Raw genomic sequence first — 72,089 nt, forward strand, 5'->3', positions numbered from 1 at the left:
TCATCCCTCTCTCTTCCTCTCCTCTACACTGATCCCTCTCTTCCTCTCCTCTACACTGATCCCTCTCTCTTCCTCTCCTCTACACTGATCCCTCTCTCTTCCTCTCCTCTACACTGATCCCTCTCTCTTCCTCTCCTCTACACTGATCCCTCTCTCTTCCTCTCCTCTACACTGATCCCTCTCTCTTCCTCTCCTCTACACTGATCCCTCTCTCTTCCTCTCTTCTACACTGATCCTTACTTTTGTCTCCGCTCCGCTCTGTTCAGCTCCAAGGCGCTGTTACAACAGCACTTTCCTTCCCGTCCCACTTCCCATGCACACACACACACACACACACACACACACACACACACACACACACACACACACACACACACACACACACACACACACACACACCTGCCCTGCTCCGTCACACTTGCCAGAGGGAGAGAAGGAGAGAGGGAGACAGCGAGGGAATGGTAAAAGAGAGCTAGAACAAGTAACACACATGCACAGTCAGGCAGTGTTTACAGACGGGCACTCTGCCTTTCTTCTACTGTTTCAGTGAGAAGGTCCTTCAATGGCACTACTAAAAGTCACAGTAGACTGCATTTGTTATTCTAATTATTTTAGCAGCAAGAAACTCAGAGGGTATTTCCCAGACTGTTGTTACCGTGGTATTTTAGAAACATCAGTCGTGTGTTTGGGTGTGTGTGAGGAACTCTGGCAAAGCTACGCTATGACGTCTCCAACTCATTCTCTGGGGTGTTTCCTCTCTTTCTTTCTTTCTCTCTCTCTCTCTCTCTCTCTCTCTCTCTCTCTCTCTCTCTCTCTCTCTCTAATATCAATATCAATTTAAGGGCTTTATTGGCATGGGAACATATGTTAACATTGCCAAAGCAAGTGAAGTAGATAATAAACAAAAGTTAGCAGTAAACATTACACTCACAAAAGTGCCAAAATAATAAAGACATTTCAAATGTCATATTATGTATATATACAGTGTTGTAATGATGTGCAAATAGTTTAAGTACAAAAGGTAAAATAAATACACGTAAATATAGGTTGTATTTACAATGGTGTTTGTTCTTTACTGGTTGCCCTTTTCTTGTGGCAACAGGTCTCAAATCTTGCTGCTGTGATGGCACACTGTGGTATTTCACCCAGTAGATATGGGAGTTTATCAAAATTGGGTTAGTTTCAAATTCTTTGTGGATCTGTGCAATCTGAAGGAAATAAGTGTCTCTAATATTGTCATACATTTGGCAGGAGGTTAGGAAGTGCAGCTCAGTTTCCACCTCATTTTGTTGTCAGTGTTTACATAGCCTGTCTTCTCTTGAGAGCCTGGTCTGCCCACGTCGGCCTTTCTCATTAGCAAGGCTATGCTCACTGTCTGTACATAGTCAAAGCTTTCCTTAATTTAAAGTCAGTCACAGTGGTCAGGTATTCTGCAACTGTGTACTCTCTGTTTAGGGCCAAATAGCATTCTAGTTTGCTCTGTTTTTATGTTCATTCTTTCCAATGTGTCAAGTCATTCTTTTTTAGTTTTCTTGTGATTTGGTCTAATTGTGTTGCTGTGCTGGGGCTCTGTGGGGTTTGTTTGTGAACAGAGCACCAGGACCAGCTTGCTTAGGGACTCTTCTTCAGGTTCATCTCTTTATTGGTGATGGCTTTGTTATGGAAGGTTTGGGAATCACTTCCTTTGAGGTGGTTGTAGAATTGAATGGGTCTTTTCTGGATTTTGCATGCATTATTTGGTGTTTCACGTTGTACACAAAGGATTTTTTGCAGAATTCTGCATGCATAGTCTCTATTCGGTGTTTGTCCTATTTTGTGAATTCTTGGTTGGTGAGCGGACCCCAGAGTGCACAACCATTATGGGTAATGGGTTCTGTAACTGATTCAAGTATTTTTTGCCAGATCCTAAATGGTATGTTGAATTTTATGTTCCTTTTGATGGCATCTGCTAAATTGTAATTATTCGCTCCTATGGCCTATGTATTGCCTACCTCCTCATGCCTTTTGCACACAATGTTTCTACTGTGTTATTGACTTGTTTATTGTTTACTCCATGTGTAACTCTGTGTTGTTGTCTGTTCACACTGCTATGCTTTATCTTGGCCAGGTAGCAGTTGTAAATGAGAACTTGTTCTCAACTAGCCTACCTGGTTAAATAAAGGTGAAATAAATAATAAAGAAAATAGAAGGCCTTGTCACGCCCTGGCCTTAGTTATCTTTGTTTTCTTTATTATTTTGGTTAGGCCAGGGTGTGATATGGGTGATTTATGTGTTTTTGTCTTGTCTAGGGTTTTTTGTAGATTTATGGGGTTGTGTTCAGTTTAGTTGTCTAGGTAAGTCTATGGTTGCCTAGAGTGGTTCTCAATCAGAGGCAGGTGTTTATCGTTGTCTCTGATTGGGAACCATATTTAGGCAGCCATATTCTTTGGGTATTTTGTGGGTGATTGTTTCCTGTCTTTGTGTTTTATGCACCAGTTAGGACTGTTACGGTTTTCACGTTTATTGTTTTGTCGTTTGTTCATGTTTGAGTTTTCTTATTAAAAAACCATGAACTATAACCACGCTACGTTTTGGTCCGCCTCACATTCCCAGGAAGAAAGCCGTGACAGGCCCTTCTTGCCTTGTCTCTCTTTTTTGTGTGCTCTAGATTAACGATGTCTAGATGGAGTTTGTATTTGTGGTCCTGGCAACTGGTCTGGCAGAGTCTGTGCAGAAGATCTAGGTTGCTGCTGTAGGTCCTCCTTGGTTGGTGACAGAACCACCAGATCATCAGCAAACAGTAGACATTTGACTTCAGATTCTATTAGGGTGAGGCCTGGTGCTGCAGACTGTTCCAGTGCCCTCGCCAATTATGTTGAAGAGCGTGGGGCTTAAGCTGCATCCCTGTCTTACCCCACGGCCATGTGGAAAGAAATGTGTGTTTTTGGCCAATTGTGTACAAGGATTTTATAATGTCGTATGTTTATCCCCGAACACCACTTTCCATCAATTTGAATAGCAGACCCTCATGCTGAATTGAATCAAAATATTTTTTTAAATCAAAGCATGAGAAGTTACCTGTGGTAAAAAGCCAATTGGACATTTGCTCATTGCATTATTTTCTCTGAGGAAATGAACTAGTCTGCTGTTAATGATAACGCAGAAGATTTTCCCAACGTTGCTGTTGACGCATATCCCACTGTAGTTATTGGGGTCAAATTTGTTTCCACTTTTGTGGATTGGGGAGAATTTCATGGGTTTGTATTTTGTGCTGTAATTCATTCAATGTAATTGGAGAATCCAGTGGGATCTGGTAGTCTTAAACATTTGATTCTAAGATTTGTATTTGCCTCTGTCTCTCTCGTTCGAAGAAGGAAAAAATGTACCCAGACACTCCTTGATTGATGTTGGAAATGAGCGAAAGGCATCCGTAACCTGACATTTTATCTGTTAAAATGCTTCTTTGTGAAGACACTCAACAGTGAGTGAACAAGCCATAGAATAGCTAGGAATACCACAACTATGTCAGTTAAGAGCATTGTGTAATGAACGCTCAGGGAGAAAAAGGTGTAGATTCACGCGCAGAGCGCGGCAGGTGTTCATTTCGCCTTCACAAAAGGCAGGAATCGTGGTCACAGGCAGACAATGGTCATACGCAGGTAGGCAAACAGGCAGGTGAATCAAAACTAGGACTGAAGGCTATAACTGGTTCTCACAAACGAGGAAAAATACCTCACAAAGACACAAACAGAATGAACTGAACTAAGTAAGGAGCTGATGAGACCAGGTGAGTAACTAACACAGGTGAAATCAATGAACAAAAATGAAAGACAGGGCTACGTTCAAGAACACAAAGAAACAGAACACAAGGTTGACTAAGAAAATAAATACAGAACCTTACACTTTGGGCCAGTAACCGAAAGGTTGCTGGTTCAAATCCCCAAGCCAAGTAGGTGAAAAATTGGTCTATGAGTAAAGGACTTAAATCTAATTCCTCCTCTAAGTGGCTCTGGATAAGAGCATCTGCTAAAATACACAAAAAAAGTGAAATATGATTAGCTATTGTTCTAACAAACATAAATGCTTGATGTAAAAATACACATTTTATTTAGATAGGTGGCGACCACACTTTTTCACAAATGACTGAGCTTTCCATTAAATCAAACTGTCATTTGTATGTGTCACGCTTGTTGAAATGAGAGGACCAAGGTGCAGCGTGCATAGAGTTCCACATGATATTTAATAGTGAAACTTACAACAAAAACAACAAAGAATATAACAAGTGTGCAGTATTGCGGTGCTCAAGGCAACTATACAAAAACAAGATCCCACAAACAGGTGGGAAAAGGCTGCATAAATATCATCCCCAATCAGAGACAACGACAGACAGCTGCTTCTCATTGAGAACCATACCAGGCCAACATAGAAAACAAAAAACTAGAACGCCCACCCTAATCACACCCTGACCCAACCAAATAGAGAAATAAAAAGTCTCTCTAAGGTCAGGGCGTGACAGTATGTGGTTCCTTAAAATGCCGTTGTCACAGTGTTTATTTAGCGAAGACAAAGTTGGCCCATTCTAAATGTCCCCCCCGAAATAAACCTTGGTAGGCTAACAGTGATAGAGAGAAATCATTAAAAAAAATATATAATACGAGTTCAATCTATACTTCCTTCAGATTATCATCTAATGTCTGTGTTATGAACCATGAGTTGTTTACTAGCTGTGAGCTAACCCTGTCTGTGACTGTTTTATCCCAAACACTGCTCTGTTCCTACTAACAACGTTGTTTTCCCTCTCTCCCCAGAAAGCCATAACCAAGCTTAAAATAGCCTAACCCTGGTTTTGGGGAAACACACAAGGAAGACACATACAGGAAATACATTGGGGGGAATAGAATGAGAAAAGACCACAACCAAACAACCCCAGGTTGTACGGTTTTATTTCTATAATTCAAATCTGCAGTGAAAAGGATAGGATAGATAATATTGTACAAAAATGAATTGTGCTGATAAAGGTTTAGTGTCCTGGTGGGAGCGTTCACCCGGAGAAGAGCTGGTCTGGGAACCAGCTCAAGTTCCGGCAGCACATTGTCAAGACAATCCTGAGATCAGAGTCCACGGAGACCATCATTATTCTGGAGTTGACAGTCTCTTGGGAAGATCGTCTTGAGGAGGCATACGAGAGGAAGAGGGCCAAGTACGAGGGACTGGTCATCGACTGTCAGAAGCAGGTTTGGAAGGCTAGGTGATGCCTATCGAGGTAGGATGCAGGGGTTTTTCTGGGCAATCCCTCTACAGAGCCTACAACACACTTGGCATCAATGGAGCGAAGAGGAGGAGAGCCATCAGCAACACCATCGAGGCAGCTGAAAGAGCCTCAAGATGGTTCTGGATCAAGAGAGGAGATCCATGGGGAGCAGCAACATGCCACCTGGACATAAGTCCGGGTCTGATCAACCTCGACTGGATCGCCTGGGTGAGGGTGTCTGATGTTGAAAGACCCAAAACACCCTATGACCCAGGTTACATTACTGATGATGTGTCCATGTATTCATTCAATCAGTCATAAATGTGTCTCTCTACCCTTTCCTTCACACACAGTGAAGCCTGGTGTGTTTTATGTTGACACAACATCACATGGTTCCTGTTATTGAGTCTTTGCAATGATGTCATGAGAACCAGAACATGTTGTTGGAGATGATAGTGCCAAACAGGTTGGATAGATAGTTGGGAAAGATTGGAGGAGGAGGAGGAGAGAGAGAGCGAGAGAGAACGAGGGGGGAGAGGTGATAAAATGAATAGATGAAAAGATAAAGGACGAGAGAAAAGAAAATCCTTTGATGATCTAGAGAGGAGTTCCAGCCAGTAGTTTAGTCATTACCCTAGCAGGACGCAAGCCATGCCACAGCATAGCACCCAGTTACGTGCCATCAGGGTAGGCAGTGACGTGCCATCATGGTAGGCAGTGAGGTGCAGTCAGGGTAGGCAGTGAGGTGCAGTCAGGGTAGGCAGTGAGGTGCAGTCAGGGTAGGCAGTACTAACCCTGTGGTAATCTAATAAAAAAAGCTGTTATGAAAAGCCCAATACAATTTGTTTTTATACTAAAAAAGTAATTATTTGTTATTTAATATTTTTCTTGTTGGTTTTATACAAAAATAAAATAAAAAACATAGCTAAAAGTGCATCAAAACCTCAGGAAAGGCAGCAGGACATTCATGCCTTTCTTTCCATCCATTCAAAGCCATTAAAATCCTTGAAGCGTGCGGCTTTATCTGACTCCAGTCACTATTTGTGTTTCCAAACTCATGGGCATTAATATGGAGTTGGTCCCCCCCTTGTCGTTGTAACAGCCTCCACTCTTCTGGGAAGGCGTTCCCACTAGATGTTAGAACATTACTGCGGGGACTTGCTTCCATTCAGGCCCAAGAGTATTAGTGAGGTTGTGCACTGATGTTGGGCGATTGGGCCTGGCTTGCAGTTGGCGTTCCCAGTTGGCGTCAGGATGAGCCTGCAGGAAGGGTACTACATGAGGGAGGAGGATGTCTTCCCTCTTAACGCACAGCGTTGATATTGCCTTCAACGACAACAAGCTCAGTCCGATGATGCTGTGACACACCGCACCAGACCATGACGGACCCTCCACCTCCAAATCGATACACCATCCCATCTGGTTTAGGTTTAGTGGGACTATCATTTGTTTTTCAACAGGTCTATGACCAAACACACCTCCAGGCTGTGTAAGGGCTATTTGACCATGAAGGAGAGTGATGGGGTGCTGCATCAGATGACCTTGCCTCCACAATCCCCCGACCTCAACCAAATTGAGATGGTTTGGGATGGGTCGGACCGAAGAGTGAAGGAAAAGGAGCCAACAAGTGCTCAGCATATGTGGGAAATCTTTCAAGACTGCAAGGGTGGCTATTTGAAGATTCTCAATTATATTTTTTGGTTACTACATGATTCCATATATGTGTTATTTCATTGTTTGGATGTCTTCACTATTATTCTGCAATGTAGAAAATTGTAAAATAAGGAGAAACCCTTGAATGAGTAGGTGTTCTAAAACTTTTAGCTGGTAGTGTATAATGTCTCCATATATTGGTCTAGTACCACCTATAATGTCTCTGGAAATTGGTCTGTTAGTGCCTCCTATTGGTTGTAACTGTGGATGCTACATCGGTCTACTGTTTGTCTGAGCTGAGTTCAGCAGTGTGTTATTTTGTCAGAGGAATTGAGATATGCTGACAATTAATTAATTTCATGGGCTAATTATTTGGTTTTATTATTTATTATTATTATGAGTCGCATGTGAGGTATATATAATATCATGCATGTTACATATTACATATTACACTATAATAATAATAATACATATTACACTATAATCTGATAGGAGAAGAGGAGGAGGAGGAGAGGTGGAGAGGAAGAGGAGAAGGAAGTGGAGGAGGAGGAGAGGAAAAGGAGAAGGAGGTGAAGGATAAGGAGGAAGAGGAGGAGGAAGAGAAGGAGAAGGATAAGGAGGAGGAGGAGAATAGCAGAAGGAAGAGGCTGGTCAGGTGGCTTCATGTTCTTGCTCTGAGCTGTTGATTGACAGCTGTAGGGAGCTAAGCCCCGCTTCACTCACACAACTCAGAGTCTGACGCTGCATCCAAGGGCTCATGGGTAAATCCTCCGGCAGGAACACCTGCTGACAGTCCTGGGAGAGGGGGAGAGGGAGAAAGGAGACCGGAGGTGTTATGGTGAGTGAATGAGGACCCAAAAGCGAACTAACTTAAACAGAGCTTCTTTAATAACCAAACATAGGTAGGCTCAGATAGACCGGCAGATTCCGACAGGACAGGACAAGGTTACAGCAAACATGACGATAGTCTGGCTCAGGCATGAAACACAACAAACAAGAATCCGACAAGGACAGGAACAGAAACAGAGAGAGATATAGGGACCTAATCAGAGGGAAAAAGGGAACAGGTGGGAAACGGGGTGAATGGGTAGTCAGAGGAGACAAGGAACAGCTGGGGGAAAGCGGGGGAGAAAAGGTAACCTAACAACGACCAGCAGAGGGAGACAGGGTGAAGGGAAAGGACAGAGACAAGACACAACATGACAGTACATGACAGTACCCCCCCACTCACCGAGCGCCTCCTGGCGCACTCGAGGAGGAAACCTGGCGGCAACGGAGGAAATCCTCGATCAGCGCACGGTCCAGCACGTCCCGAGAGGGAACCCAACTCCTCTCCTCAGGACCGTACCCCTCCCAATCTACGAGGTACTGGTGACCACGGCCCCGAGGACGCATGTCCAAAATTCTACGGACCCTGTAGATGGGTGCGCCCTCGACAAGGATGGGGGGTGGTACCCGGAAGGAGATCAATACTACAATCATACGACCGGTGTGGAGGAAGAGAGGTGGCCCTGGACCGACTGAACACCGTGCGCAGATCGTGATATTCCTCCGGCACCCCTGTCAAATCACCAGGCTCCTCCTGTGAAGAAGAGACAGAGGAAACAGGAGGGATAGCAGACATTAAACATTTCACATGACAAGAGACGTTCCAGGAGAGGATAGAATTACTAGACCAATTAATGGAAGGATTATGACAAACTAGCCAGGGATGGCCCAAAACAACAGGTGTAAAAGGTGAACGAAAAATTAAAAAAGAAATGGTTTCACTATGATTACCAGAAACAGTGAGGGTTAAAGGTAGCGTCTCACGCTGAATCCTGGGGAGAGGACTACCATCCAGGGCGAACAAGGCCGTGGGCTCCTTTAACTGTCTGAGAGGAATGTCATGTTCCCGAGCCCAGGTCTCGTCCATAAAACAGCCCTCCGCCCCAGAGTCTATTAAGGCACTGCAGGAAGCTGACGAACCGGTCCAGCGTAGATGGACCGACAAGGTAGTGCAGGATCTTGAAGGAGAGACAGGAGTAGTAGCGCTCACCAGTAGCCCTCCGCTTACTGACGAGCTCTGGCCTTTTACTGGACATGAAGTGACAAAATGACCAGCGGAACCGCAATAGAGACAGAGGCGGTTGGTGATTCTCCGTTCCCTCTCCTTAGTCGAGATGCGGATACCTCCCAGCTGCATGGGCTCAGCACCCGAGCCGGCAGAGGAAGATGGTAGTGATGCGGAGAGGGAGGCGACGGAGAGCGCGAGCTCCTTTCCACGAGCTCGGTGACGAAGATCAACCCGTCGCTCAATGCGAATAGCGAGTTCAATCAAGGAATCCACGCTGGAAGGAACCTCCCGGGAGAGAATCTCATCCTTTACCTCTGCGCGGAAACCCTCCAGAAGACGAGCGAGCAAGGCCGGCTCGTTCCAGCCACTGGAGACAGCAAGAGTGCGAAACTCAATAGAGTAGTCTGTTATGGATCGATTGCCTTGACATAGGGAAGACAGGGCCCTGGAAGCCTCCTCCCCAAAAACAGATCGATCAAAAACCCGTATCATCTCCTCCTTAAAGTCCTGATACTGGTTAGTACACTCAGCCCTTGCCTCCCAGATTGCCGTGCCCCACTCACGAGCCCGTCCAATAAGGAGAGATATGACGTAGGCGACACGAGCAGTGCTCCTGGAGTAAGTGTTGGGCTGGAGAGAAAACACAATATCACACTGGGTGAGGAACGAGCGGCATTCAGTGGGCTCCCCAGAGTAACACGGCGGGTTATTGATTCTGGGCTCCGGAGATTCGAAAGCCCTGGAAGTGGCCGGTGGATCGAGGCGGAGATGGTGAACCTGTTCTGTGAGGTTGGAGACTTGGGTGGCCAGGGTCTCAACGGCATGTCGAGCAGCAGACACTTCCTGCTCGTGTCTGCCTAGCATCGCTCCCTGGATCCCGACGGCTGAGTGGAGAGGATCCGAAGTCGCTGGGTCCATTCTTGGTCAGATTCTTCTGTTATGGTGAGTGAATGAGGACCCAAAAGCGAACTAACTTAAACAGAGCTTCTTTAATAACCAAACATAGGTAGGCTCAGATAGACCGGCAGATTCCGACAGGACAGGACAAGGTTACAGCAAACATGACGATAGTCTGGCTCAGGCATGAAACACAACAAACAAGAATCCGACAAGGACAGGAACAGAAACAGAGAGAGATATAGGGACCTAATCAGAGGGAAAAAGGGAACAGGTGGGAAACGGGGTGAATGGGTAGTCAGAGGAGACAAGGAACAGCTGGGGGAAAGCGGGGGAGAAAAGGTAACCTAACAACGACCAGCAGAGGGAGACAGGGTGAAGGGAAAGGACAGAGACAAGACACAACATGACAGTACATGACAGGAGGAGAGGAGGGTAAAGTAGGTGAATAGTGATGTGGGGATGAGGGGGAATGGAAGAGTTAAAGGAAGAGTTTGAGGTTCAAAGTTTAGGTTGAGAATACATTTCTCATGCAGGCTTATGACTGATGTTCCAACAACAAAACATATATTCCCTCAAGGCCTGACACCCTTCCTTTCTCCCTCACCAACCATCATTAAGTCGGCAGGCTAAAATCTCTCACATCAGGCAGAGCATGGCAACAAACTCACAAACACAGGAAGACAGACAGAGAGAGGAATTTTAGTGGAAGAGAGGGGGAAATAGAGGAAGAGTGGAAAATAGAGGGAAATAGAGGAAGAGAGAGGGAAAAGAAGAAGAGAGAGTTAAATAGAGGAAGAGAGTGGGAAATAGAGGAAGGGAGAGTTAAATAGAGGAAGAGAGAGTTAAATAGAGGAAGAGAGTGGGAAATAGAGGAAGAGAGAGGGAAATAGAGGAAGAGAGAGGGAAAAGAAGAAGAGAGAGTTAAATAGAGGAAGAGAGTTAAATAGAGGAAGAGAGTTAAATAGAGGAAGAGAGAGGGAAATAGAGGAAGAGAGAGTTAAATAGAGGAAGAGAGAGGGAAATAGAGGAAGAGAGAGTTAAATAGAGGAAGAGAGTGGGAAAAGAAGAAGAGAGAGTTAAATAGAGGAAGAGAGTGGGAAATAGAGGAAGGGAGAGTTAAATAGAGGAAGAGAGAGTTAAATAGAGGAAGAGAGAGTTAAATAGAGGAAGAGAGAGTTAAATAGAGGAAGAGAGAGTTAAATAGAGGAAGAGAGAGTTAAATAGAGGAAGAGAGTGGGAAATAGAGGAAGAGAGTGGGAAATAGAGGAAGAGAGGAAGAGAGAGGGAAATAGAGGAAGAGAGTGGGAAATAGAGGAAAAGAGAGGGAAATAGAGGAAGAGAGTGGGAAATAGAGGAAGAGAGTGGGAAATAGAGGAAGAGAGTGGGAAATAGAGGAAGAGAGTGGGAAATAGAGGAAGAGAGTGGGAAATAGAGGAAGAGAGGAAGAGAGAGGGAAATAGAGGAAGAGAGTGGGAAAAGAAGAAGAGAGAGTTAAATAGAGGAAGAGAGTGGGAAATAGAGGAAGGGAATAAAGAGAGATTGTGAAAGAGAAAAAAATAAACTGAATCCAGAGTCTGTTGCTATGTAACCGTGCAGACAAATACATTTCTCCCCAAAAACATCTGAAATAGAACAGCAAATATTCCTTCTGCTCTGTTTTTATGACTCTTCCCTATCCATCATGCTTTTTCTTGGACTACTCCAGTCCTTCCGACCATGGAATGTTGCAGCCACACCGTCTTTGCCTAAAGGATGTGGAGTTACGCTGTAAAATGTCTTCTGCATTGATCACTGGTGTCTTTCAGTTCTATTTACTGGCAATTACTATTATAATGCTGGTGTAAGAAACCCAGAGATGAAAGTCAAGTTCATTAGCAGCCAAATGTGTGTAAACCCAGTAACAATACAATGCAATACAGTGCATGCATCAACAGTAGTTGAATTAGGTGGGTTAGTGTTGGGCTGCAACAAAAGCCTGTACACACTCTGATGGACCCAGGTTTGATGACCTTTGACCTACACTCACCTGCACGGCCAGGGCCTGGAAGGGCGTGCACAAGCCCCCGATGGGGAAGAGCTTATTGACGTTGATGTCACCAAATACCTGCCTCCTCTCTCTCTTAACTGCCATCTTCCTCTGGATGCCCCCATACAGCTGGTGACACTGAGACACCTGGGGAGGGGGAGGGAGATTAGGTTCTGGTTGTAAATGGGAAACAATTGTGCCACCAGGTCTAGTGTCTGTGTGTGTCTGTGAGATAGGGAGTGAGAGGGAGAAAGAGGGAGAAAGGGGGAGAGAGAGAAAGGGAGAGGAAGGAAGAGAGAGGGGGAGAGAGAGGGAGGGGGAGAGAGAGAGAGGGAGAGAGGGGGAGAGAGGGAGGGAGGGGGAGAGAGAGAGGGAGTGAGAGAGAGGGAGAGAGGGGGAGAGAGTGAGGGAGAGAGGGAGAGAGAGAGAGGGAGAGAGGGGGAGAGAGATAGGGAGGGAGGGGGAGGGAGAGAGGGAGGGAGGGGGAGAGAGAGAGGGAGAGAGAGAGGGAGAGAGAGATAGGGAGGGAGGGGGAGGGAGAGAGGGAGGGAGGGGGAGAGAGAGAGGGAGAGAGAGAGGGAGAGGGAGTGAGAGAGAAGGAGAGAGAGGGAGAGGGAGTGAGAGAGGGGAGAGAGAGAGGGAGGGAGGGGGAGAGAGAGAGAGGGAGTGAGAGAGAGGGAGAGAGGGAGAGAGAGAGGGAGGGAGGGTGAGAGAGATAGGGAGAGAGAGAAGGAGAGAGAGGGAGAGAGGGGGAGAGAGAGAGGGAGGGAGGGAGAGACTTACAGTTGTTCCATTCATCTTAAGATAGCTACAGTAGGTGAGACAATATATACAGTGCCTTGCGAAAGTATTCGGCCCCCTTGAACTTTGCGACCTTTTGCCACATTTCAGGCTTCAAACATAAAGATATAAAACTGTATTTTTTTGTGAAGAATCAACAACAAGTGGGACACAATCATGAAGTGGAACAACATTTGTTGGATATTTCAAACTTTTTTAACAAATCAAAAACTGAAAAATTGGGCGTGCAAAATTATTCAGCCCCCTTAAGTTAATACTTTGTAGCGCCACCTTTTGCTGCGATTACAGCTGTAAGTCGCTTGGGGTATGTCTCTATCAGTTTTGCACATCGAGAGACTGACATTTTTTCCCATTCCTCCTTGCAAAACAGCTTGAGCTCAGTGAGGCTGGATGGAGAGCATTTGTGAACAGCAGTTTTCAGTTCTTTCCACAGATTCTTGATTGGATTCAGGTCTGGACTTTGACTTGGCCATTCTAACACCTGGATATGTTTATTTTTGAACCATTCCATTGTAGATTTTGCTTTATGTTTTGGATCATTGTCTTGTTGGAAGACAAATCTCCGTCCCAGTCTCAGGTCTTTTGCAGACTCCATCCAGAATGGTCCTGTATTTGGCTCCATCCATCTTCCCATCAATTTTAACCATCTTCCCTGTCCCTGCTGAAGAAAAGCAGGCCCAAACCATGATGCTGCCACCACCATGTTTGACAGTGGGGATGGTGTGTCCAGCTGTGATGCTTTTACGCCAAACATAACGTTTTGCATTGTTGCCAAAAAGTTCAATTTTGGTTTCATCTGACCAGAGCACCTTCTTCCACATGTTTGGTGTGTGTCCCAGGTGGCTTGTGGCAAACTTTAAACAACACTTTTTATGGATATTTTTAAGAAATGGCTTTCTTCTTGCCACTCTTCCATAAAGGCCAGATTTGTGCAATATACGACTGATTGTTGTCCTATGGACAGAGTCTCCCACCTCAGCTGTAGATCTCTGCAGTTCATCCAGAGTGATCATGGGCCTCTTGGCTGCATCTCTGATCAGTCTTCTCCTTGTATGAGCTGAAAGTTTAGAGGGACGGCCAGGTCTTGGTAGATTTGCAGTGGTCTGATACTCCTTCCATTTCAATATTATCGCTTGCACAGTGCTCCTTGGGATGTTTAAAGCTTGGGAAATCTTTTTGTATCCAAATCCGGCTTTAAACTTCTTCACAACAGTATCTCGGACCTGCCTGGTGTGTTCCTTGTTCTTCATGATGCTCTCTGCGCTTTTAACGGACCTCTGAGACTATCACAGTGCAGGTGCATTTATACGGAGACTTGATTACACACAGGTGGATTGTATTTATCATCATTAGTCATTTAGGTCAACATTGGATCATTCAGAGATCCTCACTGAACTTCTGGAGAGAGTTTGCTGCACTGAAAGCAAAGGAGCTGAATAATTTTGCACGCCCAATTTTTCAGTTTTTGATTTGTTAAAAAAGTTTGAAATATCCAATAAATGTCGATCCACTTCATGATTGTGTCCCACTTGTTGTTGATTCTTCACAAAAAAATACAGTTTTATATATTTATGTTTGAAACCTGAAATGTGGCAAAAGGTCGCAAAGTTCAAGGGGGCCGAATACTTTCGCAAGGCACTGTATATACATGTTACTGTCATAGCAAGTCACTGTTATTTTTTGTTATTGTTTGAGACTAGTGTCATTCGTCTGACTATCTCTGGTAGTCAGTGACCATGTCGGAACAGTCGGAACAGTCGGAACAGGCTCTGAGTTTACATGACTTGAAAGCAGAATTCTGCAGTGTGTTGCTGTGTATTGGAGTGCGTGTTGCTGTGTGTTGGGGTTTGTGTTGGAGTGTGTGTGTGTGTGTGTGAGTGTTGGAGCGGGTGCTGGAGCGGGTGCTTGGAGTGGGTGCTTGGAGCGTGAGTTGGAGCGTGTGTTGGAGCGTGAGTTGGAGCGTGAGTTGGAGCGTGAGTTGGAGCGTGAGTTGGAGCGTGAGTTGGAGCGTGAGTTGGAGCGTGTGTTGGAGTCAGTCTTACCCTGATGTGCTGGAGCGTGAGTTGGAGTGTGAGTTGGAGCGTGTGTTGGAGCGTGAGTTGGAGCGTGTGTTGGAGCGTGAGTTGGAGCGTGAGTTGGAGTCAGTCTTACCCTGATGTGCTGGAGCGTGAGTTGGAGCGTGAGTTGGAGCGTGAGTTGGAGCGTGAGTTGGAGCGTGAGTTGGAGAGTGTGTTGGAGTGTGAGTTGGAGCGTGTGTTGGAGCGTGAGTTGGAGCGTGAGTTGGAGCGTGTGTTGGAGCGTGAGTTGGAGCGTGAGTTGGAGCGTGAGTTGGAGCGTGAGTTGGAGCGTGTGTTGGAGCGTGAGTTGGAGCGTGAGTTGGAGCGTGATTTGGAGCGTGTGTTGGAGCGTGAGTTGGAGCGTGAGTTGGAGTGTGTGTTGGAGAGTGTGTTGGAGCGTGTGTTGGAGCGTGAGTTGGAGCGTGACTTAGAGCGTGAGTTGGAGCATGTGTTGGAGTCAGTCTTACCCTGATGTGCTGGAGTGTGTGCTGGAGCGTGTGCTTGGAGTGTGTGTTGGAGTCAGTCTTACCCTGATGTGCTGGAGTGTGTGCTGGAGCGTGTGCTTGGAGCATGTGTTGGAGTCAGTCTTACCCTGATGTGCTGGAGTGTGTGCTGGAGCGTGTGCTTGGAGTGTGTGCTGGAGCGTGTGCTTGGAGTGTGTGCTGGAGCGTGTGCTTGGAGCGTGTGCTTGGAGCGGGTGCTTGCAGCGTGTGCTTGGAGCGTGAGTTGGAGCATGAGTTGGAGCATGAGTTGGAGCGTGAGTTGGAGCGTGTGTTGGAGGGTATGTTGGAGCGTGAGTTGGAGCGTGAGTTGGAGGGTATGTTGGAGCATGTGTTGGAGTCAGTCTTACCCTGATGTGCTGGAGTGTGTGCTGGAGCGTGTGCTTGGAGTGTGTGCTGGAGCGTGTGCTTGGAGTGTGTGCTGGAGCGTGTGCTTGGAGCGTGTGCTTGGAGCGGGTGCTTGCAGCGTGTGCTTGGAGCGTGAGTTGGAGCATGAGTTGGAGCATGAGTTGGAGCGTGAGTTGGAGCGTGTGTTGGAGGGTATGTTGGAGCGTGAGTTGGAGCGTGAGTTGGAGGGTATGTTGGAGCGTGAGTTGGAGCGTGAGTTGGAGCGTGTGTTGGAGCGTGAGTTGGAGCGTGAGTTGGAGCGTGTGTTGGAGGGTATGTTGGAGCGTGAGTTGGAGCGTGTGTTGGAGTCAGTCTTACCCTGATGTGTTGAGCGTGACATGGAGCAGGGCTCTCCTCTGTGCCGACAGGCCCTGTCTGGTTCTCTGGTGTTGGGGCTTCCTCTACAGGCCCTGCAGGGAGGAAACTGTTTAATGTGGGTATAATCATGTGTGTGTGTGTGTGTGTGTGTGTGGCTTGAAAGAGGAGCACAGCTAATCAATTATTTTGACAGGGACATCGGCAGACTGGGAGAGGAACGTGTACACACACACACACACACCTCAATTCTAGCCTCTGGGTCCTGACTGGAACGTTTGCCAAACATACTAAACTACTGCTCCAATTCTACTGTTCTAGAATGTCAAGAATGTCCAGAGTCCATGCTTTATAACGCAGTTAAATTTAATTATAGTATCAGGTTTTATTGGGTCTGGCTATGACCTCTCTGGCTTTACAGTGACCTTTCTCCTTCCTCAATACTGCCACTGTGCGTCAGACTCCTGTCGTAGGGCCACTGTGCATCAGACTCCTGTCGTAGGGCCACTGTGCGTCAGACTCCTGTCGTAGGGCCACTGTGCGTCAGACTCCTGTCGTAGGGCCACTGTGTGTCAGACTCCTGTCGTAGGGCCACTGTGTTTCAGACTCCTGTCGTAGGGCCACTGTGCGTCAGACTCCTGTCGTAGGGCCACTGTGTGTCAGACTCCTGTCGTAGGGCCACTGTGTTTCAGACTCCTGTCGTAGGGCCACTGTGTGTCAGACTCCTGTCGTAGGGCCACTGTGTGTCAGACTCCTGTCGTAGGGCCACTGTGTTTCAGACTCCTGTCGTAGGGCCACTGTGTGTCAGACTCCTGTCGTAGGGCCACTGTGTTTCAGACTCCTCTTGTAGGGCCACTGTGCGTCAGACTCCTGTCGTAGGGCCACTGTGTGTCAGACTCCTGTCGTAGGGCCACTGTGTGTCAGACTCCTGTCGTAGGGCCACTGTGTTTCAGACTTCTGTCGTAGGGCCACTGTGTGTCAGACTCCTGTCGTAGGGCCACTGTGTGTCAGACTCCTGTCGTAGGGCCACTGTGTTTCAGACTCCTGTCGTAGGGCCACTGTGTGTCAGACTCCTGTCGTAGGGCCACTGTGTTTCAGACTCCTGTCGTAGGGCCACTGTGTTTCAGACTCCTGTCGTAGGGCCACTGTGTGTCAGACTCCTGTCGTAGGGCCACTGTGTGTCAGACTCCTGTCGTAGGGCCACTGTGTTTCAGACTCCTGTCGTAGGGCCACTGTGTGTCAGACTCCTGTCGTAGGGCCACTGTGTTTCAGACTCCTGTCGTAGGGCCACTGTGTGTCAGACTCCTGTCGTAGGGCCACTGTGTTTCAGACTCCTGTCGTAGGGCCACTGTGTGTCAGACTCCTGTCGTAGGGCCACTGTGTGTCAGACTCCTGTCGTAGGGCCACTGTGTTTCAGACTCCTGTCGTAGGGACACTGTGCGTCAGACTCCTGTCGTAGGGCCACTGTGCGTCAGACTCCTGTCGTAGGGCCACTGTGCGTCAGACTCCTGTCGTAGGGCCACTGTGTGTCAGACTCCTGTCGTAGGGCCACTGTGTTTCAGACTCCTGTCGTAGGGCCACTGTGCGTCAGACTTCTGTCGTAGGGCCACTGTGTGTCAGACTCCTGTCGTAGGGCCACTGTGTTTCAGACTCCTGTCGTAGGGCCACTGTGTGTCAGACTCCTGTCGTAGGGCCACTGTGCGTCAGACTCCTGTCGTAGGACACTGTGTGTCAGACTCCTGTCGTAGGGCCAATGTGTGTCAGACTCCTGTCGTAGGGCCACTGTGTGTCAGACTCCTGTCGTAGGGCCACTGTGCGTCAGACTCCTGTCGTAGGGCCACTGTGTGTCAGACTCCTGTCGTAGGGCCACTGTGTTTCAGACTCCTGTCGTAGGGCCATTGTGTGTCAGACTCTTGTCGTAGGGCCACTGTGTGTCAGACTCCTGTCGTAGGGCCACTGTGTTTCAGACTCCTGTCGTAGGGCCACTGTGTTTCAGACTCCTGTCGTAGGGCCACTGTGCGTCAGACTCCTGTCGTAGGGCCACTGTGTGTCAGACTCCTGTCGTAGGGCCACTGTGTGTCAGACTCCTGTCGTAGGGCCACTGTGTGTCAGACTCCTGTCGTAGGGCCACTGTGTGTCAGACTCCTGTCGTAGGGCCACTGTGTTTCAGACTCCTGTCGTAGGGCCACTGTGTGTCAGACTCCTGTCGTAGGGCCACTGTGCGTCAGACTCCTGTCGTAGGGCCACTGTGCGTTAGACTCCTGTCGTAGGGCCACTGTGCGTCAGACTCCTGTCGTAGGGTCACTGTGTGTCAGACTCCTGTCGTAGGGCCACTGTGTGTCAGACTCCTGTCGTAGGGCCACTGTGTGTCAGACTCCTGTCGTAGGGCCACTGTGTGTCAGACTCCTGTCGTAGGGCCACTGTGTGTCAGACTCCTGTCGTAGGGCCACTGTGTTTCAGACTCCTGTCGTAGGGCCACTGTGTGTCAGACTCCTGTCGTAGGGCCACTGTGCGTCAGACTCCTGTCGTAGGGCCACTGTGCGTCAGACTCCTGTCGTAGGGCCACTGTGCATCAGACTCTTGTCGTAGGGCCACTGTGTGTCAGACTCCTGTCGTAGGGCCACTGTGCGTCAGACTCCTGTCGTAGGGCCACTGTGTGTCAGACTCCTGTCGTAGGGCCACTGTGTGTGTGTGTGTGTGTGTGTGTGTGTGTGTGTGTGTGTGTGTGTGTGTGTGTGTGTGTGTGTGTGTCTGTGTGTGTGTGTGTGTCTGTGTGTGTGTTTGTGTGTTTCTGTCCATGCGTGGGGGACTGTGTGTATGAACACCTGTTTGTTGCTAATAGTTACCTTCATAAATCCATTCCTCCGGTGAACCCGGACCCCTGCTGAAAAGGTCAGATGTTTGACCTGTGACCTCGCTGCTCTGTGATGGGTCACTTTCACTCTCAATCTTCTTCTCCCTTTCTTCCTTCTCCTCCTCAGCCAGGTTGTTTACCTGGTCTCTGTATAGAAAACAGCCAGGTTGTTTACCTGGTCTCTGTATAGAAAACAGCCAGGTTGTTTACCTGGTCTCTGTATAGAAAACAGCCAGGTTGTTTACCTGGTCTCTGTATAGAAAACAGCCAGGTTGTTTACCTGGTCACTGTATAGAAAACAGCCAGGTTGTTTACCTGGTCTCTGTATAGAAAACAGCCAGGTTGTTTACCTGGTCACTGTATAGAAAACAGCCAGGTTGTTTACCTGGTCTCTGTATAGAAAACAGCCAGGTTGTTTACCTGGTCTCTGTATAGAAAACAGCCAGGTTGTTTACCTGGTCACTGTATAGAAAACAGTCAGGTTGTTTGCCTGGTCACTGTATAGAAAACAGCCAGGTTTTTTACCTGGTCACTGTATAGAAAACAGCCAGGTTGTTTACCTGGTCTCTGTATAGAAAACAGCCAGGTTGTTTACCTGGTCTCTGTATAGAAAACAGCCAGGTTGTTTACCTGGTCACTGTATAGAAAACAGCCAGGTTGTTTACCTGGTCTCTGTATAGAAAACAGCCAGGTTGTTTACCTGGTCACTGTATAGAAAACAGCCAGGTTGTTTACCTGGTCACTGCATAGAAAACAGCCATGTTGTTTACCTGGTCACTGTATAGAAAACAGCCAGGTTTTTTACCTGGTCTCTGTATAGAAAACAGCCAGGTTGTTTACCTGGTCTCTGTATAGAAAACAGCCAGGTTGTTTACCTGGTCTCTGTATAGAAAACAGCCAGGTTGTTTACCTGGTCACTGTATAGAAAACAGCCAGGTTTTTTACCTGGTCACTGTATAGAAAACAGCCAGGTTGTTTACCTGGTCTTGTACAGAAAACAGCCAGGTTGTTTACCTGGTCTCTGTATAGAAAACAGCCAGGTTGTTTACCTGGTCTCTGTATAGAAAACAGCCAGGTTGTTTACCTGGTCTCTGTATAGAAAACAGCCAGGTTGTTTACCTGGTCTCTGTATAGAAAACAGCCAGGTTGTTTACCTGGTCTCTGTATAGAAAACAGCCAGGTTGTTTACCTGGTCTCTGTATAGAAAACAGCCAGGTTGTTTACCTGGTCTCTGTATAGAAAACAGCCAGGTTTTTTACCTGGTCTCTGTATAGAAAACAGCCAGGTTGTTTACCTGGTCACTGTATAGAAAACAGCCAGGTTGTTTACCTGGTCACTGTATAGAAAACAGAGTTTGATAAAACTTACATCTAACCTTGACTTATCATTGATATAAATCACTTTCAAGAGAGACTTTGTAGAAAACATTTGACTAATGATCTGTTTTTTGAGAACCTATGTTTCAGGGAGCTTAATTGTCCAGTAAACATCTAATGACATGTTTTTGTATGCCATGAGAAAGAAATCCTGATTAACTTTTTCGACAACCACATTGATTGATTGACTCCTGTTGAAGTTTACTGTAAACATAGCTAAATTAAACCAGATGGAGTTTGGTTCGGTGTGGACGCTTTTCAGTAGTGTGTGAGTGAGTGACTGGATAGAGAGTCACCCATAACAACCGTTTGTAGAAAACATTTGACTAATGATCTGTTTTTTGAGACCCTATGTTTCAGGGAGCTCAATTGTCCAGTAAACATCTAATGACATGTTTTTGTATACTACAGTGTTTACTAGGGTTGTACCACAGTGGCCTCATGACCACTAAAACCATACCACACACACTGTCACACCAGGCCTGCCCTCAGATAACATATTGATTAGTGTGTGTGCCTCTTTCCCTTGGGAAGATAGATGACGTTCTGTTCACCACATCCCCACAACAGCAAACGGTTGTTATGGGTGACTCTCTATCCAGTCACTCACTCACATACTACTGAAAAGCATCCATACCGAACCAAACTCCACACACACACACACACACACACACACACACACACACACACACACACACACACACACACACACACACACACACACACACTTTACAGTTCAGCCTAGCCCTCTTCTATGCCTCCTACAAATCCTCTTCAACATTTTAACATCATTCAACATCATTCATATGATGCAAATCTCTAATTTTGTGTGTTTTTCCCTGAGTCTAGAAATACACCCGGTTCTTACAGAAATATTTGCCAGCCCACATCGACACACCAGGCCAGACTGCTTAATTCTGTGGTACTTTTAGATCTATAATGGGAGCCATTTTAGAGTTATACATATATAAAAGACTACAAAGGAGTAGATTGAGAAAGCCTCGGTAGGCCTAGAAGTTACAAGAGGACAACAAAAACAAGCTAGGAAAAATGGAGACCCATAAAACAGTAGATGTGTAGAACTTAGTGATGTTGATCCAAGTGGACTACTTCTGGATTACTGAGAGAATAGACCACTTCAGTACCTGGAGGTGTGGTGAGGGGCTGGGTCAGCGAGACTCCACTGTGGTTCCTGTCCAAATGAACCTACATGCCCTCCCTCCCCCGTCCACACTCTGCTGGTCCCATCCACAGAGCCAGAGAGGAAGAAGAGTCTCTCTGTGTACACCAGCACCTCAACACTCACTATCGCCCCCTCATGGGCCCTCCAGGACTGCAGGAGAGGAGGGTGGCTTGGGGAGGGCTGGGGAGGTGAACCAAGTGAAGATAGAGTACAGTGTAAAACACATCAAACAGAGGTGTATCCTACATTTGCATTTACTATACTCAAAAACTCTCACACATTCACATACATGTACACACACCAACCCTGACCTCCTGTGTGATGCATAGCGCGTACTGAGAGATGTCCCAGACCTGAACACACCCTGCTGTGTCTCCAGTGACCAGGATGTTGTTCTCCTGGTCTGAAGTCAGCCCCAACACACACTCCTTCTCTCCACCAGGGGCATAGAACTGACCTGAGAGGGAGAGCGAGAGAGAGATGACAATACTGTATACTCCAGACAGAGAGAGTTGATAATGCTGTATATTCCAGACAGACATGATAATACTGTATACTCCAGACATAGAGAGATGATAATACTGTATACACCAGACAGACATGATAATATTGTATACTCCAGACAGAGAGAGATGATAATACTGTATACTCCAGACAGAGAGATATGATAATACTGTATACTCCAGACAGACATGATAATACTGTATACTCCAGACAGACATGATGATACTGTATACTCCAGACAGAGAGAGATGATAATACTGTATACTCCAGACAGAGAGATATGATAATACTGTATACTCCAGACAGAGAGATATGATAATACTGTATACTCCAGACAGACATGATAATACTGTATACTCCAGACAGAGAGAGATGATAATACTGTATACTCCAGACAGACATGATAATACTGTATACTCCAGACAGACATGATAATACTGTATACTCCAGACAGACATGATAATACTGTATACTCCAGACAGAGAGATGATAATACTGTATACTCCAGACAGACATGATAATACTGTATACTCCAGACAGAGAGATGATAATACTGTATACTCCAGACAGACATGATAATACTGTATACTCCAGACAGAGAGAGATGATAATACTGTATACTCCAGACAGACATGATAGTATTGTATACTCCAGACAGAGAGAGATGATAATACTGTATACTCCAGACAGACATGATAATACTGTATACTCCAGACAGACATGATAATACTGTATACTCCAGACAGAGAGAGATGATAATACTGTATACTCCAGACAGAGATGATAATACTGTATACTCCAGATAGACATGATAATACTGTATACTCCAGACAGAGAGAGATGATAATACTGTATACTCCAGACAGAGAGAGATGATAGTACTGTATACTCCAGACAGACATGATAATACTGTATACTCCAGACAGAGAGAGATGATAATACTGTATACTCCAGACAGAGAGAGATGACAATACTGTATACTCCAGACAGAGTGATGATAATACTGTATACTCCAGACAGAGAGAGATGATAATACTGTATACTCCAGATAGACATGATAATACTGTATACTACAGACAGAGAGAGATGATAATACTGTATACTCCAGACAGTAATTATAATACTGTATACTCCGGATATAGAGAGATGATAATACTGTATACTCCAGACAGACATGATAATACTGTATACTCCAGACAGAGATAGATGATAATACTGTATACTCCAGACAGACATGATAATACTGATACTCCAGACAGACATGATACTACTGTATACTCCAGACAGACATGATAATACTGTATACTCCAGACAGACATGATAATACTGTATACTCCAGACAGAGAGATGATAATACTGTATACTCCAGACAGAGAGAGATGATAGTACTGTATACTCCAGACAGACATGATACTACTGTATACTCCAGACAGAAATGATAATACTGTATACTCCAGACAGAGAGAGATGATAATACTGTATACTCCAGACAGAGAGAGATGATAATACTGTATACTGCAGACAGAGAGAGATGATAATACTGTATACTCCAGACAGACATGATAATACTGTATACTCCAGACAGAGAGAGATGATAATACTGTATACTCCAGACAGACATGATAATACTGTATACTCCAGACAGAGAGATGATAATACTGTATACTCCAGACAGAGAGAGATGATAATACTGTATACTCCAGACAGAGAGATGATAATACTGTATACTCCAGACAGAGAGATATGATAATACTGTATACTCCAGACAGACATGATAATACTGTATACTCCAGACAGAGAGATATGATAATACTGTACACTCCAGACAGACATGATAATACTGTATACTCCAGACAGAGAGATGATAATACTGTATACTCCAGACAGACATGATAATTCTGTATACTCCAGACAGAGAGATATGATAATACTGTATACTCCAGACAGACATGATAATACTGTATACTCCAGACAGAGAGATATGATAATACTGTACACTCCAGACAGACATGATAATACTGTATACTCCAGACAGAGAGATGATAATACTGTATACTCCAGACAGACATGATAATTCTGTATACTCCAGACAGAGAGAGATGATAATACTATATACTCCAGACAGAGAGAGATGTACTGTACAGTACATATACCTACACTAGGACAGAGAGGACAGAGGGTACATAAATAGGTTGATTGATATGTATAATGTAGTTTATGAAAGTTCAATCTGTCATCATAAAGTCACACTCAGATTTACTACAGTCCACCACATAGGCTCCCTCTCCCACTTTCATTCTCTCTCCTTCCTTAGCTACACCGTGTGTGTGTGTCCTGGTTACCATAAGTGTGTGTGTGTGTCCTGGTTACCGTGTGTGTGTGTGTGTCCTGGTTACCATGAGTGTGTGTGTGTGTCCTGGTTACCGTGTGTGTGCGTGTCCTGGTTACCGTGAGTGTGCGTGCGTGTCCTGGTTACTGTGAGTGTGTGTCCTGGTTACCGTGAGTGTGTGTCCTGGTTACCATGCGTGCGTGTCCTGGTTACCTTGAGTGTGCGTGCGTGTCCTGGTTACCTTGAGTGTGCGTGCATGTCCTGGTTACCGTGAGTGTGCATGCGTGTCCTGGTTACCGTGAATGTGCGTGCGTATCCTGGTTACCGTGAGTGTGCTTGCGTGTCCTGGTTATCGTGAGTGTGTGTCCTGATTATCGTGAGTGTGCGTGCGTGTCCTGGTTACCGTGAGTATGCGTGCATGTCCTGGTTACCGTGAGTATGCGTGCGTGTTCTGGTTACCATGAGTGTGCGTGTCCTGGTTACCGTGAGTGTGCGTGTCCTGGTTACCATGAGTGTGCGTGTCCTGGTTACCGTGAGTGTGCGTGTCCTGGTTACCGTGAGTGTGCGTGTCCTGGTTACCGTGAGTGTGCGTGTGTGTCTCCTGGCTACCATGCGTGCGTGTCCTGGTTACCGTGAGTGTGCGTGTGTGTCTCCTGGCTACCATGCGTGCGTGTCCTGGTTACCGTGAGTATGAGTGCGTGTCCTGGTTACCATGCGTGCGTGTCCTGGTTACCGTGAGTATGCGTGTCCTGGTTACCGTGAGTGTGCGTGTCCTGGTTACCGTGAGTGTGCGTGTCCTGGTTACCGTGAGTGTGCGTGCGTGTCCTGGTTACCGTGAGTGTGAGTGTGCGTGTCCTGGTTACCGTGAGTGTGCGTGTTCTGGTTACCGTGAGTGTGCGTGTCCTGGTTACCGTGAGTGTGCGTGTCCTGGTTACCGTGAGTGTGCGTGTGTGTCTCCTGGTTACCATGCGTGCGTGTCCTGGTTACCGTGAGTATGCGTGCGTGTCCTGGTTACCGTGTGTATGAGTGTCCTGGTTACTGTGAGTGTGCGTGTCCTGGTTACCGTGAGTGTGCGTGTCCTGGTTACCATGCGTGTGTGTCCTGGTTACCGTGAGTATGCGTGTGTGTCCTGGTTACCGTGAGTGTGCGTGTCCTGGTTACCGCGAGTGTGCGTGTGTGTCTCCTGGTTACCATGCGTGCGTGTCCTGGTTACCGTGAGTATGCGTGCGTGTCCTGGTTACCGTGAGTATGAGTGCGTGTCCTGGTTACCATGCGTGCGTGTCCTGGTTACCGTGAGTATGCGTGCGTGTCCTGGTTACCATGAGTGTGCGTGTCCTGGTTACCGTGAGTATGCGTGTGTGTCTCCTGGTTACCATGTGCGCGTGTCCTGGTTACCGTGATTATGCGTGCGTGTTCTGGTTACTGTGAGTGTGCATGCGTGTCCTGGTTATCGTGAGTGTGCGTGCGTGTCCTGGTTACCGTGAGTGTGCGTGCGTGTCCTGGTTACCGTGAGTGTGCGTGTCCTGGTTACTGTGAGTGTGTGTGCGTGTCCTGGTTATCGTGAGTGTGTGTGCGTGTCCTGGTTACCGTGAGTGTGCGTGCGTGTCCTGGTTATCGTGAGTGTGCGTGCGTGTCCTGGTTATCGTGAGTGTGCGTGCGTGTCCTGGTTATCGTGAGTGTGCGTGCGTGTCCTGGTTACCGTGAGTGTGTGTGTCCTGGTTACCATGAGTGTGCGTGCGTGTCCTGGTTACCGTGAGTGTGCGTGTCCTGGTTACCGTGAGTGTGCGTGTCCTGGTTACCGTGAGTGTGCGTGCGTGTCCTGGTTACCGTGAGTGTGCGTGCCCTGATTACCGTGAGTGTGTGTGCTCTGGTTACCGTGGGTGTGTGTGCCCTGGTTACCGTAAGTGTGTGTGCCCTGGTTACCGTGAGTGTGTGTGCCCTGGTTTCCGTGGGTGTGTGTGCCCCGGATACCGTGGGTGTGTGTGTCCTGGTTACCATGGGTTTGTGTGTCCTGGTTACCATGGGTGTGTGTGTCGTGTGTCCTGGTTACCATGAGTGTGTGTGTGTCCTGGTTACCATGAGTGTGTGTGTGTCCAGTGATGCTCCACCAGTAGATCCCTCCAGCCTGTGAGGAGAGTAGGATAGGTGTGTTCCTCCAGTGTTTGTCCCCACCCCTCCGCTGCAGGAACAGCAACGCGTCCACAGGCGGTGTTGTCCTACACACATGCATCACATACACACTCAGTAAACATATGTTGAATACTGTATTTCAATTTGCAATAAAGCATTGATGTTGCATAAGGCATTGATAAAGCATTGACTCACAGTGAGTGAGTGGCCCTCCGCAGGCGAACCAGGGGTCTCTGTGTGTCCAAAGTCCAGACGATGACCTCTCCATCATGGCTGCCCGTAGCAATGACTCCCAGGGCAGGGCAGTGGTCAACCACCAGGATGTCAGCTCTGTGTTGCTGACCTGACTTCCACGACATGTCTGCCCTCACAAACACATCCTTCACCACCACAAACAGGCCATATTGGAACCAGATAATCACCAGAATAATATTCTCATTTGCATCTTGGTGCCAACATTGCGTTCATTCAAATGTGAAAACAAACCAAGTTTTCCACTGTATGTCTTTATATCTACCCATCTGAGCACCCACGTGCAAAATTCCTGTTCCAAATTGTAGTGACTGATAGTGTATAAGTCCCAGAGTTCATACTCTGCATCACACAATGACATCATTTACATACTCTTAGCCAAGTTGTTTTATAAGTGTTCTTTAAAAACCCCACCGGTTTCTGCTGACGTCTAACAATAAGAAACCTCAGAGCAGATATTTACAGTTGAAGTCAGAAGTTTACATACACCTTAGCCAGATACATTTAAACTCAGTTTTCCACAATTCCTGACATTTAATCCTAGTATAAAAATTCCCTGTCATAGGTCAGGTTGCATCACCACTTTATTTTAAGAATGTGAAATGTCAGGATAATAGTAGAGAGAATGATTAATTTCAGCTTTAATTCATTTCATCACATTCCCTGTGGGAAAGAAGTTTACATACACTCAATTAGTATTTGGTAGCATTGCCTTTAAATGGTTTAACTTGGGTCAAACATTTCAGGTTGCCTTCCACAAGCTTCCCACAATAAGTTGGGTGAATTTTGGCCCATTCCTCCTGGCAGAGCTGGTGTAACTGAGTCAGGTTTGTAGGCCTCCTTGCTCACACATGCTTTTTGTCATGTATTGTCATGTTGTGTCTTGTTTCTGTCCTTTCCCTTCACCCTGTCTCCCTCTGCTGGTCGTTATTAGGTTACCTTTTCTCCCCCTCTTTCCCCCAGCTGTTCCTTGTCTCCTCCTAACTACCTCGTCACCCCTTTTCCCACCTGTTCCCTTTTTCCCTCTGATTAGTCCTCTATATCTCTCTCTGTTTTTGTTCCTGTCTTTGTCGGATTCTTGTTTGTGTTTTTCATGCCTGAACCAGACTATCGTCATGTTTTCTGCAACCTTGTCCTGTCCTGTCGGAATCTGCCGGTCCATCTGAGCCTACCTATGTTTTGTTATTAAAGAAGTTCTGTTTACGTTAATTCGCTTTTGGGTCCTCATTCACGCACCGTAACAGAAGAATCCGACCAAGAATGGACCCAGCGACTTCGGATCCTCTCCATTCAGCCTTCGAGATCCTGCAGGGAGCCAGGTTTTTCACTAAGTTGGACCTTCGTAACGCTTACCATCTCGTGCGCATCAGGGAGGGGGACGAGTGGAAGACGGCGTTTAACACTCCGTTAGGGCACTTTGAATACCGGGTTCTTCCTTTCGGCCTCGCTAACGCTCCAGCTGTCTTTCAGGCATTAGTCAATGATGTCCTGAGAGACATGCTGAACATCTTTGTTTTCGTTTACCTTGACGATATCCTGATTTTTTCACCGTCACTCCAGATTCATGTTCAGCACGTTCGACGTGTCCTCCAGCGCCTTTTAGAGAATTGTCTTTTTGTGAAGGCTGAGAAGTGCACTTTTCATGCCTCCTCCGTCACATTTCTCGGTTCTGTTATTTCCGCTGAAGGCATTAAGATGGATCCCGCTAAGGTCCAGGCTGTCATTGATTGGCCCGTCCCTAAGTCACGCGTCGAGCTGCAGCGCTTTCTCGGCTTCGCGAACTTCTATCGTCGTTTCATCCGTAATTTCGGTCAGGTGGCAGCTCCTCTCACAGCCCTTACTTCTGTCAAGACGTGCTTTAAGTGGTCCGTTTCCGCCCAGGGAGCTTTTGATCTCCTCAAGAATCGTTTTACATCCGCTCCTATCCTTGTTACACCTGACGTCTCTAGACAGTTCGTGGTCGAGGTTGATGCGTCAGAGGTGGGCGTGGGAGCCATTCTTTCTCAGCGCTCCCTCTCTGACGACAAGGTCCACCCTTGCGCGTATTTTTCTCATCGCCTGTCGCCGTCGGAACGTAACTATGATGTGGGAAACCGCGAACTGCTCGCCATCCGCTTAGCCCTAGGCGAATGGCGACAGTGGTTGGAGGGGGCGACCGTTCCTTTTGTCGTTTGGACTGACCATAGGAACCTTGAGTACATCCGTTCTGCCAAACGACTTAATGCGCGTCAGGCGCGCTGGGCGCTGTTTTTCGCTCGTTTCGAGTTCGTGATTTCTTATCGTCCGGGCTCTAAGAACACCAAGCCTGATGCTTTATCTCGTCTCTTCAGTTCTTCAGTAGCCTCCACTGACCCCGAGGGGATTCTCCCTGAGGGGCGTGTTGTCGGGTTGACTGTCTGGGGAATTGAGAGGCAGGTAAAGCAAGCACTCACTCAAACTCCGTCGCCGCGCGCTTGTCCCAGGAACCTTCTTTTCGTTCCCGTTCCTACTCGTCTGGCCGTTCTTCAGTGGGCTCACTCTGCCAAGTTAGCCGGCCACCCTGGCGTTCGGGGTACGCTTGCTTCCATTCGCCAGCGTTTTTGGTGGCCCACCCGGGAGCATGACACGCGTCGCTTCGTGGCTGCTTGTTCGGTCTGCGCGCAGACTAAGTCCGGTAACTCCCCTCCTGCCGGCCGTCTCAGGCCGCTTCCCATTCCCTCTCGACCGTGGTCTCACATCGCCTTAGATTTTGTCACCGGACTGCCTTCGTCAGCGGGGAAGACTGTTATTCTTACGGTTGTCGACAGGTTCTCTAAGGCGGCTCATTTTATTCCCCTTGCTAAGCTTCCTTCTGCTAAAGAGACGGCACAAATCATCATCGAGAATGTTTTCAGAATTCATGGCCTTCCGTCAGACGTCGTTTCGGACAGAGGTCCGCAATTCACGTCTCAATTTTGGAGGGAGTTTTGCCGTTTGATTGGGGCTTCCGTCAGTCTCTCTTCCGGCTTTCACCCCCAGTCTAACGGTCAAGCAGAACGGGCCAATCAGACTATTGGTCGCATCTTACGCAGTCTTTCTTTTCGCAATCCTGCGTCTTGGTCAGAACAGCTCCCCTGGGCAGAATACGCCCACAACTCGCTTCCTTCGTCTGCGACCGGGCTATCTCCTTTTCAGAGTAGCCTCGGGTACCAGCCTCCGCTGTTCTCATCTCAGTTCGCCGAGTCCAGCGTCCCCTCCGCTCAGGCTTTTGTCCAACGTTGCGAGCGCACCTGGAAGAGGGTCAGGTCTGCACTTTGCCGTTATAGGGCGCAGACTGTGAGGGCTGCTAATAAGCGTAGAACCAAGAGTCCTAGATATTGTCGCGGTCAGAGAGTTTGGCTCTCCACTCAGAACCTTCCCCTTAAGACCGCTTCTCGCAAGTTGACCCCGCGGTTCATTGGTCCGTTCCGTATTTCTCGGGTCATTAATCCTGTCGCAGTTCGACTTCTTCTTCCGCGTTATCTTCGTCGCGTCCACCCGGTCTTCCATGTCTCCTGTGTCAAGCCCGTTCTTCGCGCCCCCGCTCGTCTTCCCCCCCCCCCCCCCCATCCTTGTCGAGGGCGCACCCATCTACAGGGTCCGTAGGATTTTGGACATGCGTCCTCGGGGCCGTGGTCATCAGTACCTAGTAGATTGGGAGGGGTACGGTCCTGAGGAGAGGAGTTGGGTTCCCTCTCGGGACGTGCTGGACCGTGCGCTGATCGATGATTTCCTCCGTTGCCGCCAGGTTTCCTCCTCGAGTGCGCCAGGAGGCGCTCGGTGAGTGGGGGGGTACTGTCATGTATTGTCATGTTGTGTCTTGTTTCTGTCCTTTCCCTTCACCCTGTCTCCCTCTGCTGGTCGTTATTAGGTTACCTTTTCTCCCCCTCTTTCCCCCAGCTGTTCCTTGTCTCCTCCTAACTACCTCGTCACCCCTTTTCCCACCTGTTCCCTTTTTCCCTCTGATTAGTCCTCTATATCTCTCTCTGTTTTTGTTCCTGTCTTTGTCGGATTCTTGTTTGTGTTTTTCATGCTTGAACCAGACTATCGTCATGTTTTCTGCAACCTTGTCCTGTCCTGTCGGAATCTGCCGGTCCATCTGAGCCTACCTATGTTTTGTTATTAAAGAAGTTCTGTTTACGTTAATTCGCTTTTGGGTCCTCATTCACGCACCGTAACACTTTTTCAGTTCTGCCCACATATTTCCTATAGGTTTGAGGTCAGGGCTTTGTGATGGCCACTCCAGTACCTTGACTTTGTTGTCCTTAAGCCATTTTGCCACAACTTTGGAAGTATGCTTGGAGTCATTGTCCAATTAGAAGACCCATTTGTGACCAAGCTTTAACTTCCTGACTGATGTCTTGAGATTTTGCTTTAATATATTCACATCATTTTCCTACCTCATGATGCCATCTATTTGTGAAGTGCACCAGTCCCTCTTGCAGCAAAGCACCCGCACAACATGATGCTGCCACCCCCATGCTTCACGGTTGGGATGGTGTTCTTTGGCTTGCAAGCCTCCCCCTTTTCCTCCAAACATGATGATGGTCATTATGGCCAAACAGTTGTATTTTTGTTTCATCAGACCAGAGGACATTTCTCCAAAAAGTACGATCTTTGTCCCCATGTGCAGTTGCAAACCGTAGTCTGGCATTATAATGGCGGTTTTGGAGCAGTGGCTTCTTCCTTGCTGAGGGGCTTTTCAGGTTATGCCGATATAGGACTCGTTTTACTGTGGATATAGATAATTTTGTACCTGTTTCCTCCAGCATCTTCACAAGGTCCTCTGCTGTTGTTTTGGGATTGATTTGCACTTTTCGCACCAAAGTACGTTAATCTCTAGGAGACAGAACACGTCTCCTTCCTGAGCGGTATGATGGCTGCGTGGTCCCATGCTGTTTACACTTACATACTATTGTTTGTACAGATGAACGTGGTACCTTCAGGCATTTTGAAATTGCTCCCAAGAATGAAACAGACTTGTGGAGGTCTACAATCGTTTTCTGAGGTCTTGGCTGATTTATTTAGATTTTCCCATGATGTCAAGCAAAGAGGCACTGAGTTTGAAGGTAGGCCTTGAAATACATCCACAGGTACACCTCCAATTGACTCAAATGATGTCAACTAGCCTATCCGAAGCTTCTAAAGCCATTACATCATTTTCTGGAATTTTCCAAGCTGTTTAAAGGCACAGTCAACTTAGTGTATGTAAACTTCTGACCCACTGGAATTGTGATACAGTGAATTATAAGTGAAATAATAGGTCTGTACACAATTGTTGGTAAAATTCCTTGTGTCATGCACGAAGTAGATATCCTAACCGACTTGCCAAAACAATAGTTTATTAACAAGACATTTGTGGAGTGGATGAAAAACTAGTTTTAATGACCTAAGTGTATGCAAACTTCCGACTTCAACTGTAAATAGATATCATTCCTGAAAGTTCTCTTGTAAGGAAGGCTGGTTAGCTATGAGTGTAACCACATGGAGCAGACTCGATAGTGACAGATAACATTGGGGTTGAGGTGTGGTGGACTCTTCACCTGAGAGTGCAATGTACATGTTTATCCTGGCTGGCGCACAATAACTTTTTATTGAAAAGGAAAGTGTGTGTTTGGCTAGGTGTTTTCTCACCTTAGCTCCTTTGATGTCATACTGAGCGACCTGCTGGCTCCACCCCACGGCCAGCAACTGGTTGTCATGGAGACAGATGATCCCTGTGACATCTGAGAGGGTGACAGGCTCTAGCTTCTGTAGGTTAAGGCCATTCAGTAGGTTCCACACCTTTTAACAGACAGAAACAGCACATCATAGTAAACCACATCTGTGTCCATCTAAAGCTGTTCTAACTGAACCGTAGTGAAGGAGGAGGAGACTTGGAGAAGTCTCCTGCTTTTCCCCTTTTCTTCAGTTATCAGACATCAGTAACATGATTGGATAGATGAAAGCACAGGCTCCACTGCATAGGCTGCACTAGCTTTTACCACAGGGGTACCTTGATGGTTCCGTTGCGTGCGCCAGTGATGAGTCGTCTGTGGGAGGAGTCTAGCGCCATGCAGGTAATCTCCTCCTCTCCATGAGCGCTGGTGATCTTCAGATGCAACCTCCCTGTTTCTACGTCCCACACTGATACAGACGAGTCATCACATCCGGCGATGACCTACACACACACACACACACACACACACACACACACACACACACACACACACACACAGATGTAAACATTTACAGACATATTTACGTTAACACACACATGCAATATGCACACCCTTATGGCTGTGACAGTGTACAAGATTCCATACCTACCTGTTTCAGTGTGGGGTTGTAGATAGCACAGGAGAGGGGTGCACCATGGCATTGTCCTCCCCCTCCTCTTCCCCCTTCTCCCTGCTCCTCCCCCCTCCCCCCTTTCTCCAGCCTCAGCCTGGCCAGGTAGTCTCGACAGGACACCAGAATATGGGGCGGAGTCTGCGACAGGAAGGGCGGGGCCACCAACAGGAAAGGGAAGTTGCCGTGCTCTGGGGCGCGCCCTGGCTGCAGACAGGGGAACTGCAGGTGGACGGTCCTCAGACAGCGATTGGAGGAGATGTCCCACACCCTCAGCTCCTGCACAGAGACAACAAGGTGGGTAAACAAACTCCTTCTGAAAGCTCCTGCACAGAGACAACCAGGTGGGTAAACAAACCCCTTCTGAAAGAAATTAAAAAGTGGAAAACAAAAACCACCTGGACCACAGCCAGGACAGAATACCTTGTGGTGTAGTACTGGTGGGCTGGACCACAGCCAGGACAGACTACCTTGTGGTGTAGTACTGGTGGGCTGGACCACAGCCAGGACAGAATACCTTGTGGTGTAGTACTGGTGGGCTGGACTACAGCCAGGACAGAATACCTTGTGGTGTAGTACTGGTGGGCTGGACCACAGCCAGGACAGACTACCTTGTGGTGTAGTACTGGTGGGCTGGACCACAGCCAGGACAGACTACCTTGTGGTGTAGTACTGGTGGGCTGGACCACAGCCAGGACAGACTACCTTGTGGTGTAGTACTGGTGGGCTGGACCACAGCCAGGACAGAATACCTTGTGGTGTAGTACTGGAAGGCTGGACCACAGCCAGGACAGAACACATTGTGGTGTAGTACTGGTGGGCTGGACCACAGCCAGGACAGAATACCTTGTGGTGTAGTACTGGTGGGCTGGACCACAGCCAGGACAGAATACCTTGTGGTGTAGTACTGGTGGGCTGGACCACAGCCAGGACAGACTACCTTGTGGTGTAGTACTGGTGGGCTGGACTACAGCCAGGACAGAATACCTTGTGGTGTAGTACTGGTGGGCTGGACCACAGCCAGGACAGACTACCTTGTGGTGTAGTACTGGTGGGCTGGACCACAGCCAGGACAGAATACCTTGTGGTGTAGTACTGGAAGGCTGGACCACAGCCAGGACAGACTACCTTGTGGTGTAGTACTGGTGGGCTGGACCACAGCCAGGACAGACTACCTTGTGGTGTAGTACTGGTGGGCTGGACCACAGCCAGGACAGACTACCTTGTGGTGTAGTACTGGTGGGCTGGACCACAGCCAGGACAGACTACCTTGTGGTGTAGTACTGGTGGGCTGGACCACAGCCAGGACAGAATACCTTGTGGTGTAGTACTGGTGGGCTGGACCACAGCCAGGACAGAATACCTTGTGGTGTAGTACTGGTGGGCTGGACCACAGCCAGGACAGAATACCTTGTGGTGTAGTACTGGTGGGCTGGACCACAGCCAGGACAGAATACCTTGTGGTGTAGTACTGGTGGGCTGGACCACAGCCAGGACAGAATACCTTGTGGTGTAGTACTGGTGGGCTGGACCACAGCCAGGACAGACTACCTTGTGGTGTAGTACTGGTGGGCTGGACCACAGCCAGGACAGAATACCTTGTGGTGTAGTACTGGAAGGCTGGACCACAGCCAGGACAGAATACATTGTGGTGTAGTACTGGTGGGCTGGACCACAGCCAGGACAGAATACCTTGTGGTGTAGTACTGGTGGGCTGGACCACAGCCAGGACAGAATACCTTGTGGTGTAGTACTGGTGGGCTGGACCACAGCCAGGACAGACTACCTTGTGGTGTAGTACTGGTGGGCTGGACCACAGCCAGGACAGAATACCTTGTGGTGTAGTACTGGTGGGCTGGACCACAGCCAGGACAGACTACCTTGTGGTGTAGTACTGGTGGGCTGGACCACAGCCAGGACAGACTACCTTGTGGTGTGGTACTGGTGGGCTGGACCACAGCCAGGACAGACTACTTTGTGGTGTAGTACTGGTGGGCTGGACCACAGCCAGGACAGACTACCTTGTGGTGTAGTACTGGTGGGCTGGACCACAGCCAGGACAGACTACCTTGTGGTGTAGTACTGGTGGGCTGGACCACAGCCAGGACAGACTACCTTGTGGTGTAGTACTGGTGGGCTGGACCACAGCCAGGACAGACTACCTTGTGGTGTAGTACTGGTGGGCTGGACCACAGCCAGGACAGAATACCTTGTGGTGTAGTACTGGTGGGCTGGACCACAGCCAGGACAGAATACCTTGTGGTGTAGTACTGGTGGGCTGGACCACAGCCAGGACAGAATACCTTGTGGTGTAGTACTGGTACTTCAGTCTAGGGATAGGTTAGCCTCTCTCTACCTGTCTTAGGTGAGGGCTTACAGCTTACCCGTGAAGCTACGGCCAGTGTTGTGTCTCTAGCCAAGCTATCTGGTGGTTATTGACTTACAGCATCTTTGGAGTAGCTGAGGACCTGTCCCAGTGGTTGGTAGATGACCACGTCCAGTACTGTGGTGCCGTGACCGTGTAGGACCGCGACTGGCCGAGCGGTCATGAAGCAGTTCCACAGTTTGACCGCAGGGTCCAGACCACCCGTCACCAATAGGTTGAGAGACCTGCTGAAATCAAAGCACGTCACACCCTTCGGAGGAGGGAGAAAGCAGAGAAGAGAGAGAGAGAGAGAGAGAACAGAGGAATACAGACAGACAGACAGACAGACAGACAGACAGACAGACAGACAGACAGACAGACAGACAGACAGACAGACAGACAGACAGACAGACAGACAGAAAGGGAAGTTAGGATTTGTGGGTCACTAAAATAAAAGGTAACGTGACTAAATATTCTAAAAATACTGCCTTTCCTATTAGTTTATAATGGGGAACAGTTGAGGACAGCTTAATTGGTCAACTGACCAAAGCTAGACAGTTATATAGGAGCACTGCTCAGAAGCCATAACAACCAATACAAAACACCTCACCCACTTTAATCACTTCCCCAGCAGGGCCAGTCACATTACAAGTTTTTGTTCACCAGCAATTATATCCTTTGGGTGTGTGTGTGTGTGTTTATTTTGGTTATAGGGTGGGACTTGGCAACAGTAAGCAAGATAAAACACAGTTATGACTCAAAATAATTCAGGGGGTTTGTGGTATATGGCCAATTTACCACGGCTAAGGGCTGTATCCAGGTACTCTGCTTTGCATCGAACTGAAGAACAGTCCTTAGTCGTGGTATATTGGCCATACTGTATACCACACCCTCTGAGGGCCTTATTGCTTAAATAACAGCTACCCTTTTTGAAGAATCGCATATAAATGGTGGCTTCATTGTGTTCTCCATAGTAAGAACACATGAAAGACTCATAATAGGGTAGATACTGTGTTATATTATTACCTTATTGATTCTCCAAACATAGGGTTTTCTCCTGAGTGACACATGCATGATGACTACTGAGGAGGCGTCGCTTCCTGATGATGTCATGATGAGGTCAGTGTGGGGCTCGAAAATTATCCTGTTGATTGGTTCCTGGTGGACTGTGGGGATATGTTGGTAGGAGACTAGGCGGCTGTGGTCACCAATATCCTGTTAGGAGACATGTTCTCACCATAATTGGGGATCCTGAGTGGCTCAGCGGTCTAAGGCACTGCATCTCAGTACAAGAGGCATTGCTACAGTATCTGGTTCGAATCCAGGCTGCATCACATTTGGCCATGATTCCAATAGGGCAGCGTACATTTGACCCAGCATCATCCGGGTTTGGCCAGGATAGGCCGTCATTGTAAATAAGAATTTGTTCGTAACTGACTTGCCTAGTTAAATAAATGTGAAATAAAATACCAGTTAACCAACTGATTTCCAGCAGAAATCTGAAGAACACTTTTGGTCCCAAGGAACACATGCTTACCACAGTGCCAAGACAAATAACTACCCTAGAAGTGCCCGTAACACACGTAGCAAGGTTACAGAATAGATACTGTACTTTACTGTCCATTGGTTGGAACATCATTTTGTCTTTTGCCTTTCCCAACATCCCCCAGACACACATTAAGAGGCACAGGTCAGTGCAACGCCCCTGGATGGAGAGCAATGGGGGGATAATTATATCCTCCTGATTCCTGCTTACAAGCTAAAATTAAAGCAGGGAGCACCAGTGACTCGGTCTATAAAGAAGTGGTCAGATGAAGCAGATGCTAAGCTACAGGACTGTTTTGCTAGCACAGACTGGAATATGTTCCGGGTTTCTTCTGATGGCATTGAGGAGTACACCACATCAATAACTGGTCTCATCAATAAGTGCATTGATGACGTCGTCCCCACAGTGACTGTACGTACATACCCCAACCAGAAGCCATGGATTACAGGCAACATCCTCACTGAGCTAAAGGGTAGAGCTGCCGCTTTCAAGGAGCGGGACTCTAACCCCGAAGCTTATAAGAAATGCACTTCGACGAACCATCAAACAGGCAAAGCATCAATACAGGACTAAGATTGAATCGTACTACACTGGCTCCGACGCTCGTCGGATGTGGCAGGGCTTGCAAACTATTACAGACAGCAAAGGGAAGCACAGTCGTGAGCTGCCCAGTGACACGAGCCTACCGACCGAGCTAAATTACTTCTATGCTCGCTTCGAGGAAAGCATCACTGAAGCATGCATGAGAGCATCAGCTGTTCTGGATGACTGCGTGATCGCGCTCTTCGTAGCTGATGTGAGTAAGACCTTTAAACTGCTCAACATTCACAAAGCAGCAGGGCCAGACGGATTACCAGGACGTGTACTCCGAGCATGCGCTGACCAACTAGCAAGTGTCTTCACTGACATTTTCAACATGTCCCTGACTGAGTCTGTAATACCAAACATGTTTCAAGCATACCACCATCGTCCCTGTGCCAAAGAACACTAAGGTAACTTGCTTAAATGACTACAGACTCGTAGCTCTCACATTCGTAGCCATGACGTGCTTTGAAAGGCTGGTCATGGCTCACATCAACACGATTATCCCAGAAACCCTAGACCCACTCCAATTTGCATACCGCCCAAACAGATCCACAGATGATGCAATCTCTATTGCACTCCACACTGCCCTTTCCCACCTGGACAAAAGGAACACCTACAGTATGGTAGAATGCTATTCACTGACTACAGCTCAGTGTTCAACACCATAGTGTCCTCAAAGCTCATCACTAAACTAAGGACCCTGGGACTAAACACCTCCCTCTGCAACTGGATCCTGGACTTCCTGACGGGCCGCCCCAGGTGGTGAGGGTAGGTAACAACGCATCTGCCACGCTGATCCTCAACACAGGGGTCCCTCAGGGATCCGAGCTCAGTCCCCACCTGTACTCCCTGTTCACTCATGACTGCATGGCCAGGCACGACTCCAACACCATCATTAAGTTTGCCAATGACACAACAGTGGTATGCCTGATCACCGACAACGATGAGACAGCCAGAGAGGAGGTCAGAGATCTGGCCGTGTGGTGCCAGGACAACAACCTTCACCAACAAACTATCATGGTCCAAACACACCAGGACAGTTGTGAAGAGGGCACGACAAAGCCTATTGCCCCTCAGGAGTCTGAAAAGATTTGGCATGGGTCCTCAGATCCTCAAAAAGTTCTACAGCTGCACCATTGAAAGTATCCTGAATGGTTGCATCCCTGCCTGTTATGGAAACTGCTTGGCCAATTCCCGCAAGGCACAACAGAGGGTAGTGCGTATGGCCCAGTACATCACTGGGGCTAAGCTTCCTGCCATCCAGGACCTCTATACCAGGCGGTGTCAAAGGAATGGCCTACAAATTGTCAAAGACTCCAGCCACCCTATTCATAGACGGTTCTGTTTGCTGTCGCACGGCAAGCGGTATCGGAGTGCCAAGTCTAGGTCCAAAAGGCTTCTTGAACACCCGCACCAGAACAGTTTATCAAATGGCTACCCAGACTATTTGCATTGCCCCACCTCTTTTACGCTGCTGCTACTCTCTGTTTATTATCTATGCATAGTCACTCTAACTCTACCTACATATACATATTACCTAAATTACGTGGTCTAACCTGTGCCTCAGCACATTGACTCTGTACTGGTAACCTCTGTATATAGCCTCACTACTGTTATTTGACTGCTGCTCTTTAATTATTTGTTATTTTAAACGTAACACCTATTTTTCTTAAAACGGCATTGTTGGTTAAGGGCCTGTAAGTAAGCATTTCACCTGTTGTATTCGGTGCATATGACAAATACAATTTGATTTGATATTTGATTAAGAGACTTGCTCAAGAACACAACGGCAGGACATGGAACGTGGGTTGCCAGTTTAGCCACCCAGTCTGGGGCTTGAACACCCAAACTTCAGGCTGCTGGTCTGTCTCTCTAACCTCTAGGCTATTGGCATTATAACTGTGTGCCAGTTTTTTGTTTCGGTCCAGCACAGAGTGAATGAAGAGTGAATGAGGCCTACCTGCATGTAAATCCTCTGAGGGACATTGTCCTCAGTGAAGGGGCTCTCAAACAGTCCATTTTGGAGTTGGAGGAACCACAACAGATGGATCCCTCCCTTTTCATCTCCCCACAGCAGCAAAGAGCGCCCCCCTGGAGACTGGGAGGGATTACAACAGATCTCAGAACTATAAAAACATCTATCATGGTTCATGAAAAGACAAGTAATTGAATGTTTAGAATGGGTCAAATGTACGTTAGTTTATGACAAGTACTGAAGCCGTACCTTTATGTCATGCCAGTAGCAGAGAGAGGTTGGAATATTGGGGAACCCTGTTTAGAGATGAGAGAACATCAGGGACATAAAGTCAGAACCCTGTTCAGAGATGAGAGGCCAACAGGGACATAGAGTCAGAACCCGGCAGGTTTTTAGATGAGATGAGAGATGAGAGAACAACAGGGACATAGAGTCAGAACCCGGCAGGTTTTTAGATGAGATGAGAGATGAGAGGCCAACAGGGACATAGAGTCAGAACCCGGTTCAGAGATGAGAGAACAACAGGGACATAGAGTCAGAACCCGGCAGGTTTTTAGATGAGATGAGAGATGAGAGAACAACAGGGACATAGAGTCAGAACCCGGCAGGTTTTTAGATGAGATGAGAGATGAGAGAACAACAGGGACATAAAGTCAGAAGTTGAACTGATTGATCAAATCAAAAGCAAAAGTTCTACTTTGAGTCTTTCTAACAGTTGGTTAGATACCAAACAAGTGGATGTCCTCAAAGCAGCTGGCCGTGGACACGTCAACAAAGTGGAGGTCCCTGCTGCTGGTTGCTATGGCGACCTTGTGGACTTTGGGCAGGTAGACAGCATCAGTGGTCCAGCCCCTGAACATCCTTCTGTTAACCCCTTGCTCTGCAGGGTCTCCAGCCAGCTGAGGAGATACATCAAAGAAAGAGAGAGAGAACGTGTGTGTGTGTGTCTGTCTGAGTGAGTGAGCGAGTGAGTGAGCGAGTGAGTGAGTGAGTGAGTGAGTGAGTGAGTGTGTGTGTGTGAGAGTGTGTGTGTGTGTGGCTTATCAGCTCACACACCTCCAGAGTCTTGAGGACTTGTAGTCGGTTGTTCCACACAGTGAGCAGCCCCCTCTTACTGACACTGATGTAGCGGAGGGGGGGAGGATGGGGAACAGCCACTACACAGATAGTGGGCTCCTGCTGTAAGGGGGAGAAGAGAAAAGTTTACAGACGAAGTGAGAGAGTGGCTGATGAGAGAAAGAGAGACAGAGGTCAATGGAGACTGCTGCATACTTATGAATTAACATACAGTATGAGCAATTAACTACTTATTACATAGTCATTACATAGTTATTAACACACTCTATAAGCAATGACTAGACAGGCGTCCCTCACCTTGTTGTGTGAGCAGTGTTTGATGAGTGGTTCAGTGTCTAGTAGAGCGCCTCTTGGCCTGGAGGTGTGGTCTCTCTCTCTGCACTGCTGCAGCAGGTAGCTACACAGGTCCTCCCACTCCACATAGCCATCACATGACACGTCAATCTATTGGAAATGAGAACATGTTCTTATTTCATAAGGGTAAACTAACAAAAAACAGTTCAACCGTATGTAACAAAGGGCCATAGTCACCTCATTGAAGACCCTCTCCAGCCACCCGCTCTGGCTGTCTGGACCAATCACAGCACTCAGAGCATTCTGGAACTCCTCCAGACTCATCCCTCTTTCTCCTCCTCCCTTTTTCCGTGCACCTCTCCAACTCCGCTGGGACCCCCTGTCCGAGGTTGTGTGACGGGTAAACGCATCCCTCAGTAACAGCAGGTGTTTAAGTTTGAGTTCCTCCTGAGTACAGGCATTCTGGCCTGCATCACTGTGGAGTGGAGTAGTATGCAGATATTCCATAAGAAAATTAGCCGTTTCCAGCTACAATAGTCATTTACAACATTAACAATGTCTACACTGTATTTCTGATCAATTTGATGTTATTTTAATGGACAAAAAAATGTGCTTTTCTTTCAAAAACAAGGACATTTCCAAGTTTCCAACTTTTGAATGGTGGTGTAGATTCATGTACGGGTCATTATTGAAAATACTACTGCATAATATGAAAGTCTTACAGAATATGAACATACAGCACACCCCTGTGGCAGCAGTGAGACTGCACGCTTTGTGACCAATTTCAGACAAAAATACTTTTTATTTATTTATTTGACCGTTATTTTACCAGGTAAGTTGACTGAGAACACTTTCTCATTTACAGCAACGACCTGAGGAATAGTTACAGGGGATGAATGAGCCAATTGTAAGCTGGGGATGATTAGGTGACATTGGTGGTATTGGTGACAGCTTGGGAATTTAGCCAGACAACATTTTGATGTTATCAATTTGTTATTATAACTTAAAATAATAGATTTGATGAGACTTCTCATTTAGATTTGAGTCATTACCACATAAACATTAAGTAATAGTGACTTTTCATTGATACTGAGTTCAACTTACTTAAAGTATTTGAAATAAAAATGCCTTGGGTTTTATAGTGAACTAACCAAGCGCTTGATTTGCTGTGGAAGGCTTGCTTTCTTTGTATTGTATGGATTTAAGAGGTTCTTGAAGAGAGATTTGAGGGGGTGAGGGAGACTGCTAGGACCAAAACCGCCATGTCGTATGTCGCCAACCTTCATGAGGACAAGCCTTGTGTGGCCCTGTTGCCATGGGAAACCACAGGACAATCGGTCATGTCTCCACATTCTCCTCTCTCTTCTCCTCTCTCTTCCTGGTTCATCAAGGCATGCATGAGTGCTCCTTTTAGATAAGGGTAGTTCTCACGATCAACTCACCGCACAGCCAGGTAATCATTGATATGCAGTCAATGACATGTTTTACTCCAAAAGGGTTTGGAAATAAGACTTTAATTAGCTCTACTCAGAGAGATATTTTCATATAGAAATGCTAAAAAAATGTTTCTGTTGATGATAATGATATTTTGATAACATTATTATCTGTGGAATTGAAATAACAGGATTCAGCCAAATTTAAGCAGGAATACAAAAACTGACATGTGTCAACTTCTACTTATGCTAAACATAAAATATGAAAATAGACTTTATGTAAAATCTTGAGTTATATCTTATGTATTGTTCTTAAAAAACAAAACTCACCAAGAGCTGCTGCTGGAGGTTTCCCTTTCGTAGACCTCCCATGGATCACTGATACCTCTTAGGGTACCCATTCCTACACACCTAACCTTCCTGTCTGTCTATCAAACTAGTCTAGCGCTAAGTCCATTGTGTGTTGCTAAACAGAGGGAATTTTCACTCTGGACCAAGCTTTACAAACAACCTCACTCATCGCTTTAGATCTTCCCTCTGGACTTTGCCTCAGATGGGCCCCTCAAAACCTCCGGGCCCAAGTTCCTCTGTTTATGTGTCAGAGAGTGAAGGATGCTGAAACACAAACTGACCTCACAACAGCCTAAGCCCAATCTGATACCTCTCTCCCCTCCTCTAGGTTTAAATAAGAGTCTTTGTCTCTCTCTCCCCCTTTGTCTTTCGGGACAAATCCAATTTCAGGTCAAACAAAGCTGCTTCTTTTCAGACAGGGTGGAATGCTCCACAGATCAATACATCATCCATCACAGGAGTTAGACCACAGGGAGAGAAAGTCAACACATCCTCAGCGGAGGACCAAGGAGACGAGACTATCCACAATCTGCATGGATACCAGGGTGTCAAGACAAGTAATCCTCCAGAAGTGAATCATTAGAAGGAAGAGGGAAAGAAGCCTCTCAGTCTGCAGTTTACCGATCCATAAAGCTTTCCATGTGGAAGTCTTAGAAATCTCAACCAGGCTGAAGAGATCCAAGATCAGGAGGTGCATAAGATCCCAAATGTTACTCAAATAGTGGAGGTGTGTACAGGTTTCTGTCTGAGAGTGTAAGTCAAACAAAGGGACAGGCTCTGGCTAATGATAAACCACTAATGTCTCAGTAACAGATTACTGAGCCATTAAGCTAAAGCCATGGCAGAGAACCCAGGTCCCAGGTCACTTTACCATTAACTACCCCACTGAGACCGTGCAACATGGTTTGGTGTGTGGGGTGGTATGTACAGTATGTGTGTGTCGATTGTACATTATATCTTGTGTTCTCTGTATCTTGTTCAAAGCTTGATGCTTGAACACTGGAGCCCATACTACCGGTAGGCCTTTTTAGGAGGGGGCCAATACACAAAAATATATATATTTAAAAAATGTTTTTTTATACATAGATTTTTTTATACATTATACATTTTTTTATACAATATATTTTATATTTTTTGGCCCATATAATGCATTTAAAAAAATGTTTTGTATACATTTAAAATACATTCCAACATATATCACGGAATGTATTTAAAATGTGTACATAAATGTGTATAAAATGCATATTACAATATATTAAACGCATCGTAAAATGTTTTTAATGTATTTCAAAATACATTCAGAAATACAATAAAGAATGTATTTTAGAATATATTTTCACATGTATTTATCGATATATATATAAAAAAATTTTTTTTTAAGTATTTGGAAATGTTGTATAAAATATATTCCTACATGCATTCTGACGTGTATGTTGTAATAATATATATTATTTTATAAAAATTTATAGCAAGTATGAAGATCTGGCCATATCATTAAGTAACAAAATGTTGACTTAACAATTTAACTTTAACAGGCTCTTCAGTATCACATCAGTCTCTGTAACCAACAAGACAACAAGACAGGAACAGCGTCAGCACACTGGTAACACAGACATATGACAGTCAATGCAGCAGTGGGGAACAGAACTGGGGACTGACACATATAGGGGAGGTAATAAACAGGTGATGAGTGAGTCCAGGTGAGTCCAATATTGCTGAAGCGCGTGACGAGGTATGCGTAAATGATGGTGGTAGGAGTGCGTATAGCCAGCCTCGAGCGCCAGGGGGGAAGAACAGGAGCAGGCGTGACAGTCTCATTAAAACTGCAGAACTGGCAGTGTACAAGCAAAGCTTTTAATCATAGAACACAGCATAACACATGAACTGGCATGACAATCCATCTCATTGGAAGCCCAAAAGCACTAAGAGAAAGCAACGCCTCCAAGTATTCTAATAGTCTGCCGCCTCTAAAATACATTTTGTCAAATGCATTTTTATTGTACTTGACACACCAAAAGCACTAACATGCTTTTAAATGACTACAAACATGACTACACTTTGTACATTATCTGTCATGTAGTGACTCTATGTCTTTCATGGGCATATGACAAATAAACAAACAAACTTGATGAGAGCATTGCAACCAACATCCAATGGGCAGAACTTAACGTTTACTGGGTCATTCCATGAAATGAGTGCCTTTTGCGTTCCTTTGATATAGTAGAAATTATGCATAAAGACGACATTTTAAAAGCCTGTTATATGAAATGAAGTGCCCTTTAATATAGACCAAATGGAGAATTCAATAAATCTGATTTTCAGGACTTGTTCAAATGGGGGCGGCATGCGCCTGATCCTAGATCTACGTGCTCTGAACAGGCACATGAGAAAGTACATGTTCAGAATGTTGACACACTGATCTGCTACATTCTGGGCACCCAGGTATTTTGTTCGTATCTGTCGACCTGACGGACACTTCCTTTCACATCTCAATATACCCTCCTCACAGGAAATTTCTCAGATTCGCTTTTCAAGGTGTAATCTATGAATTTCTGGTCCTCCCAGCATCTCACTATCACCTCAGATTTTTTGTGTACCGACGGAGCCATAGCCTCACTCAGAGAGAGGGGCATTCGTTTCAAATCAAATCAAAGTTTATTTGTCCGTGCGCCGAATACAACAGATGTAGAACTTACAGTGAAATGCTTACTTACAGGCTCTAACCAATGGTGCGGGGAAAAAAAGAAGAAAAAAAAATGTGTGTGTGTGTGTGTGTGTGTGTGTGTGTGTGTGTGTGTGTAGGTAAGTAAAGAAATAATCTAGAAGAAAAAGAAACGCACACCTATTAAGACGAGGTGCTGGCTAGCGGAGCTAGAAATGAAACAACAGTAAAAAGACATTTGAAATAACAGTAGCAAGGCTATATACAGACACCGGTTAGTCAGGCTGATTGGGGTAGTATGTACATGTCGGTATCGTTAAAGTGACTATGCATATATGATGAACAGAGAGTAGCAGAAGCGTAAAAGAGGGGTTGGGGGCGCACACAATGCAAATAGTCCGGGTAACCATTTAGTTACCTGTTCAGGAGTCTTATGGCTTGGGGGTAAAAACTGTTGAGAAGCCTTTTTGTCCTAGACTTGGCACTCCGGTACCGCTTGCCATGCGGTAGTAGAGAGAACAGTCTGACTGGGGTGGCTGGGGTCTTTGACAATTTTTAGGGCCTTCCTCTGACACCGCCTGGTGTAGAGGTCCTGGATGGCAGGCAGCTTTGCCCCTGTGATGTACTAAGCCTTACGCACTACCCTCTGAAGTGCCTTGCGGTCGGAGGCCGAGCAATTGCCGTACCAGGCAGTGATGCAACCGGTCAGGATGCTCTCAATGTTGTAGCTGTAGAACCTTTTGAGGATCTCAGGACCCATGGCAAATCTTTTTAGTTTCCTGAGGGGGAATAGGCTTTGTCGTGCCCTCGTCACGACTGTCTTGGTGTGTTTGGACCAATCTAGTTTGTTGTTGATGTGGACACCAAGGAATTTGAAGCTCTCAACCTGCTCCACTACAGCCCCGTCGATAAGAATGGGGACGTGCTCGGTGCTCCTTTTCCTGTAGTCCACAATCATCTCCTTAGTCTTGGTTACATTCAGGGCTAGGTTGTTGTTCTGGCACCACCAGGTCTCTGACCTCCTCCCTATAGGCTGTCTCGTCGTTGTCGGTGATCAGGCCTACCACTGTTGTGTCGTCAGCAAACTTAATGATGGTGTTGGAGTCGTGCCTGGCCATGCAGTCGTGGGTGAACAGTGAGTACAGGAGGGGACTGAGCATGCACCCCTGGGGAGCTCCAGTGTTGAGGATCAGCGGGGCAGATGTGTTGCTATCTACCCCCACCACCTGTCAGGAAGTCCAGGATCCAATTTCAGAGGGAGGTGTTTAGTCCCAACATCCACATCGAGCCAAAGGCTAGAGCCGCCGCTTTCACAGAGCGGGAGGCTAATCCGGACGCTAATAAGAAATCCCGCTATGCCCTCAGATGAACCATCAAACAAGCAAAGCGTCAATACAGGATTAAGATTGAATCCTACTACACCAGCTCTGACGCTCGTCGGATGTTGCAGGGCTTGAAAACTATTACGGACTACAAAGGGAAACCCAGATGCGAGCTACCCAGTGACGCAGGCCTGCAAGACGAGCTAAATGCATTTTATGCTCGCTTCTAGACAAGCAACACTGAAGCATGCAATGAGAGCACCAGCTGTGTGATAATGCTCTCGGTAGCCGATGTGAACAAAACCTTTATTAAACAGGTCAACATTCACAAAGCCGCTGGGCCAGACAAATTCTCCCTGTCCGAGTCAGTAATACCTACATGTTTCAAGCAGACCACCATAGTCCCTTTGCCCAAGGAAGCGAAGGTAATCTGACTAAATGATTACCGCCCCGTGGCACTCACGTCTGTAGCCATGAAGTGCTTTTGAAAGACTGAAAGGCTCAGTCGTCCGGAACAGCTGATGCTCTCATGCATGCTTCAGTGTTTACTCAAAGCGAGCATAGAAGTAATTTTGCTTGTCTGGTAGGCTCGTGTCAATAGGCAGCTTGCGTCTGTAATAGTTTGCAAGCCCTGCCACATCCGACGAGCGTCGGTGCCGGTGTAGTACGATTTAATCTTAGTACTGTATTTACGCGTCCTGTATTTGTTATGTTCGTTGTATGAGTGAGACCAAGGTGCAGCGTGAGTAGAGTTCCACATATTAAAAAAAAAAACGTGAAACTCTCCAAAACAAAACAATAAAGCACAAACGAACCGTGAAGTTATGCAAAATAGTGCAGACAGGCAACTAAACATAGTCAAAATCCCACAACACAAATGAGGAAAATGGCTACCTAAATATGATCCCCATTCAGAGACAACGATAAACAGCTGTCTCTGATTGGGAACCATATCAGGCCAACATAGACATACAAAAACCCTAGACATACGAAAACTAGAGTACCCACCCTAGTCACACCCTGACCTAACGAAAATATACAGAAAAACAGAGATATCTAAGGTCAGGGTGTGACAGTACCCCCCCCCCCCCCCCCCCCCCCCCCCCTCGGTGGCGGCTCCGGTTCGGGACGCAGCCCCCCCTCATTACGCTGATCCCTCCGCTTCTGTGAAACCGGACCGTGGATCATCGCTGAAGGCTCTGGACTGCAGCTCGTTGCTGAATACTCTAGACTGCAGCTCATTGCTAGAGGCCCCGGACTGGGGATCATCGCTGAAGACCCCGGACTGGGGACCGTCGCTGGAGACCCAGGACTGGGGACCGTCGCTGGTACCGGTGGCACCGGGCTGATGACATGCACCACAGCATGCCCGATCTGCAGAGCTCTCAACGCCAGCACCTCTCTCCGGAATCTTGCGTTGAGCTCTTCACTCGACTCCCTGACTTTTTTTTATTGGGGTTTCTGTAGCCTTCCTCCCCAACGTCGTTGCTGTCCTCTCATACTCCTAGGCGACTCCCGCCAAGGAAGGTGATCCTGTCCTTACAGGATTTCCTCCCAAGTCCAGGATCCCTTCCCATCCAGGATCTCTTCCCAAGTCCAGGATACTTCCTCCTCCTGGGCACGCTGCTTGGTCCTTTGTTGGTGGTATCTTGTCGCGTTCGTTGTATGAGTGAGACCAAGGCGCAGCGTGAGTAGAGTTCCACATATTTTTTATTTCTCCAAAACAAAACAAGAAAGCACAAACGAAATGTGAAGCTATATAAAATAGTACAGACAGGCAACTAAACATAGTCAAGATCCCACAACACAAATGAGGAAATGGCTACCTAAATATGATCCCCATTCAGAGACAACGATTAACAGCTGTCTCTGATTGGGAACCATATCAGGCCAACATAGACATACAAAAACCCCTAGACATACAAAACCTTAGACATACAAAAACTAGAGTACCCACCCTAGTCACACCCTGACCTAAGCAAAATATATAGAAAAACAGAGATATCTAAGGTCAGGGCATGACAGTAATACTTGTTTCATGGTTTGTCGGAGGGCATAGCGGGATTTTTTATTATCTTCTAGGTTAGAGTCCCGCTCCTTGAAAACGGCAAGCTCTACCCTTTAGCTCAGTGCAGATGCCTGTAATCCATGGCTTCTGTTTGGGGTATGTACACATGGTCACTATGGGGACGACGTCATCGATGCACTTATTGATGAATTACATTTTTAATTTCACCTTTATTTATCCAGGTAGGCTGTTGAGAACAAGTTCTCATTTACAACTGCGACCTGGCCAAAATAAAGCAAAGCAGTGCAACGCAAACAACAACACATAGTTGCATATGGAATAAACAAACATACAGTCAATAATAAAATTGAAAAAGTATATATACAGTGTGTGCAAATGAGTTGGATAAGGGAGGTAAGACAATAAATAGGCTGTAGTGGTGAAATAATTACAATATAGCAATTAAATACTGGAGTTATAGATGTGATAGATATTGATAGGTTACTTTCCATACAAATCAGCTGGGCTAGACAATCTGGACCCTCTCTTTCTAAAATTATCAGCCGAAATTGTTGCAACCCCTATTACCAGTCTGTTCAACCTCTCTTTCGTATCGTCTGAGATCCCTAAAGATTGGAAAGCTGCCGCGGTCATCACCCTCTTCAAAGGGGGTGACACTCTAGACCCAAACTGTTATACACCTATATCCATCCTGCCCTGCCTTTCTAAAGTCTTCGAAAGCCAAGTTAATAAACAGATCACTGACCATTTCGAATCCCACTGTACCTACCCCGCTGTGAAATCCGGTTTCCGGGCTGGTCATGGGTGCACCTCAGCCACGCTCAAGGTACTAAACGATATCATAACCACCATCGATAAAAGACAGTACAGTGCAACCGTCTTCATCGACTTGGCCAAAGCTTTCCACTCTGTCAATCATCGTATTCTTAACAGCAGACTCAATAGCCTTGGTTTCTCAAATGACTGCCTCGCCTGGTTCACCAACTACTTCGCAGACAGAGTTCAGTGTGTCAAATCGGAGGGCCTGTTGTCCGGACCTCTGGCAGTCTCTATGGGGGTACCACAGGGTTCAATTCTCGGGCCGACTCTTTTCTCTGTATATATCAACGATGTCGCTCTTGCTGTGGGTGATTCCCTGATCCACCTCTACGCAGATGACCTCATTCCAAACGAGCTTCAATGCCATACAACACTCTTTCCATGGCCTCCAACGGCTCTTAAACACTAGTAAAACCAAATGCATGCTTTTCAACCGTTCGCTGCCCGCACCCGCCCACCCGACTTGCATCACTACTCTAGAAGGTTCTGATCTAAAATACGTTGACAATTACAAATACCTAGGTGTCTGGTTAGACTCTAAACTCTCCAATCCAAAATCAAATCTAGAATAGGCTTTCTATTTCGCCAACAAAGCCTCCTTCACTCACGCCGCCAAACTTTCCCTAGTAAAACTGACTATCCTACCAATCCTCGACTCGGCGATGTCATCTACCAAAATAGCTTCCAATACTCTACTCAGCAAATTGGATGCAGTCTATCACAGTGCAATCCGTTTTGTTACCAAAACCCCATATACCACCCACCACTGTGACCTGTATGCTCTAGTCGGCTGGCCCTCGCTACATATTCGTCGCCAGACCCACTGGCTCCAGGTCATCTATAAGTCTATGCTAGGTAAAGCTCCGCCTTATCTCAGCTCACTGGTCACGATAACAACTCCCACCCGTAGCATGCGATCCCGCAGGTATATCTCACTGGTCATCCCCAAAGCCAACACCTCTTTGGTCGCCTTTCCTTCCAGTTCTCTGCTGCCAGTGACTGGAACAAATTGCAAAAATCGCTGCAAATTGCAACCGATCGCTGCAGCTGTACATAGTCTATCTGTAAATAGCCCACCCAATCTACAGTACCTACCTCATCTGAATAATACAGATCAGAACTCTCTTGGTAGATAGTGTGGTCGACAGCTTATCATAAGGTACTCTCCCTCAGTTGAACAATACCTTGAGACTTCTTTAATATTAGAAATCGCGCACCAGCTGTTATTGACAAAAATGCACACACTCCCACCCCTTGTCTTACCAGAGGTAGCGTCTCTATTCTGCCGGTGCATGGAAAATCCCGCCATCTCCAAATTGTCAGTTTCTTCTTTCAGTCACATCTTGATGAAACATAGGATGTTACAGTTTTTAATGTCCCGTTGGTATAATAATCTTAATAGTAGGTCATAATTTTTATTTTCCAAAGATTGCACTTTAGCAGTGAGAATGGAAGGCATTGGGAGTTTGCTCGGTCACGGGATTCTCAGAAGGATCCCCGATCTGCATCCCCTTTTCCTGCATCTTTTCTTCCCGCAAAATGCGTGGATCTGGGCCTGTTCCAGTGAAAGCAGGATATCCTTCTCGTCGAACTCGTTAAAGGAAAAAGTTTATTCTAGTCCGTGGTGAGTAATCGCTTTTCTGATGTCCATAAATTATTTTCGGTCATAAGAGACGGTAGCAGCAACATTGTGTACACAATAAGTTAAAACATAAGTTACACAAAATGCAAAAAATAACAAAATTTCACAATTGGTTGGGAGAATGTAAAACGTCAGCCATGTACTTTGGCGCCATCTTTCGACTGTATTCGTTTTTGTTTGTAAGCAAGAATCAGGAGGATAGAATTATGTTTTTTTAAAGAATATACCTTTATTATTATTCCCCGCAAACCCTACCGCCGATCCCCCAATTGGAGTAAACTAATAAACACTTCTGCTTCTACCTTCAATCCATACATCTTATACACACTCTACAGACAGTCTACTTTACAATAGTTCTCTCTTGTTTGTTCTTAGTCCTTCCTCTATTTATGATGTCCATCCAGTTTGATTTGTAACTGCTATTTCACAAAAGCTCCGAACCTATATACATTCTACAGATCCCTTATGCCCTACATTGTTTATCTTGTTATTAGTCCTACCCTTCAGCTCCACTCAACCCCTCCCATCTGTCTCTCAACATCATCCATTTCGGATTTCTACTTGACATATATTATGGTCAGATTTGCCAAATGGAGGGCGAGCGAGAGCTTTGTACGCGTCTCTGTCTGTAGAGTAAAGGTGGTCTAGAGTTTTCCCCTCTGTTTGCACATTTAACATGCTGGTAGAAATGAGGTAAAACAGATTTGAGTTTTTCCTCTGGGTGAGTGCTTTCCTGTTTAGTTATGGCCGTATACAGTGCGGTCTTAGTGCCAGCATTGGTTTGTGGTGGTAAGTAGACAGCTACGAAAAATACAAATTAATACTTTAGGTACATTGTGTGGTCTACAGCTTATAATGAGATAGTCTACCTCAGGTGAGCAAAACCTCAAGACTTCCTTAGATTTCGTGCACCAGCTATACATAGACCGCCACCCCTTGTCTTACCAGAGGCCGCTGTTCTATCCTGCCAAAATAGCTTAAAACCCCCCAGCTGTATGTTATTCATGTTGTCATTCAGCCACGACTTGATGTAACATAAGATATTACAGTTTCAATTTCCCGTTGGTAGAATATACTTGATCATCTGTTATCAATTGATTGTACGTTGGCTAATAGGACCGATGGTAAAGGTTGATTACCCTCTCAGCAACGAATCCTAACAAGGCACCCAGATCTTCATCCATTCATTCATTCATCTTGTCATGTATACTCCCTCTCCGGCCTCTAGGTCATCAGGCTGCTGATACCTGTCACCATCGTCTCTCGCATCTGCATCTCATGACACCATGACACTAACCTGGACTCCATCACCTCCTTGATTATCTCCCCTATATCTGTCACTCCCCTTGGTTCTTTCCTCAATTGTTATTGACTCTGTTTTCATGTTGGTGCGTTGTTTGTGTTTATTGTCTCTTTAATTTATAAAAAAACACTCATTCCCTGAACTTGCTTCCCAACACTCATCACATTCATTACAGAATAACACCTCACCTAAGGGAATCATTTTTTATTTAATTTTTTTGTGTCAGAGTAATGACGTCGGGTCCGGAAACTGCTACAGGCTCTCCTGCTTCCACCAGCTCGTCAGGTTCTCATGCCTCAGCTTGATCACCAGGCTACCCTGCCTCAACCAATCTGTCAGGTTCTCGTGCCCCAGCTGGCGTGACAGGTTCTCGCGCATCAGCAGGGGTGACCGGTCCGCTCCTGATCCCCAGGTTCATCCCCTTTGACAGTGTCTTGCAGGTGGAGCCACGCGTCGGGGAGGGGGTACTGTCACGTATACTCCCTCTCTGGCCTCTAGGTCATCAGGCTGATGATTATCCCGCACACCTGTTACCATCGTCTCACGCACCTGCACCTCATAACACTCACCTGGACTCCATTACCTCCTTGATTATCTTCCCTATATCTGTCACTCCCCTTGGTCCTTTCCTCAGGTGTTATTGACTCTGTCGGGGGGCAGTCGGTCGTCAGGATGAGCAACGTCACGGGGCAGTCAGTCGTCAGGATGAGCGGCGTCATGGGGCAGTCCGTCGTCAGGATGAGCGTCGTTATGGGGCAGTCGGTCGTCAGGATGAGCAACGTCACGGGGCAGTCGGTCGTCAGGATGAGCAACGTCACGGGGCAGTCAGTCGTCAGGATGAGCAACGTCACAGGGCAGTCAGTCGTCAGGATGAGCGGCGTCAGGGGCAGTCGGTCGTCAGGATGAGCGATGTCACGGGGCAGTCGGCCGTCAGGATGAGCAACGTCACGGGGCAGTCGGTCGTCAGGATGAGCGGCGTCACGGGGCAGTCAGTCGTCAGGATGAGCAACGTCACGGGGCAGTCGGTCGTCAAGATGAGCAACGTCACAGGGCAGTCGGTCGTCAGGATGAGCGGCGTCATGGGGCAGTCGGTCGTCAGGATGAGCGGCGTCATGGGGCAGTTGGTCGTCAGGATGAGCGGCGTCATGGGGCAGTTGGTCGTCAGGATGAGCGGCGTCATGGGGCAGTTGGTCGTCAGGATGAGCAACGTCACGGGGCAGTCAGTCGTCAGGATGAGCGGCGTCAAGGGGCAGTCGGTCGTCAGGATGAGCACCGTCATGGGGCAGTCAGTCGTCAGGATGAGCACCGTCATGGGGCAGTCAGTCGTCAGGATGAGCACCGTCACGGGGCAGTCAGTCGTCAGGATGAGCGGCGTCACGGGGCAGTCGGTCGTCAGGATGAGCACCGTCACGGGGCTGTCAGTCATCAGGATGAGCACCGTCATGGGGCAGTCAGTCGTCAGGATGAGCACCGTCATGGGGCAGTCAGTCGTCAGGATGAGCACCGTCATGGGGCAGTCAGTCGTCAGGATGAGCGGCGTCACGGGGCAGTCGGTCATCAGGATGAGCACCGTCACGGGGCAGTCGGTCGTCAGGATGAGCAACGTCAAGGGGCAGTCAGTCGTCAGGATGAGCGGCGTCACGGGGCAGTCGGTCATCAGGATGAGCGGCGTCACGTGGCAGTCGGTCGTCAGGATGAGCGGCGTCACGGGGCAGTCGGCCATCAGGATGAGCGGCGTCACGGGGCAGTCGGTCATCAGGATGAGCGGCGTCATGGGGCAATTGTTTGTCAGGATGATCATGTCTGGCAGTACAGGAGTCAGCATATCCCATAAGTGAAATACCGAAACCAATATTGTACTTGAAAGAGAACTTAAGGTTACGACCGTAAAACCCGTTCTCTGATAGAATGAGTGATGTATTTCACCAGACCACCCTCCTTGCATGAGCGAGGAAGAGATGTTGCTTATTTTGAATGATTCAGAGACTCTGCAGCTGACCTTTTATATACGGTTATATATTATTTTTTAAATGTTATTTAACTAGGGAAGTCAGTTAAAAACAAATTCTTATTTACAATGATGGCCTACCCCAGCCAACCCCCCCGGCCAAACCCTAACTCGGACATGGCTGGGCCAATTGTGAGCCGCCCTATGGGACTACCAATCACGGCCGGTTGTGATACAGACTGGAATCTGTAGTGATGCTTCTAGCACTGAGATGGGTGCCTTAGACCGCTGCGCAACTCGGGAGCTCATTTAAAGGGTAGGAGGGACGCCACTCCCTGACGCACACATCTCGACATCCAACCAATCATAGCTGGCTTAGTGTAATGAAGGCTTCTGATGAATACGCTGGGGACGTATCCCATAAGTGAAATCCCTCACTCATACTTTCAGAGAACCGGGGTTATGGTCGTAACCTAAAGTTCTCACTTGTCTCCCATTTCACCCCACAGCTCCATCAGGCCAGGGCAACATCACAGTGCGGGTAGGAGAGGAGGGTCCAGGGAGGAACAAAAGAAAGACTGAGGGGGTGGAGGAGGGATTGAAGAAGCACAGAGCATCTGGAGAGGAACAGAGGGACTGAAAGGGAGGAGGAGAATACTGGTAACAAACCACAGAGGAACTATAGAGGGGTCTAAACTACAGAGGAACTATAGAGGGGTCTAAACTACAGAAGAGCTATAGAGGAGTCTAAACTACAGAGGAGCTATAGAGGGGTCTAAACTACAGAGGAGCTATAGAGGGGTCTAAACTACAGAGGAGCTATAGAGGGGTCTAAACTACAGAGGAACTATAGAGGGGTCCAAACTACAGAGGAACTATAGAGGGGTCTAAACTACAGAGGAGCTATAGAGGAGTCTAAACTACAGAGGAGCTATAGATGGGTCTAAACTACAGAGGAGCTATAGAGGGGTCTAAACTACAGAGGAACTATAGAGGGGTCTAAACTACAGAGGAGCTATAGAGGGGTCTAAACTACAGAGGAGCTATAGAGGAGTCTAAACTACAGAGGAGCTATAGAGGGGTCTAAACTACAGAGGAGCTATAGAGGGGTCTAAACTACAGAGGAGCTATAGAGGAGTCTAAACTACAGAGGAGCTATAGAGGGGTCTAAACCACAGAGGAACTATAGAGGGGTCTAAACCACAGAGGAACTATAGAGGGGTCTAAACTACAGAGGAGCTATAGAGGGGTCTAAACTACAGAGGAACTATAGAAGGGTCTAAACCACAGAGGAACTATAGAGGGGTCTAAACTACAGAGGAGCTATATAGGAGTCCAAGCAGCTCCTAGACAGTATATGACCCAGTACAGAGCACTATATATTTGATGTTTTAATAATGTATCACCTCCAGGAATAACAAAGCCTCTTGCTTTAATGGATGGTTTAGAAACCCTCAACTGTAAGTGTTCCCAGATGACACGGCATGGAAGTGTAACTGAGTGTCCCTGTCCTGTAAGAGTTGAGCAGGGCCAAGGTGGTCTGGGTAACTGTGTTTCTGTTCTATAGGAGTTGAGCAGGGCCAAGGCTGTCTGGGTAACTGTTTCTGTTCTATAGGAGTTGAGCAGGGCCAAGGCAGTCTGGGTAACTGTTTCTGTTCTATAGGAGTTGAGCAGGGCCAAGGCAGTCTGGGTAACTGTTTCTGTTCTATAGGAGTTGAGCAGGGCCAAGGCAGTCTGGGTAACTGTTTCTGTTCTATAGGAGTTGAGCAGGGCCAAGGCTGTCTGTGTTACAGAGAGAAGCCAGTCAGAAGAGGAACTGGGAAAGGTGCGGGCTCAGGTTCACCTGGAGGAGGTTCGTTAAACACCTGTGTGTCTGTCGGCCTGTCCCTCTGTCTGTCTGCCTGTCTGGCTTTGTATGTGCTTGAGCATTGGAAAAGCAATAACAATGTGGTTAATCACCTCTTTCCTATCTCTCTCCCATCCCCTCCTTCCCTCCTCTGTCTGAGCAGCAGCAGTGTGAGTGGGTTAGAGGAGAAGTTGTGTCAGTCTCGTGATGAGTCCCAGAGCCACTGCTCCCAGCAGAAACAGACCATAGCAGAGCTGCAGGCTCTCAGCAGACAGCTGAGCATCGAGACAGACGGACTACGACGCAGGATAGAGGAGATACAGCAGGTCTGATTGGAAATGTGTCAGAGAGACCACTGGCACAAAATGACCAACTATACACACTGAAACAACTCCTAGATCAAGTACAGTGTAGTTGTCTAATAAGAATCACATTTGTCTGGGGGAGTATGATTCTAATAACTTACATTGATTTGTACTGATTGACGTAATCATGTTGGTGAATTTTCAGCACTGAATGATGTTCATGTTAGTAAGGGCAGAGACAAAGTTGTGTGGTGGTTGTGTGTTTACTAGGATGGTAATATTTGCTTTCTAGTGTAATATAGAGAATTTGTCCTCTCCCACCTTCAGTAGTTGTCTGGTAAGACCAGGAAATGGTTGCGGAGGTTAGCCAGGTCTGGTAAGGACCAGAAGAAGGTTGCCAGGTCAGAGTGGAGCTAAAGGAGCAGATAGGACACATGTAGGCCGAGAGGACTGCTCAGGGACTGAAGGAGATCATCGCTGCTCTGGAGAGATGAAAGGTATGCACTCTCCTCTGTCAATCTCTCTGGCAATCTCTGTCACTCTCCCTCTCTTTCTCCTCTCTCTCTGTCCTCTAGTCTATAAACCCTCTTCTGTTATTTTCCCTCCTATCCTTCTCTCTCTTATACAATCCCATCCACTTGAATGAAACATCACCCCAGTGTTTGTCTCCATTGGTTTGGGATTGTATGAGTGTGACATGTTCTCCCACAGTGCTGGTCAGTAACCACAGAAAGGCCATCCTGGATAAGGAGAATGAGATCTCGTCTCTGTTTGAGAAGCTGAGACTGAGAGAGGCTGAGATTCAGAGGATGAGAGAGGACGAGGCCCAGAGAGCCAGCTATACTCACATTCACTACATGGCCAAAAGTATGTGGACATGCCCTTCAAACCCCCTTCAAATTAGTGGATTTGGCTATTTCGTTGCTGGACCCATTGCTGACAGGTGTATAAAATCAAGCACACAGTCATGCAATCTCCATAGACAAACATTGGCAGTAGAATGGCCTTACTGAAGAGCTCAATGAATTTCAATGTTGCACCGTCATAGGATGCCACCTTTCCAACAAGTCAGTTTGTCAAATTTCTGCCCTGCTAGAGCTGCCATTGGACTCTGGAGCAGTGGAAACACATTCTCTCTATATTAATGCCCAGGATTTTGGAATGAGATGTTCAACGGGCAGGTGTACACATATTTTCAGACTGTAGTGTATGTGCAGGGGTCACTGCTGCACTACAGTCAATGTTGTGTTTGAGACTACCTAAAGCCGAGACCGATTCAAGACCAGAGCAAATCGAATCTGAGTCAAGACCAAGACCGGAGGGGGGGGCGAGACCGAGTGGGATATTGGGTCCGAGACCGAGTCAAGACCGAGACCTAGAAGGGGATATGGGGTCCAAGACCGAGACCTAGAGGGGGATATGGGGTCCAAGACCGAGACCTAGAGGGGGATATGGGGTCCGAGACCGAGACCTAGAGTGGGATATGGGGTCCGAGACTGAGACCTAGAGGGGGATATGGGGTCCGAGACTGAGTCAAGACCGAGACCTAGAGGAGGATATGGGGTCCAAGACCGAGACCTAGAGGGGGATATGGGGTCCGAGACCGAGACCTAGGGGGGGATATGGGGTCCGAGACCGAATCAAGACCGAGACCTAGAGAAGGATATGGGGTTCGAGACCGAGACCTAGAGGGGGATATGGGGTTCGAGACCGAATCAAGACTGAGACCAGAAAAATGTGATTCCAATTGAATAAGACCATGATTGTAATATTGTTAAATCCCCACCATAATACGAGTTCAAAATGTCCAGTATTTCTGTGTTCATATTTCAGAACAACATATGGATTCTTTAGACATCAGAATAGTGAAAAAATGCATGCTGAGGGAAAATAGAGCCCCTCTACAAATGATTACTAACCTAAACACAATGCGGAACAATGGGCCTTCTATGCCTTCAGAGAAGGGCTAAGGATTCATAAAATAATGATTATAATAATTATTATTATTTAATATTTTAAATGTTCTTATTTAATCTCTTCAATTTTTGTTCGAAAGGAAAGGGTTAAAAAACTAATGGAAACTTCTGCCTTGAAGGCCAACAGTGCGCAATAGCAAGCAGTAGATTTCCCATGGTTTAGCTAGCTAGCTAGCTTTTGTTGTCGGCTAGTTTGCAGCAGCTGCAGCAGGTGTTCTTGGTGCTAAGCGTCCCGCTAGCGGGACAACTTCCGGTGAAACTGGAGGGCGCGCAATTCAAATAAATAATCATACAGATTATGGATATTAAATATTTAGGTACATATAAGTGTCTTATATTGGCTGAAAGCTAAAATTCTTGTTAATCTAACTGCACTGTCCGATTTACAGTAGCTATTACAGCGAAAACATGCCAAGCGATTGTTTGAGGACGGCGTCCCACATCAAAATATTTTTCCACCGGCACAGGTTTCATAAATTAACAAATAGTGATGAAATATTCACTTACTTTTTGAAAATCTTCCTCTGATTTGTCATCCAAAGGGTCCCAGCTATAACATGTAGTGTTGTTTTGTTAGATAAAATCCTTCTTTATATCCCAAAAGGTCTGTTTAGTTGGCGCCATCGATTTGCGGATTCCACTCGTTCAAATGCAGAGAAAGGAATCCGAAAATCTACCCTTAACTTTGTTTCAAGAAGTTAAAATATGTTTCTATTCACTCCTCAGACACTATAATATTTCTTATGGAAAGAAGTATGTTCAATAGGAAACCGATTTTAGTAGATGCGTCCTGTTTTCATGGCGTGCGCAAACACGAATTTCCAAGACTGTGTCCCTGTACTAAAACGTATATTTCTTATTCGTTTTTGAAGTTACTAGCCTGACACCTTGAACATAGACTTCTGACACCCTGTGGAAGCCATAGGAATTGCATACAGGGAGCTAATTTGCAATATGACCTTATACTTGCCATTCTAAGAAGATGGTCTCTCTCTCAAAAAAATAATTCCGGTTGGTTTTTCTTTTGATTTTCTCCTACCATATCTGTGTTATTCTCCTACATTATTGTAACATTTCTACAAACTTCAAAGTGTTTTCTTTCCAATGGTACCAATTATATGCATATCTTGGCTTCAGAACCTGAGCAACCTGAGGAAATTGAGAAAAAAGGGGCCTAGCCCTAAGTTAACAAAGAGGATGTTTTTGCTAATTTGTTAGCATTTCCCTTTTCAATAATAACTTGCAACAAGAAGTTAAGTTTCAAATTATCATCATCTAATGAGTGGAACTGTGTTTTTTATTGCAGCCCGCTAGCCATCTCTTTGAAAATAACTTAAATAAACAAGGTTGCATTTAAAGTGGAACTGACAGCATTTTAGCAACATGAAATCTTTTTTTTTATTAAAAAATAAAAATACATTTAACCCTTTTTCTCCCCAATTTCGTGGTATCCAATTGTTGTAGTAGCTACTATCTTGTCTCATCGCTACAACTCCCGTACGGGCTCGGGAGAGACGCAGGTTGAATGTCATGCGTCCTCCAATACACAGCCGCACTGCTTCTTAACACAGCACGCATCACCCGCAACCCGGAAGCCAGCCGCACCAATGTGTCCACCGTGCACCCTTGGTTAGCGCGCACTGCGCCCGGCCCGGGCGCCACAGGAGTCGCTGGTGCGCGATGAGACAAGGACATCCCTACCGACCAAGCCCTCCCTAACCCGGACGACGCTAGGCCAATTGTGCGTCGCCCCACGGACCTCCCGGTCGCGGCCGGTTACGACAGAGCCTGGGCGCAAACCCAGGGACTCTGATGGCACAGCTGCAGTACAGCGCCCTTAACCACTGCGCCACACGGGAGGCAGCAACATGAAATATTATTAAAATCTGTTAATATACATTCCCAGGAAGAATGTAACACTTAAAACATATATATAATTCTGACAAAGCGACCAGTGGTCGTTTTCACGTTTTCATTAATTATTATGTTTGGAAATTATGTATACAAAGGCATTTGTGAAAATTCTATAGCAATATAGAGTGGGAAAGTGGCAGTTGGTTTGGACAATTAATAGACAGTGCAGTAAATAAAACTGAATAAAAACGTCTGTCTTTTCCAGGACCGGAGTCTACACAGACCGGTGCACCATAGCCAAGGCACCGCACCCTGTGTGAAAAATACTATGTTATGTTATGTTTTTTTTTATGAGTTTTCAAATATTTTTACTCTCAAAAACACACTTTTTTCAATATATAAAAAAATACAAAAATGTGATGGTCTAAGTCCACAGCAATGCTTAAACCACATCAATCTGATCGGGTTGGCCAGAAAGGCCTGGCTCTCTAGTGGGTGGGCCTCTGTCCACCCAGGCCCATCTATGTCTACACTGATGTCTACACCTGACGCACTACACCTGATGCAAACAGTGCATTATGACAATTGTGCATCACAAACAGTCTACTAACCAACACTTCGGATGAAACTCTTTCAATACCTGGTTTACATACCCATTGTTAGCATTTTACTGGTCGATATCATACATTGAAACGTCTTTTCTACCCTACCGGCTACCGATGTCATTCTTCTGTGAACTGCTCCATGCCAAAGCCAGTTGAGAGCTGCAGATGATATTGGCTGAAAGTAGGCTGTGTGTGCTGCGCGCATGTGAATATATTTCATGTGCTTTGCAATTGTGTAGGCTACTTTGTGAATGATTTCTCTATTGTACTACATAATTTATAAATCGTATACCTCCACTACACTACTTTGATATGCATCAATAGGGATTAAGAAGTGAGTATAAGCAATGCCCACTGAAAAAAAGTGGGTATATGGTTTATACCTGCGTACACCCTCCACTACACCACTTGCCCTTTGTGCTTTACAAAAGGTGACTGAATGGAAGCTAATAATTATGAGTTTTTTACTCTGCTGATCTCATGAAGAAAAGATGAGTCCTCCCTGTCTGAGACCAAGTCAAGACCAAGTACCCGACACCGAGACAAGACCGAGACACTCAACATGTGGTCTCCAGACTACAGTCCTAAGAAATTACCCTTAATTTATGACCTCTGACATCTAATATTTGACCCTAACCACCATCATATAGGGACTGAGTACAGGGGTCACCACTAGCGTACTACAGTCCCAATAAATAACAGCTCAACCCTGTCTCATTTACCTCTCTCCTACAACCTTGTACCTAAACATCCTCACTAAAGTGACCCAAACATTTCTATCCCACCCATCCTCCATGTATTGTGTTCCTCTCCTACCTAACCCACTCTCCTCTTCAGTCCGTCCAAACCACCCCAGCAGAATAAAGTATGTGGTCTTTCCCACTGTCTGCAGAGAACAATGTTGACAAAAGTGTAAACAGCACAGATATTAACCTCTAGACGTCCGCAGCTTCGGGTGTAGTTTCTCTGAGACTGTAATAAATTTTTATGTTCACACGCTACTACATCAGATTTGAAGTTGTAGTCGCTGATATCAATATCTGACGATGATTAATTTACATATCAGATTTTAAGCTTGTATTGAAAAATCAACAAATCAAACATTTAATGGTGTGTAATGAATGTACTATTTAAAACAATAATCATTTGCACTGTAGTTTTTGGATTGATACTGTGCTTCTTATCAGTATTTTTTTTCTTGGATTTCATAATTATTTGGCTAAATTGTCAACAAAGATCCCGTGTTTTAAATCCAAGGTTGTTGTCGAAACACTGGGAAAAATGCAAACTCCTCAAACAAGGGAAAGGGGAAAATTGACTTCTGATGCTCACTGGCCCTTTAAGTACGCTCGGTCTTTTCTGGTGTTTTCAGGCGTCTCTCGTCACCTACCCCTTTCACTGCGGCTCAAAAGCAGAGCGGACTGACCCGCTTCTGATCTAAATCACTGCTAGCACTCATTGTGAGATACAGCAACCACTTCTGTAGGCTTTCTGAAACTGCCTAGACCTTTGCAAATGCAAGCAATTAAATGTGTGGTGGTCGGGGACGGGTAAGAATCTCATTGATAAACGTAGAGAATATCCTCATCCCGTGTGTGTGCGTGAGACCAGCGATGCGGTCATGTTTGGGAGATGATTGTAATATAATGTGAGACGTCGGGATGTGTAAAATGTGGAGTTGTGTATTCTCACGCTGAGAAAACGCCCAGGCTGTAGCGATGCTATGGGAAACATACTCGCCTTGTAGGCCATCGGGAATCAGGCTTCATCAGTTCTGATGCGGGCTAAGGAATTTCTAGGCGTTGTTTTATAATAATTTCAATTTACAGCCCTTTCTTCCCATGTTTTATGACGGAATCTATTCAGTTATTCCGTTTTTATTTTCCTTCAATCATTTACTACCATGTTCGCTACAGTATTTGGGAGTTGGATTGAAAAAGGCGAGATGGTACAGCAGGTCTATGTAGATACAGCAGGAAGCATTGATCCTTTATCTGACTGATTTTGTCCTTAACTCCCCTAAACCTTGGCGAAATGTTGATACCTACAATGCTTTACTAATGCCAAATCCCATCTGGAGGATTTGTGAAAACTAAGGGTTATTAATCTGTTATGTTTGTTCCTTTATATAATAACAAACCGGGGGCGTAGGGTTAACTACTTTTAATGAACATATACTTCAGCTAGAACACTCCATGTTTAGCCATGCAAGAATCAATCAGAGCATTAGTGTAATATATGAATATTTCATCTGTTAATCTGTAATTCCCAGAGCAACCCAGAATATATTATTAGTGGCCTGCTCCAAAAAAAAAAAACGTTTTCACTACCCCTCCCTCCTCCCCTCTTTCCCAGTTCCCTCATACTCCTTACCCCCAGCCAAGCTCAAACTCAATGACCCCAAATCTGTTTTATAGTAGCACTTAAACTGTCAGTCTGTCTCACTACTGCTCCCTCCGTTCATCCACACACACACACGCACACACACACACACACACACACACACACACTCATTCTTACGCAGGCCATTCACCTCCTACCCTGCAAATCCACCATCAATCTGTTCATATCATTCTGACGTACTGGATACACAGACTCATAGACACACACACAGACACCGCTGTCACCAACCCTTCCTGTGTTGTGTGTTTGGCAATAACAGGGATGGGGTAGATAACAGGGATGGTGTCGATAACAGGGATGGGGTAGATAACAGGGATGGGGTAGATAACAGGGATGAGGTCGATAACAGGGATGAGGTCGATAACAGGGATGAGGTCGATAACAGGGATGAGGTCGATAACAGGGATGGGGTAGATAACAGGGATGGGGTCGATAACAGGGATGGGGTCGATAACAGGGATGGGGTCGATAACAGGGATGGGGTCGATAACAGGGATGGGGTCGATAACAGGGATGGGGTCGATAACAGGGATGGGGTCGATAACAGGGATGGGGTAGTAGGGCGTGAGGGAGTAGTATGTCCCTCATGCAAAGTGAAAATAGGCCAATGTCTGTGTGATACTTAACCTGAGAGAGAGACAAAGACAGCAGACATGCACAAACTGAGTGCCAGCCTACCTAGAAGTCTATCTACCTCAGCAGCTTTTTTTAGGGTCTCAATATTAGGCTTGTGTTTTCTCTAGCAGTGAGTAAAGCGAGTATGTGTCTGTCTCTCTTTATTTATTATTTAAAAAAAACATTTAATTGAAGGGCTTTATTGGCATGGGAAACGTATGTTAACATTTCCAAAGCAAGTGAACTAGATAATAAACCATACAAATTAACAGTAAACATTACACTCACACAATTTCCAAAAGAATAAAGACAGTACAAATGTCATACTATGTGCAAATAGTTAAAGCACAAAGGGAAAAATAAATATGGGTTGTATTTGCAATGGTGTTTGTTCTTAACTGGTTGCCCTCGAGGCAACAGGTCACAAATCTTGCTGCTGTGATCGCACACTGGTATTTCACCCAGTAGAATGGGAGTTTATCAAAATTGGGTTTGTTTTCAAATTCTTTGTGTAATCTGAGGGAACTATGTGTCTCTAATATTGTCATACATTTGGCAGGAGGTTAGGAAGTGCGGCTTAGTTTCCACCTCATTTTGTGGGCAGTCTGTTGAGAACCAGGTCGGTCTACGGCGGCCTTTCTCAATAGCAAGGCTATGCTCACTAAGTCTGTAAATAGTCAAAGCTTTCCTTAAGTTTGGGTCAGTCACAGTGGCCAGGTATTCTGCCACTGTGTACTCTCTGTTAAGGGCCAAATGGTATTCTAGTTTGCACTGTTTTTTCCAATGTGTCAAGTAATGATCTTTTAGTTTTCCCATAATTTTTTTCTCAGGGCTGTGGGAAAGACCTGTTTGCTAATCAGCTACACCACCAATGCCTTCCCCGGAGAGTACATACCCACTGTGTGAGTACACACACACACAATGCATGGATGCAAGTGAGTGAGTCTGCTTGCCTCTGAAGTGTTTGTATTTTACATTTATACTATACACAGAGCTATATATTAGGTGTCTACTATTACGCAGAGCTGTATATTAGGCATCTATGCTATACGCAGAGCTGTATATTAGGCGTCTATGCTATACACAGAGCTATATATTAGGTGTCTACTATTACGCAGAGCTGTATATTAGGCGTCTACGCTATACGCAGAGCTGTATATTAGGCGTCTATGCTATACACAGAGCTATATATTAGGTGTCTACTATTACGCAGAGCTGTATTTTAGGCGTCTATGCTATACACAGAGCTGTATTTTAGGCGTCTATGCTATACGCAGAGCTGTATATTAGGCGTCTATGCTATACGCAGAGCTGTATTTTAGGCATCTATGCTATACACAGAGCTGTATTTTAGGTGTCTACTATTACACAGAGCTGTATATTAGGCGTCTACGCTATACACAGAGCTGTATATTAGGCGTCTATGCTATACACAGAGCTGTATTTTAGGTGTCTACGCTATACACAGAGCTGTATTTTAGGTGTCTATGCTATACACAGAGCTGTATTTTAGGTGTCTATGCTATACACAGAGCTGTATTTTAGGCATCTACGCTATACACAGAGCTGTATTTTAGGCATCTACGCTATACACAGAGCTGTATTTTAGGCGTCTATGCTATACACAGAGCTGTATATTAGGCATCTACGCTATACACAGAGCTGTATTTTAGGCATCTATGCTATACACAGAGCTGTATTTTAGGCATCTACGCTATACACAGAGCTGTATTTTAGGCGTCTATGCTATACACAGAGCTGTATATTAGGCATCTACGCTATACACAGAGCTGTATATTAGGCGTTTATGCTATACACAGAGCTGTATTTTAGGCGTCTACGCTATACACAGAGCTGTATTTTAGGCGTCTATGCTATACACAGAGCTGTATTTTAGGTGTCTATGCTATACACAGAGCTGTATTTTAGGTGTCTATGCTATACACAGAGCCGTATTTTAGGCGTCTATGCTATACACAGAGCTGTATTTTAGGCATCTACGCTATACACAGAGCTGTATTTTAGGCATCTACGCTATACACAGAGCTGTGTTTTAGGTGTCTACTATTACACAGAGCTGTATATTAGGCATCTACGCTATACACAGAGCAGTATATTAGGTGTCTATGCTATACACAGAGCTGTATTTTAGGCGTCTACGCTATACACAGAGCTGTATGTTAGGTGTCTACGCTATACACAAAGCTGTATTTTATGTGTCTACGCTATACACAAAGCTGGCATCCGGATATAAAGATATGGTTTCCTCTCCCTGCAGCTTTGACAACTACTCTGCAAATGTGATGGTCGATGGGAAACCAGTGAATCTGGGTCTATGGGATACAGCAGGACAGGAAGACTACGACAGACTCCGACCACTGTCCTATCCACAGACGGTAACACACACACAGCTTCTAACCCATTATCTTTCTGTGAAGGATTGATTTGCTATCTACTAATCACAGAAGAGCTATTCTTCTAGTCTGTCCCATGTGGAGTCAGGGGATTCCATGGTTGGTTGATCTCAATGGTTTCACCCTAAGGTCTGTCTCTCTATGGTTCTCCCCAGGATGTGTTCTTGATATGCTTCTCCCTGGTCAGCCCCGCCTCCTTTGAGAACGTCCGAGCTAAGGTCAGTACTGAACCTACCTGCTCACAGACACAGGAACAGGGGACCTGCCGAGCCTGACCTAAAGAAGCACATCTATAGCTCTCCCTGGTTCATGTTCTATAGCTATAGTCCTGATATAGAGACAGTTTGGCCATTGTGGTTTCAACTCAAAAGCATTACGATGCTCTTAGATGACATCACACACCTTTCTGTGTGTCAAACTCTCTCTGTTTTTGACTCTGGTTAAGTTATTCACTAAATTTGATTTGGTGTTTTTAAAGGATGTGTGAGGTTTTTCAGCATTGTCTAATGGTGTTCTATTGTGTTTTACTGCGTTCTGCTATTCTGTTCTACACTATCCATAATAGTCCTATAAGCCATCTATGTCCATAGATCAGATTTGAGGTTATATTTCTATATCTCTGTTCTACCCAGCCTTAATCTCCATATTTGACCTAATGCCATTTACCCTCTGTATGTGGCGTGTCTCAGTGGTACCCAGAGGTGAGACACCACTGCCCCAACACCCCCATCATCCTGGTGGGCACTAAACTGGATCTGAGAGATGACAAGGACACCACGGAGAGGCTGAGGGACAAGAAGCTGTCCCCCATCACCTACCCCCAGGGCCTGGCCATGGCACGGGAGATAGGTCAGTCTGTGTGGATGTCTGCCCATCCATCGCCCACATTCGGAACAGCTAATGTATTTGTATTGGTATTTATTATGGATCGCCATTAGGCAGCAGCTACTCTTCAAAATTTAAGGCAGTTATACAATTTAAAAAACATTGCAAAACATTCACAGATTTCACAACACACTGTGTGCCCTCAGGCCCCTACTCCACCACTACCACATATCTACAATACAAAATACGTGTGTATAGTGCGTATGATATCGTATGTATGCATGTGCCTGTGCCTATGTTGCCTATGCTGTATTTTTATCTGTTTATTAAATCACATTCTACTGCTTGCATCAGTTACTTGATGTGGAATAGAGTTCCATGTAGTCCTGGCTCTATGCAGTGCTGTGCGCCTCCCATAGTCTGTTCTGGACTTGGGGACTGTGAAGAGACCTCTTGTGGCATGTCTTGTGGGGTGTGCATGGGTTTCCGAGCTATGCGCCAGTAGCCCAAACAGACACCTTGGTGCACTCAACATGTCAATACCTCTCATAAATACAAGTAGTGATGAAGTCAATTCCTCCTCCACTTTGAGCCAGGAGAGATTGACATGCATAGTATTGTTAGTTCTCTGTGTATATTCAAGGGCCAGCTGTGCTGCCCTGTTCTGAACCAATTGTAATTTTCCGAAGTCCTTTTTTGTGGCACCTGACCACACAACTGAACAGTGGTCCAAGTGGAACAAAACTAGGGCCTGTAGGACCTGCCTTGTTGATAGTTTTGTTAAGAAGGTAGAGCAGCACTTTATTATAGACAGACTTCACCTGATCTCTGACTGTTGTATCAACATGTTTTGACCATGACAGTTTAAAATCCAGGGTTACTCTAAGCAGTTTAGTCACCTCAACTTGCTCAAATTCCACATTATTTATTACAAGATTTAGTTGTGGTTTAGTGAATGATTTGTCCCAAATACAATGCTTTTAGTTTTATAAATATTTAGGACTAACTTATTCCTTGCTAACCACTCTGAAACTAACTGCAGCTCTTTGTTAAGTGTTGCAATAATTTCAGTCACTGTAGTAGCTGACGTGTATAGTGTTGAATCATCCGCATAGACACACTGGCTTTACTCAAAGCCAGTAGCATGTCACTAGTAAAGATTGAAAAAAGTAAGAGGCCTAGACAGCTGCCCTGGGGAATTCCTTATTCTACCAAGATGGTGAGCAGATGTTATTGCGAGTGTAGCGAAATGCTTGTGCTTCTAGTTCTGACAGTGCAGCAATATCTAACAAGTAATATCTAACATTTCCACAACAAATACCTAATGGAATAAGGAATTGAATGGTATAAGAGTATATAAATATATGGATGAGCAATGACCGAGAAGCATAAACTAAGCTGCAATAGATAGTATAGAATACAGGATATACATATGAGATGAGTAATGCAAGATATGTAAACTTTAAAGGTTACATTATTAAAGTGACTAGTGTTACATTTATTAAAGTGGCCATTTTTTGAAGAAGCTTCTCCTATATGTTGGAGAGGCTTCCATTAAAAAACACCCTCTGTGTTCTGTTAGACACTCTTTATCCACAATATAGCAGGGGGTGTCAAAATTACAATACTTGTCTTTCATAGTTTGGTCAGATATACTTTGTGTAGTGGCAACGTTTGTTGCTGGCATGTCATGACTAAGTTTGCTAATCTTGCCAATGAAAAATAAAAATTAAAGTAATTGGCAATATCAGTTGGTTTTGTGATGAATGAGCCATCTGATTCAATGAAGGATGGGGCGGAGTTTGCCTTTTTTCCCAAAATGTAATTTAAGGTGCTCTAAAGCTTTTTACTATCATTCTTTGTCATTTATCTTTGTTTCATAGTGTAGATTCTTATTTTTATTCAGTTTAGTCACACAATTTCTCAATTTGCAATACAGTTGCCAATTGGTTGTGCAGCCAGACTTATTTGCCATTCCTTTAGCCTCATCCCTCTCAACCATAACATTTTGTAATTCCTCATCAATCCACATGGATTTGACAGTTTTTACAGTCATTTTCTTTTTTACCTTTATCCCATCCTCCTTATAAATGTGTTTTGTTTCCAGAAGGTATCGAAATTGTCAACAAATGTTACACCCATTTCAGCTGCAATAATCATGTAGCCAGTTGTGAAGAGAAAGAATCCTGCAAAAGCGTTCATGCCACGATTCATTGAGGGCACAAGGCCAAATATGATGGGTATTTTTTTAGTGTCTAGCAGAGAGTCAATCAGCTCTTTAAAATCTAGTTTCAACTGTTCAGAGCTGTCCTTCATAATGTAATGAAAACCCACATGGACTACGAAAGAATCAATTTGCCCTGATGTAGTACATTCGGGAGCAGCTTGGTAATGTCATTTACTCCATCTCCGAGATAGGAACAGTCACATTTCTTACCATGGAGCTGCCCAAAATCATGGCTGACGAGAAGGATGAGGAAAGCTGCCCACTCCCATGCTTCACAGGATGATGCAGGCCTCCGACAGATGGAGAGGCCCCGCTCAATTCAGAGCAGGAACGGAAGGTTGCCAACGTCGATTTTGAAATCGTAGGAGTAGGCTGCAGACACCATTACCCCCAGCAACAAAGGTGCAGGAAGATCAAGCTGCTGGACGGCTAAACAATTCATTATTTGAATCCGCTCCGGACCTCTCGATGGGAATGTAGACTGCTTTGTGGGAGGCCGCTGTCTTTAGCTTCCACGGCTCATGACATGCGACCATCGTTGATTGCCTTGTTCCTCTTGCTGTGCTCCTTCGACTCTATAAGATAGAGGAGCCCCGGGCAACACCTGCCAGTCGGATAATGACAAACGACAAGGCGGAGATCCATCCAACAAGCGCAAACGCCATCCAGCCACCAGCGTAGAAAAGGTTATCATTCCACTCTGCGTTTTCCCCAGTTTCTTACATGGGCAGGCAACATGCGTGATCAAGGAAGCCACCTCATGCCTATAATCCTTGGCAAGCAAACAATTGCCGCATTGTAACTCTGAGTGATCCGGTTTGTCCTGAAACAAAGCGTAGACCGAAAGCTCCATTGGAAAACTCATCTGGGACTAACTTCGTTAGCTTGATGGCTAGCAGCTTAGCGGCTCTGTCAAGCAGGCAGAGCCGCTTGACCTGTCTGCTAAGCAGCATTCCGGGACAATCACAATCACCAGCCTGCTCCTTTAAAGACACATTTTCTTGCAGCTTAATCAACTCCATGTCAGTGATGTAAGATCTGTTTGGCTTCTTCTGACAACTTTTTGTCACATTTGTGACTAAGAAGGGGTTCTGGATGAGCAGCAGCAGTTCTCTTCCAACAGTGAAGTCATCAAAGCTTGCCTTGAAGTTCTCCATCAGCTTCTGGATGAAATCTACATGGTTGGAAACCTCTGTCTCCTGGAAAGCCCGGACTGCTGTTATCATATCACAACTGTGTTGTCCCGTCCCTGCAGCTCAACAGTCAGTTGATTTGAGGTGTGATGTAATGTCTGTCCCTCTTCCAATCATGGCTGGAGCTCCATCTTTGTTGTTTGAGACCATGGTCTTCAGATCTATCCCCCTTTTTGTCAGCATCCCTTTGATGACCTCATGGATTTCCTCTACCTGTGTGTGCTTCTAGATGGGTTAAACCCAACAGCTCCTCACAGAATTCCTTCTTTGTTTCGTTATAAAATCTGACAAACACAAGAAGCTGGGCATTATCAGTGTTATCTGTTGATTCATCCACAGATAATGAAATGCATGGTGTATTCTGAATGACCGCATCATATGGTGTAGTTAAATCTTCAGCTAATATTTCAGTTCTCCTCATTGCTGTGAATCTGACAGCGCGATCTGTTTGATCTTTTCTCTGAGCTCATCCTTTTTGTTCACCTTCAAGGAAGGTGTCAGCATCTTCACATATGCGTCCGTTTACCATCTCAGCGTCTGAAAGTTTTTGTTTTCCCAAAACCCAAGCTATCCTCAGTGAACACTCCATTGCACGTTGTTAGTATGTCAGGGAATTGACAAGGACTTTGGTGGACCTTTTTCATATTGGGATTTGAGTTGGTTAATCTTGTTTGTTCTCACCTCTGTGTGTGTGTGTAGGGGATACATCTGATCGAATTTACTATGCCTGGTGTCATAATGGAGCCTAACATTGGCACTTTTCACAAGAGTTACGGGCTTGCTGCATATCAGACACATTGGTTTTGTGCTAGTTTGGGGGAGAATGAATTAACTGTTCAGTCCAGTCGTTTTTCAATAAACAGTTTTTAGAGTAAACTTTTTTACATTTTTAACAAGCGATATAAAACAAAGAAAGAGCTTAGTTACCAGTATGTCTGTGATATTAACAGTTGAACTGCGGTCACATCTTTCTGCCTGCTTGTCCCAAGGTTCCGCAGAGGTTATTTGGATTGATATGATTGGGTAAGACTGGGCCTCTTGTATTTGCATATAACCACGCTATTGGATTAGACGGGGCACTTGTAGAGGTGGGCGTTGCTTCATGAGAGCGAGAAAGAGAGGCTGCTGCGCCTTTTTAAATTTTTATTTTAAAGCTGTCTAACGAGGCACACCTGTTAATTGAAATGTATTCCAGGTGACTACCTACTACTGTACCTAATGAAGCTGGTTGACAAAATACCAAGAGTGTGCAAAGCTGTCATCTTAGCAAATGGTGGCAACTTTGAAGAATCTCAAATATCAAATCTATTTTGATTTGTTAACACTTTTTCAGTTACTACATAATTCCATATGTGTTATTTCATAGTTTGGATGTCTTCACTATTATTCTACAATAAAGTAGGTGTGTCCAAACTTTTCACTGGTACTGTATATATAAAAAATTACAGCGTTCTCACAAATTTGATGATATAATCGTGAAGTCCATTCACAAGATTAGGGTATATGATACCGAAGTATAGCGGGGTGGTTACTTTCACAGGGTATTGCCCCAAACAGCAAGTGACCCTCTGTGCTTGATGTCATATGTCTGAGTC

The 72,089-nt window shown here is 46.0% G+C and overlaps 2 protein-coding genes across 3 annotated transcripts in view; one reads left to right on the plus strand and one right to left on the minus strand.

The window, feature by feature from the left end:
- Positions 1–7,406: 7,406 nt before the first annotated feature.
- On the minus strand, positions 7,407–43,296 carry LOC110503023 (WD repeat-containing protein on Y chromosome). The gene is made up of 20 exons (XM_036960708.1): positions 42,486–43,296; positions 40,960–41,197; positions 40,726–40,872; positions 40,408–40,530; positions 40,079–40,250; positions 39,601–39,647; positions 39,337–39,474; positions 36,272–36,460; positions 35,325–35,516; positions 32,860–33,159; positions 32,546–32,710; positions 32,185–32,334; positions 26,497–26,681; positions 26,248–26,387; positions 21,650–21,795; positions 21,301–21,518; positions 18,772–18,926; positions 15,929–16,020; positions 11,866–12,012; positions 7,407–7,678 (listed from the first exon to the last, which is right to left on the minus strand). The coding sequence occupies exons 1-20, from the start codon at positions 42,554–42,556 to the stop codon at positions 7,535–7,537; spliced, it is 3,159 nt and encodes a 1,052-aa protein (XP_036816603.1). The 5' UTR covers positions 42,557–43,296; the 3' UTR covers positions 7,407–7,534.
- An 18,905-nt stretch (positions 43,297–62,201) lies between these two features.
- LOC110503024 (ras-related C3 botulinum toxin substrate 3) overlaps positions 62,202–72,089 on the plus strand; it is an 11,700-nt gene continuing 1,812 nt past the window's right edge. Inside the window, exons 1-5 of one of the 2 annotated variants that reach the window (XM_036960725.1) lie at positions 62,202–62,367; positions 64,666–64,737; positions 66,114–66,231; positions 66,405–66,467; positions 66,939–67,102. In XM_036960725.1, the coding sequence (XP_036816620.1) occupies positions 62,333–62,367; positions 64,666–64,737; positions 66,114–66,231; positions 66,405–66,467; positions 66,939–67,102 (452 nt within the window). In that variant the 5' untranslated portion in view covers positions 62,202–62,332. The remainder of the gene's footprint in view (positions 62,368–64,665; positions 64,738–66,113; positions 66,232–66,404; positions 66,468–66,938; positions 67,103–72,089) is intronic. The other variant, XM_036960724.1, reaches the window with a different exon arrangement.

This window comes from Oncorhynchus mykiss, chromosome 23, assembly GCF_013265735.2.
Source record: "Oncorhynchus mykiss isolate Arlee chromosome 23, USDA_OmykA_1.1, whole genome shotgun sequence".
Taxonomy (NCBI): domain Eukaryota; kingdom Metazoa; phylum Chordata; class Actinopteri; order Salmoniformes; family Salmonidae; genus Oncorhynchus; species Oncorhynchus mykiss.

Bases quoted from the DNA above. Each gene is read 5' to 3' on its own strand.
- LOC110503023 (XM_036960708.1), bottom strand. From the start codon at position 42,556: ATGGGTACCCTAAGAGGTATCAGTGATCCATGGGAGGTCTACGAAAGG. The intron at 40,531-40,725 runs GTGAGGGACGCC...TCCCCCTTACAG, and splicing joins AACACTGCTCACACAACAAG to CAGGAGCCCACTATCTGTGT. The intron at 7,679-11,865 runs GTGAGTGTAGGT...CCCCTCTCCCAG, and splicing joins TCCAGGCCCTGGCCGTGCAG to GACTGTCAGCAGGTGTTCCT.